Below are 72,089 nucleotides of genomic sequence, written 5' to 3'. Positions count from 1 at the left end.
GCCAGTGCGAGTGTCATCACTGGTGTCTTCGCGGCCATCTTTAAATCGTTTAAACCACTCAAACACTTGTGTTCGTGATAAACAATCATCGCCGTACACTTGTTGTAACATTACAAACGTTTCACTTGTAGATTTTCCTAGTTTGAAACAAAATTTGATGTTAACACTCTGTTCTTTCTGTACACTCAACATTTTCCGACGCACAGACAAAACGTCAACTACTTAAAACAGACGCCACGGGCAGACTGAGTGCAGGAGGCAGATGAAACTCGAGCAGTAGGCGGAGCGAGATTCACGTGACAGGCCACGCGACTTTCAGCCTTATTGCATTCGTTTTATTGTTTCACCAGTACTAGCCCGGTTTTTTTCTAGCCACACTTCGTACAGCCCTGCGTGTTGCTGACGCTCCTGGCAGCTGTCAGCGGAGAAGTTTCACTTCAGAGAACTAACGGGCGACTTTTTCCATCTCCTAGACGCTGTTGTAAGGTGTCAGAGTAGAAGAATGTGGCAGCAAGCTTGATGGTTGAACCTGAGAACAGTTACACAAGTCGGTTTACACAGACTGAAATGGGAAATTGGTAAAACTGTTGCAGGAGCGGTCGCCACTCACGAGGGCCTCCCGCCAAGGCCAAGTGACGTAAAATATTGTTTTTGATAACAGGAAAGGCAGTGATGTTTAGCTTTTAGCTGGTTCAAAAATGTCTCTGAGCACTATGGGGCTTAACAGCTGAGGTAATCAGTCCCCTAGAACTTAGAACTACTTAAACCTAACCAACCTGAGGACATCACAGACATCAATGCCCGAGGCAGGATTCGAACCTGCGACCGTAGCGGTCACGCGGTTCTGGACTGTAGCGCCTAGTACCGCTCGGCCCTTTTAGCTGGATGCTGTTGCTACCAAAGTAGGAATATGTTAATTTAAAACCCAAAGATTTTTCAGCTGGCCAGGGTGGCCGAGCCGTTCTAGGCGCTACAGTCTAGAACCGCGCGACCGCAACGGTCTTAGGCTCGAATCCTGCCTCGGGCATGGATGTGTGTGATGGCCTTAGCTTAGTTAGGTTTAAGTATCTAGAATGCCCGGGATGGCAAAGGTCTCGTGTTCGAGTCTCGGTCCGGCACACAGTTTTAATCTGCCAGGAAGTTTCAGGTTTAAGTAGTTCTATGAGACTGATGACCTCAGAAGTTAAGTCCCATAGTGCTCAGAGCCATTTATCCCGTCAAAAAGAGCAGGAGGAGGAAAGAACCTGAACTTGTGTGGACAATCAGGAAGCTACAGAGCCCCACGTCTGATTGGCCAATGCCTGCAATGTGCCATTATGTTGACTGGCCCACTGCAGATAAGGAGAAACTGGGCCCCATCTCCTTTAAAAACCATGTTTTCTACAACCATGCGGATTCTCATCACATTGGTGGGGCGCCAATTCCTTATCGCTAGCTTCGTATTAGCTCTGACAAGTCTGTTTCTCGCACTTGGAGTGCTGCTCTCGAAGTCTAAACTTACAATGCTTCTGAAACTTCCTGGCAGATTAAAACAGTGTGCCCGACCGAGACTCGAACTCGGGACCTTTGCCTTTCCATCTGAGCTACCGAAGCACGACTCACGGCCGGTCCTCACAGCTTTACTTCTGCCAGTATCTCGTCTCCTACGTTCCAAACTTTACAGAAGCTCTCCTGCGAACCTTGCAGAACTAGCACTCCTGAAAGAAAGGATACTGCGGAGACATGGCTTAGCCACAGCCCTTGGGATGTTTCCAGAATGAGATTTTCACTCTGCAGCGTATTGTGCGCTGATATGAAACTTCCTGGCAGATTAAAACTGTGTGCCCGACCGAGACTCGAACTCGGGACCTTTGCCTTTCTTCTGTTGTCTATTTCATCTGATGGTTCTCATCCAATCGACTCAGCCCTCTGATGTCTGATGTGCAATCAGTAGTATCATTTGCATTTCTGATGTTTAGGGTCTTTCAGTGTAACAGTCTGCAGGCAAATAAATAGAATTAAACAGACCTGTGAGTTCAATGAGTCTCCTGCTGCGAGCATTGTACAGAGTCCCTAAATACGTACCTTTCGTAGGCGTACAGATTAAATATCATACAAAATTTTGATGGGTTTTGTCAGAAGTAAACGATCAAACTTCATACTATACTAAGAAAACATTATTCCCATTTACGTAATAATCCTTACAATGAGCATAGGAGAATGGCGTCCGTACCTTACGAGAGCGGGAGAACGAATGGCAAAACTCACAAGAGGATACAAAAGTATCGGACCAACCATGACGTTCTCCGGCTTTATTTCTTCGCTGATAGTCTTCGGTGTCGACATAATGCGTTGTTATACAGGCTGAAAAATGGGGGGGGGGGGGGGGCGGGGGTGTAGGTTCAACACTGACTACTGTAAATGATGTAGTCGACAGTCGCACAGTTGCGTTTCACAATTCTTTACTTCCACTGTTCACAACCTCCCAATATTACACAGTTAATGCAGGTAAACGTCAGCATTCTGCTACAATAGTTTACTGTTGAACATCTATGAGCAGTAAAACTTAACCACACAGTTCTTGCAGTACGTGAGACATTATTGAACGGACACTGTCATTATTTCAACATACGGCCTATTTGCGTTACACTTAATTAACTGTTAAGTTGATGCATTTTTCTCGATCCAATCAATACAGGTTTCTCGTCTGAAAATAGACCGTGGACTGGCTGTTTCGGGACCAAAAGTCGTGCCTCTATATGTGTATCCTTTCAATAATAGGTGATGACACCACACTTTGTTCGATGTTTAATTTACAGAAATGACATAACTCACTCAATTAATTGAGTACATTGAAAATGCCTTCTATCTAACAGTTTCTTCTACAAAAAGGGTTAGGCTGAATTATTTGTTAAATAATGAAATTAACAGGTATTGTTACGCAAAAAATGCTTTTGACAAACCTGATAATTATTTTGGAATTAAGGACTGGCTTTGCTAAAATGTTTTCGAATAGTGCCAAGTAAATACTTTAAGAATACTAGTAGTAGGTCTTCCAAATGTTTATAATAAGTACAGAGTTTATATTCGTTTGTGAGTCAACAACAGAATCTAAGTTACGTAACAATTACTGATTTCACCCTATAACAAAAGTATTAGCTAGGAACGGTCAAAATGAATTAGGAAAATAATTACATACTCAAAACTAAGCACAAAACTAGATCTGGTGCTATTTTTCTTAAGACTGAGGGCCACCCTATCTCTTTTATAAAAATGCAGATTACACTCACATATGTTAAAAGTAATTAGACAAAAATGAAAATAAAATGAATTTATGGAGGCAGATGGCAAAACAAGAGAGGAAGTAAAGTGATCCCAGCTTGCTCGTCACAGAACGAAATTAGTCTAGCGATTAGATGTGAGGTTTTATGTGTAAATATACTCACATAAATGGGTAAATTTGAAGTAAGAGCACAGGTGCATCGTTTAAGATTTATTTCACAAACAGTTCATACAAACAAAAAAGGGAGAAATAAAAAGTAATAATACAGTAGCAATAGAAGGTTGCTGTATCAGCACACCAAAATAGAATGGGATAATTTTTAGGCATAACGATGTTACTTCAGGCATCATATTGTGTGGAGCCATAATCGGATATAACATGTCGCAGCAGGCAGCGATTGAGGGGACAACAGCCTTATGACACTCCAATCGAATGCAGCGAATGCATTCGGGCTAGAGGGAGCGCAATGTTGTACTGACAAGTGGATTCACACTGCCAAGTTGTTTGTAAATTTCATTCGATTTTATAATTACCGGAATACTGGATATTTCACTTATTTTTCAGGCAGTTTATACTCTAAATGTGTCAGAATAATAACTGAAGAAAAGTAGAAGTTGTTATACTACATTTGCTTCTAGAATAAATTGTGAAGAAATCCGAAATTGATGCCTATAAGTTTTCGGTCATTTAAGAATAAGAAGGAAATCAGAATAGCATTTTCTCTCTGCTGACTGAAGTGAGTTACATGCGAAGGTTTAAAATCAACAGGAGCACTACATGATATTAGCGTGTGCCTCTAGTGGGTTACTAATTTCGTCTGGTGTAACATGCTACCACACATGTGGTTTCGATTCCCGAGTGAACGCTGATTATCCCGCACCTCACATTGATGACTTGCGGCACGCTAGATAAATTCCATCCCAGTTCACATTTACACATCAAAGTTCAGCTCCACCTGTTTCTATTGGCTTTCATTTTCTAAACTACGAATGTTACAGAAGTTACGGACACGGCGGTAGATTTTCAACTAACCATCTGCAGCTGCTCAGTCAAGAACGAATATAGCGGCAGTACTGCATTTGTTCCGCCATTCCAACGCACGTCTTTCGAGGTAACTTAGTAGTTGTACTCTACCAGTGAAGGCGTTCACGAGAAGGAGTGTTGCTTCAACAGGTGGGTGTCGTTTGGAAATACTCACGAGCCACGACTGGAACATTCGTTTTAAACTGCAAGTCAGTGCTCCACGATTTACCTGAAACTGGTTCAGTAGGCGGCAGTCAGCATAAATTATTCAATAGCACCTCTAGCTGCATTGGCTCGGGCAGGTAACAAGTTACGCGATACGCTCACATTATAGCTCGAAAACGTAGGGTGTTAGCTAGTTCAGTGTAGGTCACAATTATTAAAATGCTGTTACAAACAACGTTCGGCCTTTGTTGCAATATCTGGACCAACTTGCGAATAAGGACAACCATCAGCTATAGGTCTATGACCTGTACTCGTACATCCGCTATGTATATTCCCGCACAGGTCAGACATTGTAAATGAAAAACGCATGGTTGATGATATATGGGAGTTTGGGTGAGGCCGTGAGTCGTGTACGGGCAGCCAAATGGTAAGGCAAACTGTCGCGATAGTTGGGGAAAACAGCGATCGAGCCCCGGTCCGGTACATCTTTTCATTGCCCTCATCCCATTCTACAGCTGATGGTTGTCATTATTTGCAGTTGCGAAGATATTTGAAGTAGGTCTAAAATTGTCAGTGTATTCACCATAGTATACATATGTTCACTATACAATTCTGACTTGTGTAGTGAAACTGCAATGTATGATTAAAAGTATCCGGACTCTTGGCTGAAAATAACATACAAGTTCGTGGCGCCCTCCACCGGTAATGCTGGAATTCAATATGGTGTTGGCCCACCCTTAGCCTCGATCACAGCATCCACTCTCGCAGCATTCCGTTCAATCAGGCGCTGGAAGGTTTCTTGGGGAATCGCAGCCCATTCCTCACGGAGTGATGCACTGAGAAGAGGTATTGATGTCGGTCGGTGAGGCCTGGCACGAAGACGGCTTTCTAAACCATCATAAATGTGCTCTATAGGATTGATTTCGGGACTCTGTGCAAGCCATTCCATCACAGGGATGTTATTGTTGTGTAACCACTCCGCCATAGGCCGTGCACTATGAACAGGCGCTTGATCGTGTTGAAAGATGCAATCGTTATCCTCGAATTGCTCTTCAACAATGGGAAGCAAGAGGGTGCTGAGGTCGTGCGGTAGCGTTCTCGCTTCCCGCGCTCGGGTTCCCGGGTTCGATTCCCGGCGGGGTCAGGAATTTTCTCTGCCTCGTGATGACTGGGTGTTGTGTGCTGTCCTTAGGTTAGTTAGGTTTAAGTAGTTCTAAGTTCTAGGGGACTGATGACCATAGATGTAAAGTCCCATAGTGCTCAGAGCCATTTGAACCATTTTTGAGGGTGCTGAAAACATCAATGTAGGCCTGTACTGTGATAGTGCCACGCAAAACGACAAGTGATGCAAGCTCCCGCCATGAAAAATACGACCACACCATAACGCCTCCAACCGAAAATCTGCTTCTTGAAAATAATAACTAGCGTCCTATTCCACTCTGCTTTGAGGCCATTTTAAAATATACTATTTGATCAAAAATATCCTGACACCCCCAAAAACATATGTTTTTCATGTTAGGTGCGCTGTTCTGCCACCTATTACCAGGTAATCCATATCAGCGACCTCAGTAGTCACTAGATATCGTGAGACAGCAAAATGGGGCGCTACGAGGTACTCACGGACTTCGAACGTGATCAGGTGAGGTTGTGCCACACGTCTGTAAGCATTATTTCTACACTTCTAAACATTCCTGGGTCCACTGTTTCCGATGTGATAGTGAAGTGGAAACGTGAAGAGACACGTACAGCACAAAAGTGTACAGGCCGACCTTTTCTGCTCACTGAGAGAAACTACCTACAGTTGAAGAGATTCGTAACGTGCAATAGGTAGGCATCTATCCAGATCATCACACAGGAATTCCAAACTTCATCAGGATACACTGCAAGTACTAGGCGAGAGGTGAGAAATCTGGAATTTCAGGGTCGTGCGGTTACTCATAAGCTAAATGCTAAACAACGCCTCGCTTGGTGTAAGGAGCGTACACATTGGACCATTGAACAGTAGAAAAACGTTGTGTGGAGTGACGAATCACGGTATACAATGTGGCGATCCGATGGCAGGGTGTGTGTATGGCGAATTCTCGGTGAACGTCATCTGCCAGCGTGTGTAGTGCCAACAGTACAATGCGGAGGCGGAGGTGTTATGGTGTGGTCGTGTTTCTGATGAAGGGGCCTTGCACCCCTTGTTGTTTTGCGTGGCACTATCACAGTCCAACACTGATGTTTAAAGGAACTTCTTGCTTCCCACTGTTGAAAAACAATTTGGGGATGGCGATTGCATCTTTCAACACGATCGAGCACCTGTTCATAATGCACAGCTTGTAGCGGAATGGTTACATGACAATAACATCCCTGTAATGGACTGGCTTGCAGAGAGGCCTGAACTGAATCCTAAAGAACACCTTTGGGGACGTTTTGGAACGCCAGACCTCGCCGACCGACATCGACACCTCTCCTCAGTCCAGTACTCCGTGGAGAATGGGCTGCCATTCCCCAAAAACCTTCCAGCATCTGATTGAACGTATGCCTGCGAGAGTGGAAGCTGTGGTCAAGGCTAAGGCTGGGCCAACACCATACTGAATTCCAGCATTACCGATGGAGGCCACCACGAACTTGTAAGTTATTTGCAGTCAGGTGTCCGGATACTTTTAATCACATAGTGTAAGCCACTGATACAAAGGCTGAGTAATGTGCAATGTATTTCTGCTTTAAGAGTGTTCCAGGAATGTGTTGTCATGTGTTACATTCAGAGATCATTCACATTTTAGAAGTACGAGGGCTATTCCGAAAGTAAGGTCCGATCGGTCACGAAATGGAAACGACTATGAAAATCCGATAAAGCTTTGCACAGATGTGTTGGGTAGTGTCTCTAGTATAACCCCAGTTAGCATCACGTCGCTCTTCTCATTTCTGAGCTCACAGTGAGTGCGTAAAGATGTCTAGAAAATAGTGTCTGCCGCCAAGTACGGGGGCCTGGTGAGAAATTTCCCCTGAAGCTATGCAGCTAACATTACATAACTGTCGTGCTGTTTCGTCTTCAAGACAATTCTCAGCCGCATTCTGCAGGGGCAATGAAGATGCTCCTGCATCGTTTTCAAATGGAAATGTGAGATTACCCACAATACAGTCCGTAATTGTCTCCCTCTGAGTTTCAGCTCAGGTCACATGAACCGCTGGTTATGAAGACAACATTTCGGCACAAGACAACGAGCCGTAGGCCAGCGTAGAGAATTGGCGGAGAGCACTGGCGGCTGCCTTCTATACCGAGGGTATGGGAAAGTTGGTACAACGCTACGATACACGTCTAAGTCGGGTCGGCGACTATGGAGATAAGTAGCTGCAAGGTGTATCTAACTGTTGCAAATAAAACATTTTTGATTTTTACCGTGGTTTCCATTTCGCGACCTATCGGACCTTACTTTCGGAATAGCCCTCGTAGGTTCTCTCGAAACTTTCTTACCCGTCATATGGATATTTCCTAAAACCTAATCGGTTCAAATAGCAAAAGATATTTTGGGAGACATTGATTAATCTGTTCGCATCTTATTGTAGAGAGCTGTACAGAGCTGCTGGCTATGACTGATTTTGTGAGTCATCAGACAAGTAACAGAAGGTTCTGTTTTGTCTGTTGGTTCCCTGAATTTTTAACAACACAGATTTGCAATTATAAGTTGGATTTTGACTGGAGAGAATATTTTTACGTGCTTTCAAATCATCACAATTGCTAAACGAATCTCTGTTCAAATGTTGCCTTCGAATCTGTACTCTAATGTGGTTTTGGAGAATAAATCAACACCGTAATTGCTTAAAATCTATTACTCTCAGGATTTTTTTCATAAATCCTATAAAAGAGTAGTGCTAACTTGGCTGTAATATAATAAAGGGGTGTGAGTCGTTTTGTCTCCTATAGATATTCTGCGCGGTTAGACACTTTCACTGTTACTGAGCGCCGGCCGCTGTGGGCTAGCGGTTCTAGGCGCTTCAGTCCGAAACCGCGCTGCTGCTACGTCGCAGGTTCGAATCCTGCCTTGGGCATGGATGTGTGTGATGTCCTCAGGTTAGTTAGGTTTAAGTAGTTCTAAGTCTAGGGGACTGATGACCTCAGATGTTAAGTCCCATAGTTGGTTCAAATGGCTCTGAGCACTATGGGACTTAACATCTATGGTCATCAGTCCCCTAGAACTTAGAACTACTTAAACCTAACTAACCTAAGGCCATCACACAACACTCAGTCATCACGAGGCAGAGAAAATCCCTGACCCCGCCGGGAATCGAACCCGGGAACCCGGGCTCGGGAAGCGAGAACGCTACCGCACGACCACGAGCTGCGAACAGTCGCATAGTGCTCAGAGCCATTTGAACCATTTTTTTGTTATTGACCAACGGTTCCGGGTGTGGCGTCATGGAAAACTTGCGCTTCCAGTTCCGAACCTTTACCGATTTCTTTTTTGTCGTCAGTCTTCTGACTGGTTTGATGCGGCCTGCCACGAATTCCTCTCCTGTGCTAATCTCTTCATCTCAGAGTTGCACTTGCAGCCTACGTCCTCAATTACTTGCTGGGTGTATTCCAATATCTCTCTCCCGTTTCAATTTTTGCCCTCTACAGCTCCTTTTAGTACCATGGAAGTTATTCCCTCATGTCTTAACAGATGTCCTATCATCCTGCCCCTTCTCTTCATTCGTTACCAAGTATTGCTTTCCTCTCCGATTCTGCGCAGAACCTCCTCATTCCTTACCTTATTAGTCAACCTAAATTTCAACATTCGTCTGTAGCACCATACCTCATAATGCTTTGATTCTCTTCTGTTTCGGTTTTCTCACAGCCCATGTGAGCTGGTGCGTTTCTGGCGCCACTTTCCATCGATCGTCATATTGATGTTTGAGTCGATTTCGATGCTTGTTTGTCTTTTGTTCATCCTTGGCGTCGCGGATTTAAGGGGATCGGGAACGCCCTATACTTGCAATGTTAAAATAACGCTTATAAATTACATCTTTCCTCACAAAGTATTTGAGGTAGGAAGTTGAACTTTTTACAGATTATTTATTGGAATATGGGCTACAACTTAACACAGGGATTTTACAAAATTTTAGTTCAGTTATTAAAGATGATATTTTTTCAATTGTAATGAAAATTCACAACATTTTTTTGCAATTTTTTATTTATATATTCAATAATATACAGTTTTTTGGAAAAAAGCTGTGTTAAATTATGCAGAAGGTACTGTGTAACATTTAATGAAAGTTTGAAATAAATATGTTTGGAAGATCTTTAGAAAACATCTAATTAGTATGAGAAAATAAAAGTTTTGGGAATCGAGCGACAAAGATTGGATTAACTTTTTAGTGCATTACAGGTCCATAGGATGGATTATCTTCATCCTCTGCAAACTCCTCCTCCAGCTTCCTCTTGTTCCTCCTCCTGTTTACTCTTGCTTGTATTTCTAGACTCTTTACAGCCCTGTCTGCAGCCCGAAGGCGTTCCTTGTCTAAAGCAAGCATCGCTCGTATCATGTTAGAACCTATCTTCATTCCCATATTTCTAAATACCTTTGGCTTTCCAACATTTCTTCTTTTCTTAAAAGCCTTCAGAGGATTTCTAATAACTTTACTTTTACTCATTATTATACTTCAACAAAACAGAGACTCAAGAAACAGAATTAATTACGAATATTTTCGAGATAACGACAGGGTAAATAAACATGAAACAATCGACAATCACACCAGCGATATATATTGAACCATCAGAGGTTAGCCACAACACATACTTTATCTCACATCACTAAAATGTACCTGATGAACACGGACGTTAATAATAACACCATTTGACAGCAGTTTAACAGCGCCACAGTGGGTCACGCCCATGTAGAACACATTTCAAAAAAAATTTAAAAATAGTTGTAGTCTTCGGAATTGAATAAATTATATATCTATTAAAAGGTAATAGTCTGCAGATTCAGAAAACGCAAAAAAGTAAAAATTGAACTTTTGATCATTTTGAGCCTTTCCGGAGCCCCTTAACGGCAGGGCGTGCGCTCCGCTGTGGAGGTGTGTCGGGATCTGCGGTGAGCGAGAGTCTCGTGGGACTGTGTACGTAGGCAGGGCGGCCAGAGGACGAGTCGGACAACGAAGGAGCGGGGTCAGCGGCTACGGCGTGTTGAGTCGTGATGGCAGATCCACCGCCCATGCTGATTTGGTTTTCCTAGAGGTCGGAAGGACGAGCTCCTTCGGGTCTGTTATAAGCTACGACGACCGATTGAACTGGATTCGCCGAGTTGCTTCGGTGGGTTGCGTGTGGGTTAGTTGAATATGCCAGTGTACTAAAAATCCTTTAGAATTGTTTCAGTTATTTATCACTTACCTCGGTGTCGTGACTAACTACCTTGACGGCAGTTGAGGAAGTGTGGGTACGCCCAACCAACCGACATGAAGCGTGTTTAAAGACGTAGCTAGAAGTGCAACGAATAGTGAGTAAGTCCGGCTATAGCGTTTCAAGACACGCCGAGATAGTCCTCCATTCTACGTTATAGTTCATTCCGTAGCTTGGCGTGTAAATATGCGCCAAGATAATTCCTGTCATCTTAACCTTAGGGCAGGGCCGGCCAGAAATTCTGCGCGCGTGCGGTGCTCCTGCACATGTGCAACTTCCGGTTCACAGCGTGCACACCGCAGCCGTCAGCGTTCATGTAGTGCATGTTTCTACGCACAGATGTCGCTTTATGCACTTGCTGGGGTACTCTGTACCAGCGCATTCTAGTGCTCTTTCCACAGCTTGCAAGCCAACCGTGGGAAGGTATTTCGCGTATTAAACATTTAAAATACTCTCACAGTCTACTCATTGAGACGTCTACTTTTATGTTAACAGTTTAAACCAGTAAGACAAGTAATACAGTTAACATCCGTGGGGGAAGTATACGTTGGCCGGCCGGAGTGGCCGAGCGGCTCTAGGCGCTATAGTGTGGAATCGCGCAACCGCTACGGTCGCAGGTCTGAATCCTGCCTCGGGCATGGATGTGTGTGACGTCCTTAGGTTAGTTAGGTTTAAGTAGTTCTAAGTTCTAGGGGACTGATGACCACAGCAGTTAAGTCCCATAGTGCTCAGAGCCATTTGAACCATTTTGAACAACCGTGGGTTTTTATTAAGACAGCTTGACTGACGACACGTAAATAAGCGTAATGTTTTTGATCTAGTATTTAAGAAAGAGAGCACTTAGTGACTTCCAACGAACCTTAGTCATTGTTTCAAATAACATTAAACCAATGCAAGGTTTCCTATAACTAATTCTCGGTGCCCTCAGTTACACCCACATAATTTCTGTCTCACTGACCTCTGAACAGAATGACAACCGCAGACCTCTCGATGATGACCTGTACCATTATTGCTATATGTTTCATCAGTTGCGTCTGAAATCTGCACAACAGCCGACAATTAGATGAATGTTATGTTTTATCGACTTCAGCTGAGCGTAGCCCTTTACACATTAAAAAATAAACCCTAAATGTAAGTATACAACAATCGGTTTAATGACCAATTTTCCTGATACTAATGTAACATGGAGCAGAATGAGGCAATAATGCACAATTAGTAAACAATTTTTAATTATTAAAGGAATAAATCCAAACACGTTTATCACTGGTCATGAGAAATGATGTAGTTAATATCGGGCACAAAAGCACGGCTCATTGACAAATGCAAGCAGTTGCGGGAGATTTTCATCACTGATGCTTGATCGAAACGACTGAGAACATAGATCTTCCATTCTTTGCTTTTTCACAGTACCTGCCATTTCTCAGTACTTCTCTGTTCGGTCACCAGGGGTAAACGAGACTGGGTATGTTGCGCTCTTGCTTGTAGCACATAAACAGGGAAGAGGAGACGCCGCCGTTCATTTAGGACACATGTCTAATAACAGATGTCGCTGTCGCTCGCTGTCGCACACGTGCGCACATGTACAGCACTTCCGCACGTCTGCACACTGTGCAGCGTTTGGCCGGCCCTGCCTTAGGGCATGATTTTTTGCGAGGGCTCGCACTGGTCAAGTAGCTCACGGAGGCTAATTTGTTTCTATTCAGTTCTATTGATCACTTGCTCTCTAGATAAGGTTGTGTAGTGTATGTCTGAGAATATTGTCTGCCGTTGATGTGTGTTGTGTTACAGATAATTGGCAGCGGTCGACGCGAGCATACTGTGAGCAGAGCACCACTGGGGCAGAGAGTTATTTAAGGGCTTGTCCTCTCCTTTACATCTTGAGTTATGTCGTCACTGCTGCGTGATTCTATCTTTCCGGTGGAGAATTATAGCATCTGAGGTTCAATTGCAGTGCAAAGATGAGTACATTTCCTGTCTCGTGAGTCTCTCGTATTAATTCCTTGATCTGCTTGCGTCTATCGCTAATGCACACGTAGTATTGAAGAAACCTCATTTTAGGGGTATAGTCATATGGTCATGTTCTAATTGTAGCCGGCCGGGATGGCCGAGCGGTTCTAGGTGCTACAATCTGGAACCGCGCGACCGCTACATTCGCAGGTTCGAATCCTGCCTCGGGCATGGATGTGTGTGATGTCCTTAGGTTAGTTAGGTTTAAGTAGTTGTAAGTGAGGGGACTGATGACCTCAGCAGTTAAGTCCCATAGTGCTCAGAGCCATTTGAACCATTTTTCTAGTTGTAATCATTCCAAAGATATTGTTGATTAGTCAACAGAGTAAGTAAATTTGAAGATTGGTTTGGTCAAAATTGTTATAGTCATTTGTAAATAGTTTTGTTTAGGAACGTTGGTTAGGCAAACCTTAAAAGATCTGTGTTCTTACACTTAATCTGTGCCTCAGTTGATTGGAAGTAATGTGAGTCCTCATGGGAATTGTACAGACATTTGTACTATTTAAGTAAAGCTTTACCTGAATATATTTACCCAGTCATATTCAGATTTCAAGTTCTATGGGTCTTGTTCCGGTTAAAGAAATTTATCTGTTTTTTGGCCAAGTGATCTGGCCTTATTAAAGCAGTCTCCTGTATTGTTGTGATGTGATTTTATAATGCTTTTGAGTGTAATAAAATATGTATCAACTACAACGGATTACTATTGTGTTTTTGGGGTGTGACTACAATTACACATTTCACCATGTTCACTGCCATACAATGCTGTACTCTAGACGTACATTCTCAGAAATTTCTTCCTCAAATTAAGGCCGATATTTGATATTTATGGAGTTCTCTTGGCCAGTAATGCCAATTTTCCCATTGCTAGTGTGCTTTTGATGTCGTCCTTGCTCAATTCGTCATTGGTAATTTCACTGCCTAGTTAGCAGAATTCCTTAACTTCATCTACTTCGTAACCGTCAATGTTAAGTTTCTCGCTGTTCTTATTTCTACTACTTCTCATTACCGTCGTCTTTCTTTGATTTATTCTCAATCCATACTATGTAGATTGTTAATTCCGTTCAGCAGATCATGTAATTCTTCTTCACTTTCACTCAGGATAGCAATGTCAGCGAAATGTATTATTGATATCCTTTCACCTTGAATTTTAATTCCACTCCTGGACCTTTCTTTTATTTCCATCATTGCTTCTCCGATGTACAAATTGAACAGTAGGGGCGAAAGGCTACATCCTTGTCTTACACCCTTTTTAATGCAAGCACTTCTTTCTTGGTCGTCCACTCTTATTATTCACTCTTGGCTGTTGACTATATTGTATATGACTCGTCTCTCCCTATAGCTTACCCCTATTTTTCTGAGAATTTCGATCATCTAGCACCGTTTTAGATGGTCGAACGCTTTTTCCAGGTCGACACATCCTATGAACGAGTCTCGATTTTTCATTAGTCTTGCTTCCATTACTGACGGCGTCAGAATTGCCTCTCTCGTGCCTTCACCTTTCCTAAAGGCAAAACTGATCGTCATCTAGCGCATCCTGAATTTTCTTTTGCATTCTTCTATATATTTTACTCGTAAGCAATTTGAATGCATCAGCTGTTAAGCTGATTGTGCGGTAATTCTCGCACTTGGTTCTTGCCGTCTTCGGAATTGTGTGAATGATACTTTTCCGAATTTCAGATGGCTCGTCGCCAGACTCATACATTCTACACAGCAACGTGAATAGTCGTTTTGTTGCCACTTCTTAGAGACGTAGCAGACTCTACCACCTGGGGCATCCCCTGTTCAGGCGAAAGAACGATACTCGGTGAACACGTTTCATTGCTTTGCCAGTTGCACCGTCCACTTTGAATGAAAAGAATGAGTGTGCTGGCAAACTTCTACGTTATTTGATACAGAAACAGCTGAGGAAAACTGAAAGTACTCAGATATTTTTCTCTTTACTTATTCTGATCATTTCTAAACTGACACACAATATTTTAACTCGACGCAATCTTACTTTCAATAATCCCTACAAAAGAATGGCGCTGACTAATAATAATCTATACCCTCCACGAATCAGTTACCTCACAAAAATTTTCGTTACTCGAACTTCTGCAATATAGCGAGCCCAACACTGCCAGCTAAATAAAAGATTCTAACTACTGAAGGCATTAACTACTGATAGGATCGTTAGAACAAATTTCTTTTTCTGACGGACACATGTCCAGATCGTCCGCTCATAGTAACCTCTGAAAACTCCGCCATCTCTCTCCCCACATCCACCACTGCTGGCGGCTCACCTCCAACTGCCCAACGCTACGCGCTGTTCCCATCCAACTGCCCAACACTACAATAGCGAATATTCAAACTTTACCAACCAGCCACAGATTGCACACAGCGCAGTCAGCGATTTTCATACAGAGCACTACGTGGCGTCACCAACATAAAAACCTAAACAGCCGGCCGCGGTGGTCTCGCGGTTCTAGGCACGCAGTCCGGAACCGTGCGACTGCTACGGTCGCAGGTTCGAATCCTGCCTCGGGCATGTATGTGTGTGATGTCCTTAGGTTAGTTAGGTTTAAGTAGTTCTAAGTTCTAGGGGACTGATGACCACAGCAGTTGAGTCCCATAGTGCTCAGAGCCATTTTGAAACCTAAACAGCCTACTTACACAGTCACGGAGAGGTTATGCCGAGAAGCGGAATTTAAAATGTAGAACAATTTATTCAGTAGTATTTGCCAAATATTTCTTCTGCGAAGTGCAGTCGCCGTTTACATGTTGGCTTATAGTTGTTGACAAGTTTGAAAGCAGTGAACTATTTTTCATGTTAAATGGTTTCTGCCTCTCATTTGTTCTTGTCGCGTGCCTAAGTTCGTAGTGTTTTCCAGTGAGTTTCATGAACGCAACATATACATGTAATAGACGCTTTAGTCATCAACAATATATTCTCCTTCACTGTTTACAACGGTCTGCCAACACTGGAGTAGTTTTCCGATTGTGCGACTGTAGAATTCACGGGGTTTTGACGTGAAAAACTCGTCGGACCATGTTCGGAGAGAATTTTCATCCACAATGGTAGTTCGCTGGAGGTTGTTCGATAGGGAGCGGTAAAGGTGAAAATCTGTTGTCGCAAGATCTGGAGAATACGGTGGGTGCCGGATGAATTTCAAACTAATTCCTCTACAGGGGTTGATGTTTATCTAGCAGAACGCGGGCGGGATTTACCGTGCAATAGCGACAATTCACACCGTCTTCTTTGTCGTTCTTCTTCTATAGCGTCTACAAGACGTCTCTGTTGTTGACAATAAATGCCATCAGTGATGTTTACACCCCGGGGAAGCAATTCGTAATACACCACACCGTCGCTGTTTCATCAGACGCGTACATTATCTTTTGTGGATGAGCGCAGGTCTTTCTATGGGGAGTTGCTGCGTTTTCTTAGATTAGATTTACTTCATTCCAATTGACCCATAGTGAGGAGGTCTTCCAGGATGTAGAACATGTCAGGAAAACAACAATACGTGACAAATATTTACAACTCAAACAAATAAGCTAATGTACCATTCCACAGGTCCCAACTGGCATGGTCGTCATTTTTTAATGAACGCTATATGAAAGAATCATTTTACAAATACTAACGCACTGAATTTAAAATAAAAAAGTTTCTTATTTATTTATAAGGTAATAAACGTTTAATACAACTACTATAATACTTATTTACAATGAACACATTACTGAACTGAACTGGTGCAGAAGTTATATTGTACTTACACACGCACACACACACACACACACACACACACACACACACACACACACACACTTATTTACATTGAACACATTACTGCACTGAAATTGTGCAGAAGTTATATTGTACTTATATATACAAATCAGTTGGTTCTACTGAGAAATTCATCAATGGAGTAGAAGGAGTAGGCCACCAATAAATCGTTTAGGCTTCTCTTAAACTGAATTTCATTGGTTGTTAAGGTTTTTATGTCTGCTAGCAAGTTATTGAAAATGTGTGTTGCTGAATAATGCACACCTTTTTGTACATAGTCCTTGTGAAGATTATTCTTATTTCTAGTATTGATTCCATGAATTGAGCTGTTGGTTTGAAAAAGTGATATATTTTTAATGACAAATTTCATTTAGGAATAAATATATTGGGAAGCAGTAGCTAGATCCCTAGTTCCCTAAACAGGCTTCTGCAGGATGTTCTTGAGTTCACACCACGTATAACTCTTACTTCACGTTTTTGTGCCCGTGAAACTATAGCTTGGCTTGATTAATTACCCCAAAAAATAATCCCGTATGACATTATGGAACGAAAGTAAGCATATTGTGCCAGGTGTTTCATTTTTATATCCCCTGTGTCTGACACAATTCGAATTGTAAGTAGAGATTTGTTAAGACGCTTCAGCAGTTCTGTGGTGTGCTCCTCCCAGTTGAGTTTATTATCAAGTTGTAATCCCAGGAATTTAACACGGTTTGTGCCCAATCATTCCTTTCTTCTCGTTGTGTTAACGACACGATTTCTCATCCCCAATGACGTTACAGGATACGAATTATCGCTGTTGTTTACGAGCAAATTGATGAATAAACAGAGGTGCACAAATGACCACCCGCTGTTATTTATGATGTTTGCTTAGAGCATGCGGAGCCCATATAACTGAGTTTTTTATTTTCTTTATAGCATGCAGATGTCACAGGAGCCTGGAATGATCACAGTTCAACAAATTTGTCAGTTCTTGAGTATACTGAGGTGGGTCATTATCGATTAATGCGTTTCAACATCCTCCGTCAAACCCCGAAGGTCTTTCTGAACTTGCATACTCACTAATGTCAAAACAATCCTCCTTGGGACAAGGGAACGATTTCTTGCCGTCCTCTTTCGAGTCACATTGTCCCCATATACGACGCTAATGTTTCTGGCTGCATCCGCTGCTGTCGCCTCTCTACTGAACTGAAACAGAAGAATACGTCTCAAATGTTCCAAGTCCTCTACTTAGCACTATATTTTTTAGAGTCCACAGCTCTACTCTCTTCATATAACAAAATGACAATTTGTAAACTCAAATCTCAACAGTGAAATAAAAATAAAAATGATAATCGATAAATAAACCAAAAGCAACTCTAATACCACTGTACAAGCCGGCCGTTGTGGCCGAGCGGTTCTAGGCGCTTCAGTCGGGAACCGCGCGATCTCTACGGTTGCAGGTTCGAATCCTGTCTCAGGGATGTCCTTAGGTTAGTTAGGTCTAAGTAGTTCTAAGATCTAGGGGACTGATGACCTCAGATGTTAGGTCCCATAGTGCTCAGAGCCATTTGAACCATTTGAACCGCTGTGCAAAACTAAATCGCTACGAACTTATGCACCAACTTAATGAATGTTTTATCTTGTAATTAAAATTGTCCATTTATCACTTTGTGTACAGGAGTAGATCGTGAGAGCAGTCTGATACAGCTCTTCGAACGTTGCTTGGTTCGAGCCTTTCACTGTCCTTAAAAGCCTGAAGCTAGTTGTGTAACCCGTGTACTAGGTTTACAAGGACTCCGTGTTTAAGCATTCAAGAGTATACAGTCATTGCCATAAGTGTTTTAACTAGTCCTTGTGGTTTTTCTTTATTTTTTTCCTTTCTTTACTGTGTGGTGATTAAATTCTTGCCGTGAGATACAAGCACTGTTTCAGTGTATTCTGAATATCACTTTGCAATTGGAATTATTCAGTTGCTTGTTATAGCTAGTCGGCTATGCAAGAGTTAACTGATATTGTCTTAACCAAGTAACACTGTTGTTTTGACTTGTTTGTTTTATTTGAATGAGGTTTCAATTATTTATAAGCAGATCGAATCATTATTCTAAAATATTTCTGGCCAGAGGCGGTGTAATGTGTAATTTTGACGAACTTAAAAGAGTGGTTCGCTTTGTGAACTGATTATTGCGTCTTTATTGTATTTAGGTATATTTCATGTTTTAGAAGTACTTTCCAAAGCGCTATTTGGCCAGATCATGTACAACGGTGCCAGGTTTGAATCCCGCTCATATTTGTATCAGTGAAAAATATAATTTATCTGGCATCTGCTACAATTTAATGTTATTGTCATTTATTGATACGCACAGTGTTCGAAAATTTAAGTAAAATTTTCTTTTATTTTGTGAATATTGTTTATTTGACGTCCTGCTCCTGCGACTCACAAAGCAGTTTCCATGTATGTCCATTTCAGTGCGATGTAATTCCAACGAAAGAATGTTGTTTTTTCCGAAGGTAGGTAGGAAAAAACCAAAATAAAGTTAATCAATGTTTGAATAAATAGAATCTTTATTTAGTAATTTACATTTGCGTCTGCACTACAGGCTTGAATTTTTTCAGGCGTTTGCCGGCGATGAGAGACTTGCGTCGAAAATAAATAGCATGTTTGTTTATTAATGTCCATGGCTCTGCGCTGTAATCTCAGTGTTTGTCAGGTGTTTGTGCTTGGCGAGAAACTTGTGGTGAACTGAAGATGGTGATCGTTGTCCGTGATACCACCGGAACGGATCGTCAGCCTGGAAAGATAGAGGAGAAAGGCCATGAGATTTACCACGCTTTCTGTGAAAGGCAGCACGGGACTTTGCCAGACAAAATATATCAGAATGTAACAAAACATTACACAAAATGACGTTACCAATGTAGTACGTTTCAGTTACCATTACCCACTCAAAACGATATGAAGTTTAAGAATTTATTTCATCCATCAGTTAGATATTAACCAAGTTAATTATCTATAGTATAATGCCATTTTCAATAAACTGCAAATATGAAGGGAAGGAGGCCAAAATTCAGAACACGTGAAGGATCAGAAAAGTTTTTTATTCGACATCCTGCGGAATAAGTGAGAAAATCTTCTACCTGCGAAGCAAGGAACAAAAAACGGGCGAAGCCAAGTAAAAGGAAGCTCCATGATAGTGGCAAACCTCTCAGTCTGTTCTAGTTTTACGAGAGGTGTGTGATGTTCTGGTTCATCGTTGTGAAAAATGCGTAACGAATGGTGCTAATTATGTGGAAAAATGAAATTTTGTAACTGAGCTCTTTCTCTCTATAGGGTTGTTGTTGTAGATTGTGTGTATGTTGCAGTTTCCATGAAAAGAATGAGATTTAGAAAACGCTTTTCACAATGTTTACTGACGCCTTGAATTTGTGAAGGCATGAAATAAAATATGGGGCCCGAATTGTTGCTTGCAGCTTGTATGGAAAGCAGATTTCAGTTATCCGAGTCGAAGGGTATGAAAGGGAGACAGTGTCTCATAAGCGAGTGAGACAGGGTTGTAGCCCATCCCCAATGTTATTCGATTAGTACACTGAACAAGCAGAACAGAAATTTGTTATGGGTGTTTAAATTCCAGGAACGGGAATAAAATATTTTAGGTTTGGCTGTGCCATACTAATGAGAGACGTCAAGGGTTTTGGTAGAGCAGCTGAATGGTGTGGATAGCATGCTGACAAGAGACAATAAGACGAACATCAACGAAAGTAAACAAGGATAATGGAATATAGTCGTATTAAAACAGGCGATGAGAGTATTGGATTGAGAAGTGAACCGCTAAAGGTAGTAGATGATATGTGCTACAACTGCAGCTGATAATGGCCGAAACAGAGCCGAAATAATATGCAGACTAGCTATAAAAAGTAGAGAATTTATGAGAAAGGAAGTTGTTGACATGAGTTATCGATTTAAGTGTTAGGCAGTCTTCTCTGAAAGAATTTGTCTGGAATGTAGCCCCTTACGAGACTGAAATGTTAACTGTAATAAGTTAAGACAAGAATGGAAGAGAAACTTTTAAAATGGGTTTCTTCAGAGGAACACTAAAGATCTGATGGTCAGGACAAGTAATGAGAAAGTGCTTTATACAACTGGGGTAAAATGGAACTTACGGTGCAACTTGATTAAATGAAGAGATCAGTAGATAGGACAAATCATGAGACATCAAAGAATCGTCCGTTTCGTAATCAAGGAAAGGATAGTGGGGAGGTGGGGTGGGGGGGGGGGGTTGGGAAGAATTGTAGGTCGAGTCCAAGCGACGAATGCAGTAAGCTGGTTCAAGCGAATGTATGTTGCAGAAGTTAGTGGAAGATGAGGAGACTTGCACATAATAAACTAGCATAGAGAGCTGCATCAAACCAGTTTTCAGACTGAAGGCTGCAGCAACATCAAAATTAGTTTCGGAATGACAAGCGTATTGTGTGGTCATATATCTAAAGAAAAGTGACTGACTAAAAACTTCAGTCACAGTGCTACTGTGGTAAGGTAGATGGACATACCTGTGATGCAGACGCTGAAATGGCGATGTCGCTTAGTGGAGAGCGTATTTGGCGATGGCGGGGGCGGCGTAGGACAGAGCGGGGGCGGCGTAGCTCACAGCGGGGGCGGCGTACCTGTAACAGGAAGGACAATGTTACCACTCTCTCGCAACCTGTGAAACCCGGTACAGGACGGAGCTATAAAACCACCTGCGCCTCGGTGCAAGCACTGCCTCTCACTAAGCGCTGACTCCTACTCTAATGCTTGCATACTGGAAGGATTTAACGTTTCTTAATGCTAGATTTAGTGATGTTATCGAATTTTGAGACAAGTCCACTGAAAAGACTAATTACTCTTTCTTTCTAATATGAGCTCTAGTATTTCGTATGTATAACATGCAGTGGACCCAGAAATGTGTGTAACAGCCGACCGGATTAAAAGTTTTTAGGTTCACTCGAATCACAGTTGTGGGGATCGATGGCGATGTGTGTAATTGGCGGACTAATCAGCAAAGTTGTAACTGTGAAACCTTTCGCGACAGATCACATAAGTGGATAAGCATACCACAGAAATTCTATATTTATGTAGTCGAAGTGAGATACGTGTATAAAAAAAAGTAATAGGTAAATAGTGATGCTGGTATATCTTCAATACCCAAGGAATAAATTTTAGGATTATTTATTTGTAGCATCTTTTGCTTCCAATAAAAGTACGAAATTGCGCGAGTTTGGGGGGAGGGGGGGGGGGAGGTGGAGGGAGGCACCCTGCTAGCTTACAAATTAAATGAAAATCATGATAATAAACAAAAGCAGAATCGGAAGCGCATTAGCTTGGCCTAGTAGCTTATGATGAATGTTGAATAAAAAAAGAAATTTGTCTTCACCAGCTCCAACAAGGCGAAAAACCTGACCGTAGTAGAATAGTCAAGCCCATTCTATTCCTAATAGTTCCAGAAAGATGACCAATTTGTTTTTCTGCCACGCTCCCCCCACCACGCGGAGACGCACTGGGCCGAAATTTTATCTTTGGCAAGGCAAGTCAGAATAGAGAGATCAGGCTGAAGTTACTTGCAAGAGCCAGCGGACAAAGAAAAATATTGAAACACAGAGACGCCGTACGTGAGCTGCCAGAGCTAACATAGAAATTGCTGAATACCGATAGTGACATTGAAGCGTTTCTCTTCGGACTTCCCAACTTGTCACGTTAATTCCGTACAAAAATCCGAGCTTTACACAAGAACCACAGTTGTCACAGTCAAGTAAGACAGTAACTGTCGAAGAAGTAACGAAATCATAGTTACGTACTACATGATAATTTGTCTCAAACTACAAGTAAACGATGTTCAGTTTTATTATAACACGATTATTTCGAAGCTTCTGGATCCGTTTTCGGATTGACCTCATCATAAACATCAAACTGTGGTGATGTATTTTTCTTAGGACTTGCCATACATTTCTATACTACACTATCTTCAGATAGCTGTACTATATGTATTTGGCCACACGTGCTAGCATTTTCATGCTGTCGTGGACAAGGACGCGTATTGCAGTGTATCTAATATCAGGATGGCCAATGAAGTGATTATTGGATGACGTATGGGTACCCATTTCAATGTGTTTCGTGTAGTAATCTACTACATGTTACTTGGAAAACATAATAATCGTGTCATGTTGTTTCGAATAAAATAGAAGGCCCACGTTAACAATGATAACTCCCATGTAGATTTCACAGGCGTGGTACTAAGGGAAAGAACTGGCCATGACGTCCACAGCAAAAGTCACTTGAAATTTAATGTCCTGAGAAAAAATATATACAGCATATAAATGAATGAAACTAAGTACTTCTCACTATTTACTTGTGTTCCGTACTACAGAAGGCCATCAACACTCGTTAAGTTCGTTTGCGTACGTAATGAATTTCCACTGAGATAGTCCTGATAGAAAAAGCACTTATAAATACCAACAAGTGTTGTGGTTGACGATAACGTATACTATACTTGATGACTGACCATGTTATGGTAGGCTACAGCAGTTCTTATCATTGAAATGTCTCTTTATATATCTGACGCGACTTACCTGGCGTAGCTGAGAGCAGGGGCAGCGTAAGAGTAGGCAGGAGCGGCGTAGGAGTAGGCAGGGGCGGCAGCCACCCTAGCGACGGCGGGGGCGGCGTAGCGCAGAGCGGGGGCGGCATAACGGACCGCGGGGGCAGCAGCAATGGCGGGGGCAGCGTAGCTGATGGCCGGAGCTGCGGCGATGGCGGGGGCGGCGTAGCTCACGGCGGGGGCGGCGTAGCTGATGGCTGGGGCCGCGGCGATGGCGGGGGCGGCGTAGCTAACTGCGGGGGCGGCGTAGCTGACGGCAGGGGCGGCGGCGTAGCTGACGGCAGGGGCGGCGGCGTAGCTGACAGCGGGGGCGGCCGCGTAGCTGACGGCGGGAGCGGCGTAGCCCACCTGTTGCAACAGAAAGTACGTTTTAACGTACACTCAAGAGCGTCCTTCACACATATACATTTAAACAACTACTGAATGATCAGTATGATGATCCTGTTCCCTCACACGTCACAGACAGAGATTATTTTGTACCATATTTTTCCTTCTTTCTTACCTGCAGCTTCATTTCGACATGTGATTTATCGATAGTCATGAAGAATGTGCTGTGCCCAATAGTAAAATACGATCATCGCTTTTTTGTGGTTTACCTGGGTTGTTTGCATTATGCACGTCCTGGGTGTAGAATGTTAGTCAGCTGCAGATGAAAACTGCAATTGGTGTGGCATTCAAAACATGTACGTGTGACGAGAAGTGTTTAATGGCTGATTATAAGTTTAGTTACTTTTTCAAATAACAAGTTCGAAATTTTGTCTGACATGAAGTTTCAGTATGAAAGAATTTATCGAAAGTCGTGATGTTACTAAAAAGCACTATTTTACGGATGGATTATAATTTTTTTCTTTTGTCTTCGTCTCACGATGAGTCCATTCAGCTGTCTAATTTACGTGGTTTCATCCTGAAGTGAATTTTACAGCCTTGTAGTCGTTGTGTAATCCGGTGGCCCAACGACATCTTAGCTGGCCTTTAACCCATTTCGCTCTACCATTTTCTGTATGCAGTATTCCCTGAAAATATCGAAGTGTTCCTCTGATCTGAAAGATTTTCCCCTGATTATGGGTCACATCTCAACAGGTTGCCGTGTCGAATGGTGTAAGAAAGTTAACGAAGAAATATAACTGGTATCTGTTTCTAAAGTTGTTTACCAATTTTAACAAGCTGCCATTATCGAATAACGTCCAGTACGGCTTTAAATTAGTCAGCCTTTATTTTGATGAGATGGAGACCATACCACCAGAGAGAAGCCTGTTGGTGAAGGTTTTGTGTAAAGGTCTCTATCATAATAATACTAATCTGAAATGGTGATAAGGTGCAATCATTTGTGTATCGAAAGTCGTTGGCGGGTCTTGCAACAGTTCTGTATTACATGTACCGAATGTCTCTTGAACGTTATTTTTCAAACGAAGAAGCAATTATGGATTGGTGTGAGATATTTCTTTGAGATATTACAGTGGAGTGGAATCGAAGTAGAAAGCCAAGAGTGAACCACGGAACTCCCTGGCTATTAAAACGGCCCAGGGGGAATTCCACCAAAGAAGCAAATATAACCAGATTTTATCGCAATCTAGTATTTCCACCGATGGGTCAAGCAGTGGGACTTCATCGGCAGCTCCATCGCGTTTCCCGAATGTGTCCTTAGAACAGGGCTCCGGGGAATTCTTTGGTCTCCTGAGGACACTGGAGCAGATGAGATGCCATCGTGGAAATAACTTTCTCATCTGGTCTGATTTCCCAAAGTACCATTACCATTTCTATTGTTCAGCCAAAAGATATGATGGCAAAAGTTATCCTTGACACTCTTCTTCTCCTGGAAAGCCAAGAAATGGAAATAATTTTCTTCTGAGTTGCAGAAAACATAGGGTTCATGGGAAATGAACTCGCTAATGCAGCTGCCTACGAGGTAGCTCCCTTCTACCTCCTTCTCGCTGTTCAGTTACCACATGTGCTACCCAGAAGTAAATATGTTGGTATGAGGCTTAGTGGATGGGATTAACAAACAGTAAGCTGCTTTAGGTGAAACTTTACATTATTCTGGCCACAAAAAAGACAAAAAAGTTACTCGTAAAATATTCGGAGTGGGATGTTACCCACTGCATATGGATTCCTCTTACAGTGGGAGAAGCCACGACTGTGTCACAGATGTGGATCACGGCTGTCGATGCGACATTTGTTAACTGAATGTGTGACAGCAGACATGAGTCTCTCGCAGAAACTGCCCTCTAATTTCACTGATGATGAGAGGAGTGTGATTCGTGTTTTAAGGTTTTGAGTGCTGCAAAGATTCCCAAAATGATGGGTTTGAAATTTAAGTATATCGTTGTGTGGATTGTTCGCCAATTACAGTAGTCGTCCAGCCACAGCACAGCACCTTTTGCGTGTGTATGTATTGTCATTGTTCTGTGTGTTATGAGTGGTTTTATATGAATCTTCGAATATGAATGTTTTATTTGAATTACTGGTTTGTTGATGCAGGCTAGTTTTAAAATTTATTGTTGTTTTCTTATAGCATTTTCACCTCCTTGTTCTCTCTTCCCTTCAAGCAGTGGCGCTGATGATCTCCCCGTTTGCCATCTTACAACAGTAAACAGTAGCTAAGTAACTCACTAGCAATATACACCACAACTGTAACAGCTCCCCAATTTGAGCAGTCCTTGCATATCCCTACTTTATCGCCTCGTGAGTGTGGTAAAGCGTCTGACTTCTACAGTACTACTGTGCATTGTGGATAGACGTATGGTCTTGAGAAGTAACTGTGTTGTACTTACAGCAGCGGGTGCGGCGACGGCGGCGCCGTATCCCAGACCCAGCAGGCCTCTCTTCTCCTGCTTCTTCTCAGGAGTGGCCTCCTTGTTCTCCACGGCCTGGGCGCACACGGCGGCGGCGAGCAGGATAGCCTGTACAAAGAAAACAGACAGTCATAACAGTAACGGTATAAACATTCGTGACATCCTGCTTCATCGTTCATGGAGTGCTATGCCTGGAAAATCTCCATAGTGCTTGTAAGAGAGAGAAAACTATTCTTATCACCCAGACAAGTACGAGGGGCGTTCAGAAAGTAAGCTCCGATCGGTCGCGAAATGGAAACGACTATGAAAATCCGATAAAGCTTTGCACAGATGTGTTGGGTAGTGTCTCTAGTATAACCCCAGTTAGCATCACGTCGCTCTTCTCATTTCTGAGCTCGCAGTGAGTGCGTAAAGATGTCTAGAAAATAGTGTCTGCCGCCAAGTACGAGGGCCTGGTGAGAAATTTCGCCTGAAGCTATGCAGCTAACATTACATAACTGTCGTGCTGTTTCTTCTTCAAGACAATTCTCAGCCGCATTCTGCAGGGGCAATGAAGATGCTCCTGCATCGTTTTCAAATGGAAATGTGAGATTACCCACAATACAGTCCGCAATTGTCTCCCCCTGAGTTTCATCTCTGGTCACATGAACCGCTGTCTTTGAAGACAACATTTTGACACAGACAACGAGGTGTAGGCCAGCGTGGAGAATTGGCGGAAAGCACTGGCGGCTGCCTTCTATGATGAGGCTATTGAAAAGTTGGTACAACGCTATGGCAAAAGTCAGAACGGCGACTACGTAGAGAAGTAGCTGAAAGGTGTAGCTAATTGTTACAAGTAAAACATTTCTGATGTTCACTGTGGTTTCAATTTGGCAATCAATCGGAGCTTACTTTCTGAACAGGCCTCGTAATTTGGACAAGGTACGACATCAACGTTTTGTATAAGAAATCCAGTTTTCAGCTGTCTTCTTTTAAAAAAAATTAGCACGTTGTAGAAAGAATTATTCACCCTCTTAAAAGGGTACAGTGGTCGATTTGGAATGCTGTAGATCAGGGATGGCCACGGTGTGCCAAGCTGCACGCGAGTCGGATATGAGGACCGCGTTTGGGCTGAACTGATAGGATGAGCCAGCTACTAAAAAACACCCATCCAATTAAATTGGGCAATAGTGCTAACACCACACAGACTGTCAACTACTTTCTTTCCACTGTTACAATATTTACATTGAGGGTAAGTCCGTCAGTGAGCCGAAGGCTTCCTCGCTGTCAGCATACAAATTACACGACGTTAAAACGTGGTGCACCATGACTGTGACATATCATTCAGCTTCCTGCAGGAAAACATACCCTATAAACAAACATTTCTTAGTGACATCAGGAGAAGTAGTGTGGTTGTAACGAAATTATGCGGTTATCAGTGCTGCCGCGGATCTGTAGAAAGCTAATTTCGTAACTTTTGAACCTTTCGGAAGGATGTGAATGGATTTACATTGATTTTGCGCTATAATTAGGTCTGATTCCCTCGTCGTTCGTACAGAACACTGCGATCAGCGAAGAATCCAGCAACGTTTCCTAGTCAGGTGCTGCTGGCTAATGATCCTTTTGCAGCTGCGTGCCCGTAACGTTTTCAGTTCCCAATTTGATGTGTATGCATGCCTTATTGTTCACTCTGTGCTCCGATATTCGCCTGTGGTGCACGGCGCCGCATTTTGAAGCCATTGTTCTGCGTCTCACATAATGGCTCATTGCCCTAAGTCGTCTGTTTCTACCTCATTGATTAACTTCTGGGTAAACAGCCAGTTTCTAAGGCTTTCACAGTTCACGGAGAAGTCCTCTTTGTCATTTAGCAGCCACTTCTTTTTATTACCACCAACAGAATAAGGGTACATATGACCGCAGTTCATGCAGAAAAGCTCCAGCATTGCGCAGACGTTTTAACTTGTTGCCACCTTACTACAAACTCTATTCTTAACACATTTTGAGAAAGCATCCATATATATCACTGACTGTAGCTACAAACTTACTTCATTGTGTGACACATATAGATCAGGAGAAATGACGTTGCTAACATTCCAATCGGTTTTGTGCATTAGATTTGGATTCTTTAACATGTTCACGGCGTGGTTGAGAATTGTGTTTCTTGTTATGGGGTGACGCGCTTATTCACGCTTTCTTTCATCTCGCGGCGCTGCTGCTCTTGTTTGTTTGTCGTAAACGGGAGCCGTAGCCTATGTCTTAATATACTGACCTTCTGTTCCGAAAGTCCAGTCGTTTGAAGCAAGAAGAGATCAGATAACGTAATATTACACTAAATTAATTACATGTTATATATAATTTGTTCTAAAAGCTCCGTTATTCAAGGATCGCAGAAAATTGTAAACACAACTGTATGTTGCGCCTAGCTGGTAGATAACACGTCATAAGCTAGTGTATTGCTGGTAGCATAACTGGAAGAGTCGACCGTGAGGCATCGGTAGTACACGATGGTGTGAACATGTTAACGAATCGGGGTGGCGGTTACACATTTATATGCGCACTCAAAACCGGATTTCGCAAACCGTTTCACCAGTACCACACCTGGTTGTTCATGTAAACACTGGCAAATCAGTTCTTGAAATCCGTTTGTACCTACCGATTTTCATCTATCGCAATCGATTTGCCTTCGTATATAAGCGCACAACCGTTATTCATAGTACTCCACCGGTAGCTGAGTGGTCAGCGCGTCAATCCTAAGGGCTCGGGTTCGATACCCGGGTGGGTCGGAGATTTTCTCCGCTCAAGGACTGGGTGTTGTGTTGTCCTAATCATCATCATTCCATACCCATCGATGCGCAAGTCGCCGACGTGGCGTCAAATGGAAAGACTTGCACCTGGCGAACGGTCTACCCGACGGGAGGCCCTAGTCACATGACATTTACATTTTACCCTTTATTCGATTATTACTGACGGAGTGACTTACTGCGCAATGAAGGAGAAGCAGAAATATTAGACTGAGCATGAATTTGTCTATCTCTAACATTTAAGTGAAGAGATATTGTGACTGTGATCTCTAAATCAAAAACAGAAAAATGTTGTTTCCAATAAATGGTTCAAATGGCTCAGAGCACTATGGGACTTAACATCTGAGGTCACCAGTCCCCTAGAACTTAGAAGAACCTAACTAACCTAAGGATATCACACGCATCCATGCCCCAGGCAGGATTCGAACCTGCGACCGTAGCGGTCGCGTGGTTCCAAACTGAAGCACCTAGAACCGCTCGGCCACAGCGGCCGGCTCTGGTTTCCGCACGCCATATTTAACTGGGCTAGCAAATCGGTTTCAGAGCTTAGAACGTAAACACGACAGCGAAATATGGTTTCCGAAATTCTGTAGTTGAGACCCATGTACACGTAGTGTGTGTGTCGTTGGTCAACAATACATCAGCTTCATGGAAACATTGGCAAAATTCTCCGACTGTGGCGTTGAGCACTGGTCGACATGAAAAATAGGAATTAATAAGGTGTAACGTGGATACAAATGCGTGGGCTTAAGGGAACGCAACGAAACATAAATGGCATATCTGAAAGGTGTCGCACGGTTTAATAAATGTATCACCCTCCCTTGAAACCAAGGTCGCTAACTGAAGCCTCCGTGCTGTTGACACACGACTCTGGGCTAGCCGATCAGTATGTGGCCAACAGGGGTAGAGAGGTGGTTGCGTACACAATTTGCGCCGATGTCCTGGATTTAATTACAAACCTCTTCGCAGTGTCTCGTCAGGTCAGGGCATATGACACTGTCGATGGTGATCTTTACGTCGAATGCGGATGTTAAAGTCGGCGATCTGTTTGGTGCTATCTGAGAGGAATTCGCCGTGTGTCAGCACCGAGTTACAGCATTTCTCTTTCCTCGCCATCATAATACCACACAATGGTAGCATCACACTATGACTCACCGTTTTACAGTCACAGTCACCTATAGACAGACAACTGTTACACACCAAGAGGGAAGTGGGTATTGCACAAAGGGAAAGAAAACTCTTTGCTATTCAGCAGCTTAACCACCACCATGGAATCCAACAACCTAAGATGATGTATGACTCGCATTTAATTAAATTCGTGACAGGTACCAATAGGCAACACGTAACACCAGCTCCTCACCTCAACTCGCCTGTACCTTTGGCGGTCTTACAGGGTGTTTCAAAAATGACCGGTATATTTGAAACGGCAATACAAACTAAACGAGCAGCGATAGAAATACACCGTTTGTTGCAATATGCTTGGGACAACAGTACATTTTCAGGCAGACAAACTTTCGAAATTACAGTAGCTACAATTGTCAACAACAGATGGCGATGCGGTCTGGGAAACTCTATAGTACGATATTTTCCACATATCCACCATGCGTAGCAATAATATGGCGTAGTCTCTGAATGAAATTACCCGAAACCTTTGACAACGTGTCTGGCGGAATGGCTTCACATGCAGATGAGATGTACTGCTTCAGCTGTTCAATTGTTTCTGGATTCTGGCGGTACACCTGGTCTTTCACGTGTCCCCACAGAAAGAAGTCACAGGGGTTCATGTCTGGCGAATAGGGAGGCCAATCCACGCCGCCTCCTGTATGTTTCGGATAGCCCAAAGCAATCACACGATCATCGAAATATTCATTCAGGAAATTAAAGACGTCGACCGTGCGATGTGGCCGGGCACTATCTTGCATAAACCACGAGGTGTTCGCAGTGTCGTCTAAGGCAGTTTGTACCGCCACAAATTCACGAAGAATGTCCAGATAGCGTGATGCAGTAATCGTTTCGGATCTGAAAAATGGGCCAATGATTCCTTTGGAAGAAATGGCGGCCCAGACCAGTACTTTTTGAGGATGCAGGGACGATGGGACTGCAACATGGGGCTTTTCGGTTCCCCATATGCGCCAGTTCTGTTTATTGACGAAGCCGTCCAGGTAAAAATAAGCTTCGTCAGCATACCAAATGCTGCCCACATGCATATCGCCGTCATCAATCCTGTGCACTATATCGTTAGCGAATGTCTCTCGTGCGGCGCTGAGGGGTTGCCGCGTTTAAATTTTGTATGGATAGAGGTGTAAACTCTGGCGCATGAGACGATACGTGGACGTTGGCGTCATTGGGACCGCAGCTGCAACACGGCGAACGGAAACCCGAGGCCGCTGTTGGATCACCTGCTGCACTAGCTGCGCGTTGCCCTCTGTGGTTGCCGTACGCGGTCGCCCTACCTTTCCAGCACGTTCATTCGTCACGTTCCCAGTCCGTTGAAATTTTTCAAACAGATCCTTTATTGTATCGCTTTTCGGTCCTTTGGTTACATTAAACCTCCGTTGAAAACTTCGTCTTGTTGCAACAACACTGTGTTCTAGGCGGTGGAATTCCAACACCAGAAAAATCATCTGTTCTAAGGAATAAACCATGTTGTCCACAGCACACTTGCACGTTGTGAACAGCACACGCTTACAGCAGAAAGACGACGTACAGAATGGCGCACCCACAGACTGCGTTGTCTTCTATATCTTTCACATCACTTGCAGCGCCATCTGTTGTTGAAAATTGTAACTACTGTAATTTCGAAAGTTTGCCCGCCTGAAAATGTACTGTTGTCCCAAGCATATTGCAACAAACGGTGTATTTCTATCGCTGCTCGTTTAGTTTTTATTGTCGTTTCAAATATACCAGTCATTTTTGAAACACCCTGTATAAGCAGAACCGGTTATCGAGCATTAAGAATCAAACAAATGCGATCTGGACTGCTTTTTACTAAAATACTAAGTACAATCGTTGTTACTCTACAATGACGCCGAAAACTAATGATTCCTTCCTTTGCTTATAGGTTTCATCATGAACGCATTTGTTTGTCGCTTTGGAGGTGGAAAACGGCGTTTCTTCTCAGACAGGATATAGCGTAGCAAAGCGCTGTGGCCGGGAGGAGGCGAAGGGAACATCGCCTTAGTGTGGCCGGCCTGTGCCAACATCTTCCCCTCATAGCGAGTACTCCGTCTTCAGAACATGAGTGGCCTACCAGGACCATCCGACCGCCGTGTCATCCTCAGCGGAGGATGCGGATAAGAGGGGCGTGGGGTCAGCACACCGCTCTCCCGGTCGTTATGATGGTCTGCTTGACCGAAGCCGCTACCAATCGGTCGAGTAGCTCCTCAATTGGCATCACGAGGCTGAGATTACCCCGGAAAATGGCAACAACGCATAGCGGCCTGGATGGTCACCCTGCACGTGCCGATCACGCCCGACAGTGCTTAACTTCGGTGATCTCATGGGAACCGGTGTAGCCACTGCGGCAAGGCCGTTGCCCCTCATAGTATCTTAAGGAAAAACAATACATCATGGAAATGGTGGCTCAAAAAGCACTAGCAATACGGATTCTACAGCAGTTTCCAGAAATAAAATGCGTCCGCCAAAGAAATGTTTTAAAAACACTTGTAGTACCGAGATTTGAGTATCTTATTGCTTAATCACTCTTTGATTCTTACCAGATGGGTAAGAGATACAGAATAAGTGAAGGGCTGCCTCTGTGGCCTAGCGGTTCTAGGCTCTTCAGTCCGAAACCGCACTGTTGCTACGGTCGCAGGTTCGAAACCTGCGTCGGACATGGATGTGTGTGATGTCCTTAGGTTGGTTAGGTTTAAGAAGTTCTAAGTCTAGGGGACTGATGACCTCAGATCTTAAGTCCCATAGTGCTTAGAGCCATTTTTGAATTAAACGAAGAGCGGAGTGTTTCGTCACGGATCTGTTTGGTCGGCCCGCGAGCATTACCGAATCGCTCGATGAACTGCAAAACTTTAGTGCCAGACGCTACAACAAGTGAGTTTTGCATCACAGAGAGGTTTACTGTGGAAGTTCGAAGAACGTAGCTTCAGAAAGGAGTTGGGCGAGGTATTTACTTTCTACCCCGTATCTCTCGCGAATTGACCATAAACAGAAAACAAAAAACAGAGGTCTTACGGAAGTTTATTTCAGACGTTCTTGGCGACGCACTGCTCGTGTATGTAGCAGATATGTGAGAAGGTGACAGAGGTTCCAGAAATACCCTGCATCACGCAGCATATCGTGGGATGAGGTATACAGATATAGATATGGAAAATGATAGTAACAGCAGTGGTGTGACCCAAGGCTGGAATAAGTAATAAAAAAATCGGTTACTGTTTCTCCCTAAGTCAGAACATCTCAGTCGTACCTTTAAAACCAGAAAACATGTACTTCTCTAAAATTTGTTGAGAAAAGTACTTGAAGAATCATCGGAGGCAGCTTAACTTTTCTTTGACTTAATGCAACATCGTTCATATTTAGTGCATAATTAATGAAAGTAAGCTTCTTCTTACGTTACTTGTATCTTACTCCTTTGTATTTCACTTGTAACTTACAGAAACGATAGCAAATTACTACACTGTACATAGCTTACATTTTATGGCACAAAAATGAATAATCACAAGGAATTTATAACTTTTGCAGTACAAGGACCCGATGCAGACTCCTTCCGTTATGTGAAAGAGCTTGAACTAATCCGTCCAGTTTGGAAGACAGAAATTTTGTTTGCATTTTATGCACATTGTCTGAGTTGTACTTTTGCAGTGCTGATACTGACATACTGATAGTGACAGGAAATGTCATCCACTGTGGGCCAATGATGATACCCACCGTATCGATTGTCCAAACCTGATTTTGGATGACGTTCGTATATTTTTTCTTTGTTTGAAGCACCTAACTAATTTTCGAATCGTGCCTCACAGACTTGTGCCCTCCTCTCTCAGTCCGGAGAAGCCCAAAAGGCTTGTGTCAAAGAGATCCTAAATGTACGGAAGATAATGGTCTTTTCCCCAGTCAGGTTTTCACGGCACTACTCACTAAAGAGAATGGAGAACTGAAGCATCTATAAAGTACAGTAAACACGGAAGAACCCCCCATCATATCAGAATTATCTAACAGGAACAAGTCTTTATCTTCTTTTAGACTTGCATACAAGAAAGCTAATGTGCGTCAGAGCTTTCCCACCAAAAAAACGTAAAAATAGCGGTGACAGAGTCGGCACACAGCCGTGTCCATTCAAGGCTGAAGCTATGCGATAAACAGGTAACTCGCTCATTCTTACTAGTACCGGTACAAATTTTGCGCAAAATTATTATACGTGAGATTAGGAATAATTGGCATTGCTACAACACATATACCCGTTTACGAAACAACCGTATCCAGCAGGTCACCGAAATAGCTCAGCTCAATTACGATGTACTAACCTGGCGACGGCATAGTGCTATCAACTTGACAATACATGGGCCGCGATCTATTCGCACCGAATTTTAGCATCAACCAGGGGGATATGCAGAGTCGTTGCAGGTCGGTTGGAAACAAAGCAAGAAACAAAGCCGGGAATAAGAAATATTAATAACTGCACGGTTCTCTGTGTTCGAATGGAAAGTGCTACAATATACACATAGACTAGGCATACATAGTAGTCTTGTTGGACTCTGTCCCAAAAGTGAATTATAAACAGTGCCCTTGTCTTGATTGTGATCCAGGTTTTCCGAAGATTTCCCTTGGTTCTAGAGGACTTTACAACCTAATACCAGGAGAGGTGGTAGTGGAATTGTGAACATTTGGCTGAGGGTTTACATGGCGTATGCCATGCAACCAAATTAACCTAGCGAAAACCGTGGCTAGAATCTGGTTGTGAGCTCAATCTCTTAAGCTTATACGTAATAGATCGTGATAAGGTAAACGACAACAGTTTGCGATGCCTTTACTCCTCCGGCAGTCAGCTGCTCTCTTGAGTAATACTATTGAACTGTCGAAAGCTCGGATTTTCATAGTCAATCGACCAGTGCACAGTCTTTCTGTCGCGAAAGAATACGTGATACAATCCATATCGCTATGGTCATTTTATTAAAAATGATCGCTTTCGGCCTAATCTTAGGCCGTCTTCAGAACAGCACCATCATCAGAACTCGACGATGTCTGGAACAGCCAATCGACGTCAGTCTCTGAAAGTGCTCAAACTGGTCATTTTGATAAAATAACCATCGCGATGTAGACCTCTTCACTGATGTTATGTAGCTTAATAGACGGCTGTTTCCCAAATACGTTATCAAAAATCTTAAACTTGAACGACCACAACTAACAGCAGTTAAGATATCTGACCGACTAAGGTTAATTGGTAGAATCCTCAGAAATGGTAGGTCACCCTTCTAGCCGGAAGCTTACGGACCCCAGTTCTGCCAATAGTTGAATAATGCAAGTCAGTCTGTGATCCGTAGCAGACAGGACGTGAAGGAAAAAGAGAATATCCAAAGAAGGGCAGCTCGTTTCCCCACAGTTTCGTTAAGTAGTCGCGAATCTGTCACTGAAATGCGCACCCAGCTCTACTGGCAGACGCTACAAACAGGTGCTGTGTATGACGGTATACTTTACTGTTAAAATTCTCAGAACGTACTACCCTATTGCTTCTTCCTAGCATAGTTCTCGAAAAGACTACGTAGTTCAAATGTGTGTGAAATCTTATGGGACTTAACTGCTAAGGTCATCAGTCCATAACCTTACACACTACTTAACCTAAATTATCCTAAGGACATACACACACACCCATGCCCGAGCCGGCCGAAGTGGCCGTGCGGTTAAAGGCGCTGCAGTCTGGAACCGCAAGACCGCTATGGTCGCAGGTTCGAATCCTGCCTCGGGCATGGATGTTTGTGATGTCCTTAGGTTAGTTAGGTTTAACTAGTTCTAAGTTCTAGGGGACTAATGACCTCAGCAGTTGAGTCCCATAATGCTCAGAGCCATTTGAACCAAGCCCATGCCCGAGGGAGGACTCGAACCTCCACCGGGACCAGCCGCAACGACGTAGTCGAAGTAAGAGAGATTCGCGCTCACACAGAGGATTCCCAGCAGTCACCCTACTGACCGACCATTTGAAAGTGGAATGAGAAAGTTGTGGGTAGAAAATGAGAGAATTGCACAAAGTACCCTCAACCAAACACCACAAGGCGCCTCGGACAGTGATGTTGTGAAGTGAAAGAAGAGCACAGAGTTTCCTCCGCAGAACACCGTAAGGTGGATTGTGGAGTGTAGCTATAGATGTAGACATAGCAGTAAAATGCCAATTCTGATAAAATGTAGACCTATCTCCCCTCATAACTGAATATGTAACTGAGTCCAAAGATGGAAGCAGACGAAGGTCTAGCAGCTCCAACAGGACGTTACGTAGCAGTGCTCTGCAGTATTCAGTTGGTTGATAATAACAATTTTCTGTTGCTCAACGGCCAGGTCCAAGTCCTCCAATTGGACCGCAGTTCTGCTACTTGCGTGTCCGTAACCTACCCCAGTGATCCTCCTGGGAGGAGGGGACCTACAGTTGAACGTGAAAGCCGAAATCGTCGTTCCTCGCGAACCCCTCATCATTGAAAGTGAATGCAAGATTGAAGTCCGACTGAAAATTTCCGAGGTCCGACTTGAACTGAAAGCCGCGATCTCTCAGTTTGCAGCTTTACCACCAGAACATCAAGCCCGACATTGAGATGGTGACGACTACACCTTTCTTACATCTTTAGCTGAGAATGAAAGAGATTTCTGATTCAAGTAACTCTATGATATGAGAACGCGACAAGTGTACTCACGACAACAGCCTTCATGGTTGGTTGGTTGGTTGGTTGGTTGGTTGGCGTTGGCTGGGAGCTGCGCTGTGCTGTGCTGTTTGGGTGAGAGTGTCGATTCCTGGAGCGGGCTGGCCCTTATATACCGCTGCGGCGGCGGCTGACAGGTACAGGTTCTACCGGACTGGGTGGAGAGGTGAGGCGAGGCGTGTGCCGTGGGTCCCCAAGTCTCCGCTCACCCGGGTCGGACGGGACCAGATGGCAGTAAGTGTCCGCCCTCATGCAGCCACCGCCTTGGAGAGAGGCGGCCGAGCACTGCTCGAGGTCACCGTGTCTCTAGTTCTAGGCGCCGTTCCGCAGCACAAAAGCTGTACCACCATATTTTAAGATGTGACCTACAGCTCGTAAATATTTGAAAAGGTCGTGAATCATCGCCAAGAGCCACTTATAAAATTACAATACGGTCAGTTTCGGACCACAGACCATCATCAAGTATCATTAAATTATTTCAGAAACCTAACGAAGCGGTATAAAAGTAGTGGCGTCAAATAATGTACAAGCTACGATTCGTCACTGTTCAAATGGACATTGTATTATTTTTCGCCACTTATTTTATATCGCTTAGTATGCAGTTTGAAATATTTTATGATACCTGATGATTGCTTGTGGACCGAAACTAATTCTATATTTAAATAAAAACAATTACTAACCGTTCTTGGAGGTGAAGCCACCACCAACGAGTCGATAATTCGTGAGAACTGTATCCGTGGGGGATATGATACTTGAGTGAGAAGCAAGACGTTCTAATTGAATAATAAATACGGAACACTGGTACACAGTTATGTTCTATGTATCTCCTTTCTCAATTTATTACATAACTTACGTTGAAATCTTTCAATTTATGCGGCAATGTGTTATGTATATAACAACCTGTGAACCTATGCTATGTGGTAGTAGCGTGTGAAACTAACTGTTTCTGTACAGGTTGTGGAAAATTGTGAATTTTTTTATATTTTTACTAGCTGAAAAACCCTCCCTTCCCTTTATATTTATTTTCATATGAGTCACTTGCGAACTTCGTAGCAATGAATAACCAAAAATTTCGTAAAATATTAGTACCGGAAATGTCTACTATTGTTACCAAACGCAAGACTGCGGTGATTGACATATATATACAATAATCCATTACGACCAAGAGCGTTTAAAAGTTATAACGTTCACATTACGGTTTCAGTACTTGACTGCCATCTGTCACATATAGTTAATTCGCTAATACCTTCGTCGAGATACCTAACGATCTCATTTAAATATTCTAAACGTCATGAAGTCGTATAAAATACGTCAGTAAACGCATCATATCGTCACGTACTGATAGTCGAATGTGAATACAGTAACATTTAAGCTATCTTGGACGTCGTAAATTATTATATGTCACCACATCATTCTCAGAAATATTCTCGAGTGCTAAAAACTATTCTAAAGTATTATTATATTCAACGTTCAACAATTCCTAATTTGAATTAAAATACTGTCATTTACCCGTTCATTTCTTTTTAGAACACGGAGAGCATTTCAAAAATTTGTTCGAGAACTTTCCCAAAAAGTTGAAGAATAATAAAAAAAAATCGAGAGCGTTTCAAACACCCTTAAATATTTATGAAACTATGATTTCAATCTTTACTCACTGTTAATGTACGTAGTTCATTTCATTATCTTGTTCTTTCAATAATTTCTCTCTGTCTACTTGCAGAATGTCGCACTCAGTCCTCTGACTTCATCTTGTTTTTCATCTTTTAAAATTTCTCTCATTGCACTCATTCTATTCCGTTGTGAAAATAGATCGGTTCCACGCTCCTCAACTGTTTCCTTTCTTCGCCATTTTTTCCAGTTTCTCCTATTTCGTTCACCACAGGCAAAATCACATCCTCCTTACGTTGTGGCACACTAAACTTCCACTTATTATATATCTCACTACTTTAAGCAATTCACTGAATTTTATTTCGCTTTCTGAAACTCCACTTTTCCTTGATCTCCTCTAATCGATTTTGCTGAGTGTATTGATGCATGCATCTCGCAACCGCCTGTATAGAGTGTTCAAAACAAACTGTCGAATACTTTGAGAGGTGGCAGTACTCATAGAAACAAGAAAAATAAGTAAATAAACATGGGTCCGGAAATGCATACTTTCGGAGGTAATTCTAATAATCATGGATCCGGAATGCATATTTTCTGCGATAAACACGTGTTTGCAGGAAGTGTTCAACAGGCGTCCTTTCATGACAGTACACTACTCTGCATTCCGGCGTAAGGAATGACGCACTATTCGAAGTATACCCGGTTGTTGTTATAGCTGATGGCACGCATTGAAGACGCGACCGTGTCCGCACATCGTTAATTGGCGTCACGTGCACATTCCTCCCAGCGTCCCAATAACTAAAGGCCTAGCGGACTAGGGTGTGCCTTAAACGTGGTTAGGTGATTGAGTATCACTTGTGTCATTCGTCTGTACGCAAGTTTTCCACACCCCTAAGTATCCCCAGTTGAAGAGTATCGTAATGTGTAATAGGAGACATCTATCCAGACCATCACACAGCAATTCCAAACTGCATCAGGATCCACTGCAAGTACTTTGACAGTTAGGCGGAAGGTGAGAAAAGATGGTTTTCATGGTCGAGCAGCTGCTCATAAGCCACACATCACGCCGGTAACCGCCCAACGGCTCCTCACTTGGTGTAAGGAACGTAAACATTGGCCGATTGAATATTGGAAAAACGTTGTGTGGAATAACGAAACACGGTACATAGTGCGGCTATCCGTTGGCAGGGTGTGGGTAAGGCGAATGCCCAGTGAACATCATGTCACAGCGCGTGTAGTGCCAACAGTAAAATTCGGAGGCGGTGGTGTTACGGTGTGCTCGTGTTTTTCATGGAGGGAGCTTGCATCTCTTATTGTTTTGAGTGGCACTATCACAGCACATGTCTACATTAACGTTTTCAGCACCTTCTTCCTTCCCACAGGTGAAGAGCAATTCGGGGATAGCGATTGCATCTTTCAACACGATCGAGCAACTGTTCATAATGCACGGCCTGTGGGGGAGTGGTTACACGACAATGACATCCCTGTGATGGACTGGCCTGCACAGAGTCCTGACCTGAATCCTAGACAACACCTATGGGATGTTTTAAAAAGCCGTCTTCGTGCCAGGCCTCACCGACCGACAACGTTACATCTCCTCTGTACACACCGAGCGAGGTGGCGCAGTGGTTAGCACACTGGACTCGCATTCGGGAGGACGACGGTTCAGTCCCGTCTCCAGCCATCCTGATTTAGGTTTTCCGTGATTTCCCTAAATCGTTTCAGGCAAATGCCGGGATGGTTCCTCTGAAAGGGCACGGCCGATTTACTCCCCCATCCTTCCCCAACCCGAGCTTGTGCTCCGTCTCTAATGACCTCGTTGTCGACGGGACGTTAAACACCACTAACCTAACCTAACCATCCTCTGTACAGCACTCCGTGAAGAATGGGCTGCGACTCTCCAAGAAACCTTCCAGATCCTAACTGAACGTATGCCTGCGAGAGTGGAGGCTGTCATCAAGGCTAAGGGTACTTCCGATTTCCTAGCATATATATATTCATTTACTATGAAGCATTTTAGTACTTGCACCACCTGTCAGTATCATATCAAACTATTTCAGTTTTTGTATAGTCTGTGAAAATTACAAACCTTTCAATAAGTTTTTTTCATGACGCCTTTGTATTTGTTATGTTAGGTATGTAATTTATACACAAATAGTAGAATGTGTAGCGTGAACGGCAATTATTGGTTGTTAACACTGGAAAGAGAGCTGTGAAATGTAGGGAAAAGTCACTATTTGTTGTTGTATTTGTCAAGCAATGACCTTTGAGTCAGTGAGTAGCTGGTAATCTGTGTCGACAATAATACGATGTAATGGTGGTTCCTTAGCCAAGAAATGGCGATCACCGGAAATAAAGTTGCCTGATGTTGCGAGGATTTATTATTTTATGTTTCATTTCCTACTAGTGAAAGAATGTGGCTCTTGTAAGACTCAGTTCTTTTCAGTGAAGTATTTCAACAGGGAGTAAGGCGGGTACGACAAAGTAGGAATCTTTGACAGCGGATTTTCAGTTCCTACATTCGACTTACAACCAAGGAGAACATACTTAACCACCTGCTTTTGATGAGTGACTGGAACTGTATTATTTCCGGGATAAGGGAAACCTACTGAAATGCTTAGTTCTATTGGGCACCTGGACGTGCACTACTAGCCATTAAAATTGCTACACCAAGAAGAAATGCAGATGATGAACGGGTATTCGTTGGACAAATATATTATACCAGAACTGATATGTGATTACATTTTCACGCCATTAGGGCGCATAGATCCTGAGAAATCAATACCTAGAACAAACACCACTGGCTGTAATAACGGCCTTCATACGTCTGGGCATTGAATCAAACAGAGCTTGGATGCCGTGTACAGGTACAGCTGCCCATGCAGCTTCAACACGATACCACAGTTCATCAAGAGAAGTGTCTGGCGTATTGTAACGAGCCAGTTGCTCGGCCACCATTGACCAGACGTTTTCAATTGGTGAGAGATCTGGAGAATCTGGCCAGGGCAGCAGTCGAACCTTTTCTGCATCCAGAAAGGCCCGTACAGGACCTGCAACATGCGGTTGTGCATTATTCTGCTGAAATGTAGGGTATCGCACGGATCGAATGAAGAGTAGAGCCACGGGTCGTAACATATCTGAAATGTAACGTCCACTGAAATGTAACGTCCAATGGCACCCCATATCATCACGCCGCGTGATACACCAGTATGGCGATGACGAATACACGTTTCCAATGTGCGTTCACCGCGATGTCGCCAAACACGGATGCGACCATCATGATGCTGTAAACAGAACCTGGATTCATCCGAAAAAGTGACGTTTGGCCATTTGTGCACCGAGGTTCGTCGTTGAGTACACCATCGCAGGCGCTCCTGTCTGTGATGCAGCGTCAAGGCTAACCACAGCCATGGTCTCCGAGCTGATAGTCCATGGTGCTGCATACGTCGTCGAACTGTTCCTGCTAATGGTTGTTGTCTTTCTAACGTCCCCATCTGTTGACTCAGGGATCGAGACGTGGCTGCACGATCCGTTGCAGCCACGCGGATAAGATGCCTGTCATCTCGACTGCTAGTTATACGAGGCCATTGGGATTCAGCATTGCGTTCCGTATTACCCTCCTGAACCCACCGATTCCATATTCTGCTAATAGTAATTGGATTTCGGCAATCTGGAGCAGCGATGTCGCGATACGATAACCGCAATCGCGATAGGCTACAATCCGACCTTTATCAAAGTCGGAAAGGTAATGGTACGCATTTCTCCTCCTTACACGAGGCATCACAACAATGTTTCACAGGCAACGCCGGTGAACTGCTGTTTGTGTATGAGATATCGGTTGGTAACTTTCCTCATGTCAGCACGTTGTAGGTGTCGCCACCGGCGCCAACCTTGTGTGAATGCTCTGAAAAGCTAATCGTTTGCATATCACAGCATCTTTTTCCTGTCAGTTAAATTTCGCGTCTGTTGCACGTCATCTTCGTGGTGTAGCAATTTTAATGTTTAGTAGTGTATTTTATTTCTGGGACAATGTTGCCTACTCCCCCGAACAAAAATTAAAATTTTTGTTTGTGTATGTGTATAGGGTGCCTAGGACAAAGGCATTCATAAACAAGTGCTTATAACGAAAGAACTCGCCATTTTATATTGTTGTAAGAGAGGTGGAGGAGGAGATCAGTGTTTAACGTCCCACTAACAACGAAGTCATGCGAGCATGAACCGTCGTTCTCCAGACTAGGAGTCCAGTGTGCTAATCACTGTGCTACCTCGGTCGCCTCATGCACGCAGTTGATAGAGACATCCTCCAAGGTGTGGTCCTCACCATTTAATGAATAGCGCTTGGACGTGTGGAGCATGCATGCGAGGGTACAAATTACTTACAAGCTCACAAATGTTTTCTGTGCAGCAGACAGACGTACTCCTGACAGATAACATGTGGACGTAACAACGAAAGGCAAAGTATGTCCTATGGTTATTTGGTTATTCTTGAGTCATCAGTCTTCTGACAGGGCTGAAGCGGTCCGCCACGTATTCCTACTGTGTGCCAACCTTTTCATCTCGGAGTAGCACTTACAAACTACGTCCTCAATTATTTCCTGGGTGTACTCCAGTCTCTGCTACAGTTAGCGTAGTCAAAATCTTTAAGCAGTGTTCAGCGACGCATAAGAAGAGAATGGATCATGGATGCTCTCATACTCAAGTTAATTTATCAATGGGACTTAAATTGCTGGAATATCCTAAACCACATGTGAATGGAGAGACCGCGGATTGTGTCTGCGAAGCATTCGTTAGAAGCCTTCGTAAATCCAATAGCCGTTCCCTATTCGACCGTGCAGAGTCTGAGGATCACCTTTGGCGATGTGATTTTGCTTTTGAAATGTTGCATCGTATAGACGAATACACCGACGACATTGACGCAGTACTGTACAGTGATCAATCTACTTTCCACGTCTATGCAAAGTTAACTGGCATAACTGTCGAATATGGTGAAGCGAAACTCCAGAATAAGAGATTGACTACTGAAGTGACACACCAAAAGTTGCTGTGTTGCTGACATTACATAAACATGGTGTGATTTGTGCATTATTTTTTGCTGCTTACATTGACAGGGCACACATGTCTTGACATGTTGACAAACTATGCCTTTCCAGATATGCTCCTGGACGTCATTTTCTAGCAGTATGGTATCCCACGCCACTGTCATGAGCATATTACTACATTTCTCCATGAGACGTGTCATGAGCTTTGCATTGGAAGGGGAAGGTCAAACTGCCTGGCCTCCTCCCTCGCCCGAACTGACTCTGCTGGATATGAGTACATGGGGGTTTATCAAGGACATTGCTTAGAGAAAAAAGATTAGAGGTTTGTAGATTTGAAACAACGGTCTTGCAGAGGTCTATATGCTTGTGAGTATATAACGAGCACTGAGTACCGTTTCGATATCTGCCGACCTACAAACAGTGCCCTCATTGAGTGTGCCAACATGCATGAAAATGTTTGAGCTCCTGTGTACAATGTTGGACTAACGAGGTTGTACACCTCAATAGGTACTGAAATACAGTATAAACAAATGTCATTGTATACACGTAGCCCTGACACCCTGTATGGCATGATATTTGTTTTTAGTTACAAGGTTGTCACCACCGTGGTTCACTGAGTCGCAGGACAGAGATGGTGTTTGCTCCCTCTGGTGGAAGTGGAGATATCGCGCGCCTCGGGCGGTAGACGGGGACTTGGCAGTGAGCCCAGTGAAGTATTGTTGACGGCGGACTGCGAGCGGCAACGGGCGGCAGCCTTGGAGGTCGCCACGTGACCCATCGGTCGAAGTACGGACTTGGCGTTTGAAACGTGTGGCTCGCTGGTGCTGTGTGGGTAGTTGAGGCTGTGATTTCTGACATGCTGGACAAGTTACCTTCCTGCGGGTGCCTCAAGTGAAGGTGTTTACAGTGCGCCTATCAGAGATCAGGAACGAGCTGTGTCTACTCGCATTAAACTCGCGAATGAGACGTACGACGTCATATTCGAACTTTCCGGATCCGTTTGCTCGGAGAATCGATCCATGAGTTTCTACCTCTGTTCATATGAAAACTCGTCACTTGATCTGTTGTCGACTACAAGTGTACCGTACCCGCGTATTAAGGTCAGAAAGTACAAAGGAGCGAGGTGGCCCAGTCGTTAGCACACTGAGCTCGCATTCAGGAGGACGACGGTTTAAACCTGCGTCCGGTCATCCTGATTCACTCTTTCAGTGATTTCCCTAAATCGCTTCAGGCAAATGCCGAGATGTTCCCTTGAAAGGGTACGCCCGATTTCCTTCCCCACCCTTGCCTAATCCGATGGGAACGACGGTCTCATTGTCTGGTCTCCTACCCTCAAATCAACCAACCAATCAACGAAATATGACGACTCACTTACTCCCACTACAAACCCAATCGTAGGTATGACGATTATTATACGAGTATACTAGTGCATGCACTGATCGTTCAGAAGTGAATGTTATTCTGTTTACGTATTATGGATGTCTATCCCTAAGCACATGCAATTACAGACCCTGCATGGGGGCTTAATTATAAAATAATGCAAATAATTTTAATTTTTTGCTTTAGTAGCTGTATGTCCGATTACGAAGTCTCGTAAACGGTTGGCCCTGACTAGTATTATTACGCAATCTGACTGCATGAAACAACAACAAAGAATGAAATGGAAATTTTCATTAACACAATTAATTAATTAAGTCCCCAGCAACTATAAAACCTACGAAACCAAAGCACAAGTGTAACTGTTCTGTGTGTGGAAGTATGACTCAACGTACGCATCTGGCACGGTTCTTCTTTAACAACACAAGAAATTTTAAATATCATTTATACTGAATTAATTAAAGAAAATAGAAATACCATAATTACTCAAGAAAACCAGAATTACACTCTAATACAAGAACACAAGCCAGATGCTTTGTTGACTGAACCTGTAATAACGCATTATTCAGGACATTGAAATAATGAGAAAGAAAAGAAAAGTAGTTTGTTACCTTAATTTATATTGATGAAAAGCACTCTAGGCATTACAATCTCTCCACATCGACTCGCTACTATCACATCTCAACAAGAACTTTTCAGTATCACATCTCAGCAAGCACTGCCTACTAGCTCATCTCAACAAACACTCCTCACTACGACATCTCAGCACTGACTACTACGAGTCCTCGACAAGCACTGTCCACTACGACATCTCAATAATCACTGCCAGTGGAGGCGGCGGAACAATACTCTCTAGCGCGATCTCTGGCGCTGTGGCTCAGTGTAGCCACCTTTCATATGCCCTTCCTCCACGGGCTAGAATTTGATGGTATTTTTGCCAGAATTGGTGGTGAAAATACCACCAAATTCGTCAAAAAAATACAGACAAAAATAAAAGATAATATTAATGCGTAAATATCATATAACTAGATAAAATTTTGGCTTTGCACTGACCTTTCAATAACCTAATATATAAAATACAGTAAGCAATACAAATTCTTTCATACATGTGACTTTACATAACAGTTTACACAAGTATTATGTGGTTAAACAGTTCAATCAATAGCGTCAGCAATGACGAATATGTGCAGGTAAGAGTCTCATAACTTTTCACAAACAGTAATACACAAAAAATCAGTTTATACAAATATTCACATAAACGCTTTCCATAGCTCAAGAATAAGCAGTTGACAGTTCCAGCAGTAGCACCCAGCAATGGACAACAGGTGCAAAAACTAACAAGTGACATTTTTTCAGTAGAAACAGTCCATCAGTGGCACCCAGTAATGTTGAATAGGTGCAGACACCAACAAGTAACACCATTTCAGTATAAGCAGTTCCATTAGTGGCACCAGCAATGTTGAGCAGGTACAGATATCAACAGGTGACATCTTTTCAGTAGAAGCAATTCATCAGTGGCACCCAGCAATGTTAAACAGGTGCAGACACCAACAAGTGACATCATTTCAGTAGAAGCAGTCCATCAGTGGCACCCAGTAATGTTGAATAGGTGCAGACACCAACAAGTAACACCATTTCAGTATAAGCAGTTCCATTAGTAGCACCAGCAATGTTGAGCAGGTGCAGACACCAACAAGTGACATCATTTCAGTAGAAGCAGTCCATCAGTGGCACCCAGCAATGTTGAGCAGGTGCAGACAGCAACAAGTAACACCATTTCAGTAGAAGCAGTCCATCAGTGGCACCCAGCAATGTTGAGCAGGTGCAGACATCAACAGGTGACATCTTTTCAGTAGAAGCAGTCCATCAGTGGCACCCAGCAATGTTGAGCAGGTGCAGACATCAACAAGTAACACTATTTCAGTATAAGCAGTTCCATTAGTGGCACCAGCAATGTTGAGCAGGTGCACACAGCAACAGGTGACATCTTTTCAGTAGAAGCAGTCCATCAGTGGCACCCAGCAATGTTGAGCAGGTGCAGACATCAACAAGTAACACCATTTCGGTAGACGCAGTCCATCAGTGGCACCCAGTAATGTTGACCAGGTGCTGACCGCAGTCCATAAAATTCACTATCACTAATCACACTGTTGGTTGGTTGGTTTTTGGGGAAGGAGACCAGACAGCGTGGTCATCGGTCTCATCGGATTAGGGAAGGATGGGGAAGGAAGTCGGCCGTGCCCTTTCAGAGGAACCATCCCGGCATTTGCCTGGAGTGATTTAGGGAAATCACGGAAAACCTAAATCAGGATGGCCGGACGCGGGATTGAACCGTCGTCCTCCCGAATGCGAGTCCAGTGTCTTACCACTGCGCCACCTCGCTCGGTTTAATCACACTGTTCATCAGCAGAAATTAAACATGTCCTAGTGGCACCAATCATGTAGAAAAAGTGCAAATAACAGTTCATAATATTCCCTATCACTAATCACACAGTTCATCAGCAGAAATTAAACATGTCCAGGTGGCATCCACCATGTTGAAAAGTGCAGCACCATCACTAATCAGACAGTTCAGGCATGAACAATAGTTTGAATACACATACAATGCTTTTACACTAAACATACAAATCATAACAAACACACAAATGATATCAGATAATTGTCCTATTAACTATTACAATACACAAATACCAGTAAACCTATAATATTTATGGGTGTCAGTGCAAGCCACAACAACAAGTAAAATAATATTTAGGAGATAGGTTGGGATCACTTCTCTGGGATTATAAAAGGAAAACACACAAAACACACTCACTCATCTTTCATCCACATTTAGTGCTACTGTGTAGTTGAATAGTGTTAACTGTGTAAATGCAATTCTGTCAAAATTTTATGTTCATCATGTGTATCAAGTAGTAGTGGCAGCAATGTATAACAGTCAATAATAGTTAGTCGACGTCATAGTCATCATGTCAAGACCCATGTTTGCCAAGCCAGATCAAAATGTACGGTTGCTGAACAACTGTCAGTGAGCCAAGATATGCAAATGCTTCCTCTCTCCAAAAAAAAAAAAAAGTATATACTGCTTATTGATTTAACAAAGTGTGTGTGTAGACAATCTTCTTTGTACTTGAGTGTTCTAGTCTGCCATCTTCATCCTCCTTGTTCCATATAGACCAACAAAAAAAATATGCTCCTCACTTACTTCACCTCTTATCCACCAAAACTCCAATAATCATCAGCATTACATAATCTCAATACTTCAATAATACCTCATTTACCTTACCTCTTGTCCACTAAACTCCAATAATCATCAACTTCACATAATCTCAATACCTCAATAATACGTCGATACATATAAACCTCAGCACCAATATCATTTCACTTCCATAACAACTCTTTCCTCTAGTCAGTCTCCTCGAACAAGTACAGACAAAATCCTAGTGCAACTTCAATTCAGCATCCCATACAATCCGAAGACACAGTGTCCACACACAGCCTCTGTGTAATCCATCTGACACAAATTTTCTACTCATTATAAATTATAAGATACATTTTGGTTCCTTGTCCATCATTAAATAAAAGAAATGCATACATGACCTCTAACAGACTTAGTTCGAATAACTCTCAGTAATTAAGTACGATTACGAAGTGTTAATGATCGTGATATTTCACAGTGTGTACACCACTTCAAGAATCATGGCAGAAACAAACATGTGGAGTATTTTTTTGTGTCGAGTGTCACTTCCTATTTCAATTACTCACGAAAAATGCAGTGTAATAACTGTCAATGGTCTAAACCTAGTGTTGGTATGTCATGTCGTTATCTTCCTTCCTATTAGCATAAATTTATACAGCTTCCATAAAACCTCCAGCTCATGTGACTTCTATGAAGTTTCTCGTACTAATGTCGTTCGTCGAATTATAGCAGTTCATTTTCTTATCTTAAAAATATAAAGCACTGAGCGTAAGCAAAACATGCAATAGCGAGTAAATATACCAGTAGAGAACAGAATGTCAACAAGTGGATGCAGCACAATCCCTACAACGAGGCTCTGCCAAGCAAACAATCTATAATTAATACCACAGTGTAACCTAAACTCTATGTTCGTACACAGTATATCAGCATTTCTATATTCTAAATTAAAGAGTAGTTATGACAACAAAACAGAAATGTGTAAATATGCAATCCATACGCAAGGCAGCAAATATGTTATCTAACATAATAAGCAGGTCATTAGCATCATATCAGCATAAGCAAATAAATGTTCATACGTAACCTTAATAAGTAAATATGAAGGCGCAAGCAGATAAATCACAAAGTGTAACCTACATACCTAACTACAGTCAGCACAATTAATCAGGTGACAATTATAATTTAAATAAATAAGCACAGCAGGCACATAATTAAAAAAATATGACATCAGTGAAAAAGCATAGCAGCCAAGCGATGCATAATATATACAAATAACAAGCCTGTTCATTAATCAATAATTGTCAAAATCAGCAAATGTACACAAGCACGTCGCTTCACAAGTAAATTCATAGAACATGAAATTTAGCACAAAGTATGAATCACGTAATCGCGAGCAGCAAATTACATCTAAAGTACGTACCTAAGTGGAAATATGTTACCTGAAAAATAAACTCAATTAATAGTTACCCTTTTTTAGTTTATTACTTTTTTCTTTGAAATTACACTCTTCCTGAAATTTTCTCCATAGCAAGTCGTCTTAACGTCGGACACGCACAGAATTTACCTGAAGGTCTTAAATATTTTATACAACCGTATCCTGAAAAATACTGAACGTTAATAACCTAATTTATAAAGTCACCATAGCTTTATACAGAATTTAGTCGGAGAAATTAGACTGTGTATTTGTTTACGGCTGTCAGCGCATTCACACTGAGCGCTCGATCAGCTGTAGGCGCGTGACGTAGGAAGTAATTGTTTGCGGTCAACGACTGCCTTGTGCGGCGCGCAGACTGACTGTTGCTTTGAGTATGTGCCGCCGCCAAAACACAGCGCGGTATCCTTGTACTCTCCGTGTGTTTACGTAGCTGTTAGTTTCTCACAAGTATGTCATTCCACAAAAATTTTAACGTTAGATATGTGATGTATTCCCTTGGAGCGTCGAGATTTAAGAGTTTCTACTTCAACAGTTCTATATGGACCGTTATAAAGCAGAAAAAATTTCCGACATAAGCCTTTTCCTTTGTGAGACAAACGGTGAGACTTAATTAACACCTTCTGACCAACTGAAAAAGTTTTTAAACGACCAGGACGCTTACCTGATTTTTCTCTTCTAGCAGCCGCAGATGCAATATTTCGTAGAGCCAGGTTGACAACTTCAGAATGCCGCAGTTTCCGTGAAGGCGGAAAAGGAACGATTTCAGAAATGCGATTTGTCGGTGCTTTATTTTTTAATATCAATAGAGGCGGTAAAGAAGTTGAGTCATTAGGAAGTTCATTCAGAATGTTTTGAAAAATATGAAGATATTGATCCCAAGTTCTGTGATTCTGATGACAATAAAGGCGGCACAATTTATTGATTTCCATCATCCATCTCTCTGAAGCATTAGATTGAGGGTGAAAAAGTGAAATAAAAATTGGTTTAATCTTACGACGCCGTAGAGTACGAAGCCAAATTTTAGAGCGAAACTGTGATCCATTATCTGATATAACCTTATCAACATGACCCACTTCTTTAAGAAAATGTTTGATGAAAGCATTAGATACTGAACGAGCTGTTGCTTTGCGTAAAGGTGTAAAACACACATATTTTGATGTCAATTCCACTGCTACGAAAATGTACGCAGAACCATTAGTAGAACGAACCACTGGACCGAACAAATCGACTGCAGCCATGTCCTTTAATTTCGCTGGAATGATAGGAAACAACGGTGCTCTGTGAGAAACAGTTGGCGGCTTAGCCTGTTGACATAATTTGCATTTGGCAAGAACAGATCGAATACGTTTTTCCATATTACTGAAGTAGCAATTTTTTCGTAATTTATGAAAGCATTTTCTGGGACCAAAGTGTGCATAACTGAAATGCGTATACCAAATCAGCTTATTAACCCACTCATCAGGAATACAAACTAACCAAACACAGTTGTCGACCGATTTTCGTTTAAAAAGAATGTCGTTGCGAACTAAATAATGCTGTCTAATCGCTACGCTTTCCTTTCTCCTCCACTTCTCCTTAATGTCCTTCCAGATTGGATCCTTATTTTGCTCCTTAGCGATGTCCTGGAGCGAAGACGAAATAAAGTTCTCAAACGCAACACCTTGAATGTACATCAAACAATAATGGTTTTCTTGGCAGTCCTCTTCAGCACTTTGTTTCAAACCCATAGGTGCACGTGATAAAGCATCAGCAACAATATTTGAAGATCCCTGTATGTAAACAATACTAAAATGAAATTCCTGTAGGTACAGCGCCCATCGTGACAATCTTCCATGAGTTAATTTTGTCGACATAAGAAATTCCAGAGCTCGATGATCGGTGTAAACCTTAGTATGTCTTCCATACAAAAATGTGCGAAATTTTGTGAAAGCCCAAACAACAGCCAAAGCTTCAAGTTCCGTAATCGAATAATTCTTTTCGGATTTAGAGAGAACACGACTTCCAAAGGCAATAGTTTTCTGTACTACAACGCCGTCTTCTTCTATCTCTTGAAATAAATGTGGACCTAGGCCTTTGTATGATGAGTCCGTCGCCAAACAAAAATCTTTAGATAAATCCGGATGTGAAAGAAGTGGAACAGCAACTAAAGCATCACGAAGTTGTTCAAATTCTGATTGAGCTTCCTCATCCCAACACCAATTAGAATTCTTTCCAGATAGTTCACATAAACGAGGTGTGGCCAAATTGTCCAATCTAACAAAGCGTCTAAGAAAATTACAGACACCAAGGAAACTACGAACATCACGTTTTGTGGTAGGAACAGCATAATTACGAATAGCGTCTAGTTTTTATGGATCAGGAATAATACCTTCTGTAGAAATAATGTGACCGAGAAATTTCACCTGAGAACGACCAAATTCAGATTTTTCCAAGTTCACTGTCATGCCAACTCGTGCAAAAATACGTAATAATCAATCCAAAATTTTGTTATGCTCACTCCAAGAACGTTTAGCAATAAGAATATCGTCAACATATGAAGTAATATTGTCACGAAGATAAACAGGTAAAATTTCATTTAAGCTACAAATGAATGCTGCTGAAGATACAGTAAGTCCAAACGGTAATTTCCGAAACTGGTAACAGTTACCAAAGGCTAAAAAGGCAGTATATTTTCTACAATCAGGGTGGAGTTCTATTTGCCAAAAACTTGCGCACATATCAATCGTGGATAAAACTTTAATTCCATGGAAATGTTGAAGAAGTTCATCTAAATTTTGTGGACGGTCAGTTTCAGGAATAATAATATTATTTATCTGTCTGGAATCCAGAACCAAACGAATTGACCCATCCTTTTTAAGAACAACGTGTAATGGGCTGGTATAAGGGCTGACTGCTGGCTTAATAATGCCCTGATCTAACATGTATTGAAGTTCATTCTTAACCTTGTCTCTGTAAGCCAAAGGAATAGCGTACGTTTTCCCGCGAAATGGTGTGTGTTCTTTTACTTTAAATAAATATTGTAAGCCTTGTATAGTTCCTGTGTGATGACTAAACACTGTAGCATGTGAAGTCAAAATATGGTGCAGCTCTTCTCTTGCAACGTCATCTGGCACTTCAGTTTTTTTAACCTTTTCATTAATTAATTCTTCGCTACTAATTATATCCTCCATCGCGTCTCTGTATCTATTGTCATTGTCATGAATAAACACACTGTCGTCATAATGCTCAACGAAAACATCAGAAGTAAGAAACCTTAAACATTTTGTATCTGATTCAGATTTTGCTAAACACTCGAAAAATTTCAAACATTTCGGCATTCCGGCAACAGTCAAATTCACACTTCCTTCTTTAAAGTTCAAAATTGCCTTCTGTGTGTTAAGAAACTCCATACCTAATATAATCTGTGTACTGAGTAATGGAACAATAATAAAATTAGCAGAAAATTCGTATCCTTGACAAATGAAATTTAGGTTGGTCTGTTGTTTAACTTCCACACCTTTTCCAGAAATCGCTCCTCGAATTGTAGTTTTAGAAATAGGTAACACAGGACAGGCAATAGTTCTTTCACATATACGAAAAACTGATTCACTAATGACGTTCAATGGGCTCCCAGAATCTAGAACTGCAGTGAACTTATTCTTACCCACACATACTTCAATAACAGGATGTAAAAATGCGTCTACATTATTCTCCTTTTCGCCTAGCAAAATGTCTCTCATATCTTCCAGGCGTACGTAGTGTAAAGTTGTAGTGTCATTACTTTCTGAACCGTCTATATTGCTGCCAGAAGTCGAAGCTGCTAGTCATTGTCGATTGTTTGCGTCACGTCTTTGATTATTCCCGACATTTCGCGGATCAATTTCTACTATTTCCACTTGTCTCTCTGAATTTCTGTCACGCGGAGGATGCCAATTAGGTCCTTCCTGTCTGTTAGATGCAAATTCTTGGTTGTGTCTGTTATTAAAATTTCTGTTTTCCTGTCTGTCTGCATAACTACTTCTTGTATAATTTCGACTGTCACTTCTGTAATTATTGTTGTATCTACTACCCTGGTTATTTCTGTAGTAAGAATTTCTATTATTGTATGGATAATTTCTGTCTTGATGATACCGATTACTGTTTCCGTATGATTGATCATTCCGGTAAGAATTACCGTTATTATAATTGTCTGTGTAATTTCTGTTAGAACGTCTGTTATTGTCATAAGGCTGGTATCTATTGTCCTGTTACGTCTGTCATTCTCAAAATTACCCATATAACGCCCGTTCCGATCACTATCCCTTTTCTCTGAAAATCTATCGTAATTACTGTTACTGAATAAGTTACAAGAAGTCCCGTCGTCGTTGTCATACTCAAGTTCTTGTAACAAAGTCTTAAAAGTCTCAATGTCGTCTTTACATCTTCCGGCTAAAGCAATTTGTCTTATGGATTGTGGCAGCTTAGTTAAACAAATGCGAATTAATTCAGTCGGGCTATAAGGGTTGGACAAGAACTGATTATTTCGAATCATGTCTTCAAAGTATTCTGCCGGCGTGCGGAACTCAGACTGTTTAAAATTACGCTGCATAATCAGACTATGTTTGACTCTGTCTTGTGTGTTTTCGGACCAATATGCCGATAGAAATGCATGATAAAAATCATTCAGATTATTTCAATCTCTAATGAGTGCGCGCATCCGCGTCGCCGGTTCGTTTTCTAAATATCCACACATAAATTCCAGTTTGTGACTTAGTGGCCAATTTGGTGGGAGTGCATACATAAATTGATCTAACCATGCACATGGATGTATGTCATTCTTAGAATTGCGGAAGATCTTAAATTTCCGAACAGTCAAAAAGTGTTTATAGTCAAAGTTTTCGCCTCGTGGCGACAAAGACCTACCGCGTCTGTCCCAGTTTGAATGTCGATTATTGTCAAGTTCGCGCGCCTGGCGCTCTCTTGTTGCATCCCGTAAATGAAACAAATTATTTTCTTCAAACCCCTCTGCTATCTGTGATTCCCAATTTCTTTTGCTGTCTTTTCCTACAATTTCCCCTTCAATTTGTTTGACTTGCTTTCGTAATGCCTCAACTTCCCTTTTAACACGTTCATTAAATTTTCCCTGATTTTCAACATGCTTATTTATGTTCTGGTACTCTTCGGTTTCTGCAAATGGTAATGGAGCTGTATCATCCGACTCTCTGTCCCCATGTAAACTAAGATTTGTCAATTTATCTGAAATCTCCTCAACTCTTTCCGATAAGTCACCTATTTTTTCTTTCTGTTTACCTACGTCTTCCGTAAGTGTCGCGACTCGGGTTTCAGTGTTGACACATTTGGTAGTTAACTGTTCATATTGTTGTGTTAGGTTATTTAATCTGTCATTTGGTACGGATTCCTCGATTCTCTCAAATATTTCTTCCTTATCGTGTGCACGTTGTAAATTTAACTCTGAAAATTTTTGTACTATCACGCGATCTCTTTCTTCCTGTTCTCTATCTTGTTCCCTTTGTCTAATCTCTACTGCAATTAATCTATTATTGTGAGAATTCAAAATCGGTTGTACTTCTTCTCTAATTTCTTTCTTTAACTCATCTTTCATGTTTTTGAAACATGTCCCTATTCGCGAATCTAACCGTGTTTCCAAAGTTCCCATCTCTGTTTTTAATTCAGATCCAAACCGTGTTTCCATTGTTCCCATCCGTGTTTCCATTTGTGAGTCTAACCGTGTTGCCAAAGTTCCCATCTCTGTTTTAAATTCAGATCGTAACTGTGATCCCATTGTTCCCATCTCAGTTTTAATTGTTCCTATTTGTGAATGTAATCGTGTTTTTAATTCAGATCCCAAATTTAATATTGCACCCATCAACTGCTCCATAATAGCCGGTTCGAAATTCTTTTCGCCCCTAACATTTCCCGCGAAACCAACATCTTTCGTCATGGATGTAAAGCTATCTGTGTTCGATACTATTTCAGAATCTTCTATCGTTAATCTCGGATTCTGTGAATTTTCTGATTGAGAAAAATTTTGAAATGGTTCCGGACTATTTTCCCGACTTATTACGTTGTTTTCAACTCCATTATTCATCATACTGTTGTCCTGTGTTGGCGAGTTCGCCATGTCAACAATTCCGTCATTCTCACTGTCCATCATTTTTGCCTTTTTCATCGACCGCGTAATCATTTACAAAACATACAAAACTCGTCACTATATGAAAATTATCCACAATGACACTTTATCTCCAACAATACCATTCACACGAAATGTTTCCCTCAAACACGATTAACGAACAATTAGACTACAACGACTAAACTACAAATTACTACAACAATACTACTGTCTACTATTTTTACAATCAGAAGAATTCCAAGGGACGATCCGAAGCAGCGGTCGCCACGTGCATGGGGGCTTAATTAAAATATAATGCAAATAATTTTAATTTTTTGCTTTAGTAGCTGTATGTCCGATTACGAAGTCTCGTAAACGGTTGGCCCTGACTAGTATTATTACGCAATCTGACTGCATGAAACAACAACAAAGAATGAAATGGAAATTTTCATTAACACAATTAATTAATTAAGTCCCCAGCAACTATAAAACCTACGAAACCAAAGCACAAGTGTAACTGTTCTGTGTGTGGAAGTATGACTCAACGTACGCATCTGGCACGGTTCTTCTTTAACAACACAAGAAATTTTAAATATCATTTATACTGAATTAATTAAAGAAAATAGAAATACCATAATTACTCAAGAAAACCAGAATTACACTCTAATACAAGAACACAAGCCAGATGCTTTGTTGACTGAACCTGTAATGACGCATTATTCAGGACATTGAAATAATGAGAAAGAAAAGAAAAGTAGTTTGTTACCTTAATTTATATTGATGAAAAGCACTCTAGACATTGCAATCTCTCCACACCGACTCGCTACTATCACATCTCAACAAGAACTTTTCAGTATCACATCTCAGCAAGCACTGCCTACTAGCTCATCTCAACAAACACTCCTCACTACGACATCTCAGCACTGACTACTACGAGTCCTCGACAAGCACTACCCACTATGACATCTCAATAATCACTGCCAGTGGATGCGGCGGAACAATACTCTCTAGCGCGATCTCTGGCGCTGTGCCTCAGTGTAGCCACCTTTCAACCCTCTAAAGAGAAAATTTGGTGTATTAGATCAGACGTTTCTGGAACCTCTTCTCCTGATGGGGGGACAGTACTTTGCATCCCTGTTACCTTGATACTATTGAATCACGTCCTATACACGTTATGTCGTCGAACCTCTTTACAAGTTTCTTTCAATTTTCACACAAATAAATATGTAGTTCTATTAGAAAAAGGTCAGTGTCGTAAATCGGCGACCATAAATGGTCAAAGTAACTTCTGAACGTCACGAAATTCACCATATTGACCGTTATAACTTGGATAAACCACACTTCGATATTCTTATTCATTCTAAGAGGGTAGTCCAGAAAGTAAGTTCCGATCGGTCGCTAAATGGAAACCACAGTGAAAATCAGAAATATTTTATTTGCAAGAGTTAGCTGCCCTTTCCCGATACTTCTCTACATAGTTGCTGCTCCGACCTAGACATTTGTCGGAGCGTTGTACCAAATTTCCAACACCATCGTCATAGAAGACAGCCGCCCGTGCTTTCCGATAATTCTCCACGCTGGTCTATAGCGCGTAGCCTGCGCCCAAGTGTTGTCTTCGTATCCAGTGATTCAAGTGAACAGAGATGATACACAGGTCGAGCCAATTAGGGCTGTGTTGTGGGTGATCGAACACTTCCCATCGAAAAGGCTGTAGGAGCGTCTTCAATGCCCCTGCAGAGTGCGGCTGAGAACTGCCACGAAGAAGGAAGTGCGAGGCAGTTGTGTTAGGTGGGCTGCATCCATTAAGGCGAAGCCTCTCAGTGGGCCCTCCTACTTGGAGGGAGACATCGCTGTTCTAGTCACCTTTACTCGCACACAATGCTCTCATAAATGAAAAGAGCGTCTTGATGCGATCGACAGTCATAGAGACACTACCCAACATATCTGTACAAAGCTTCATCGAGTTTTCACTGTGGTGTCCATTTCGCGACCGATCGGAACTTACTTTCTCCACAACCCTCGTATATATATTTGTGGATATATTTGTCATCTGTGTCTTAATTGCCTCACCCACTCACCTATATACTGTACATATATCAGGCTAAGGCTTTTCAAGACTGCTGTACATTTATTTTAATATTGCATGTATAGTGAGAGAGTGTTTAACAATTACGTTGGCGTATGGCAGTACTATAAAATGTGACATGTAGATGAAGTGTGCTTTCTAAATGGTGATTAATTATTGATATAAAGTCACATCAATCTTTTAAAAAGATGCAGAAATGAATGATAAGCCAGAAAGCTCACTGTAAGACCACATATACAAGCTGACGTGACAAAAGGAATACACAGGAAGGGCACTTTTGGTGGCACAGGCATAACAGTGACGTTTCTCTATGCCCAGTTTTCGTATGACTAGGCACAAATAAACCAGAACACAACCATATTGGTTTCATTGGACGAAATCAGTATGCTTTCCTGAAAAGTGACATTTCTCTTATGGGTAGAAAGGCAGTGGCCGCGCGGGTAGCCGTGCTGTCTTAGGCGCATTGAGTCGGTTGGCGCGGCTACCCCCGTCGTAGGTTCGAGTCCTCCCTCGTGCTTGCGTGTGTGTGTTGTCCTTAGCGTAAGTTAATTTAAGTTAAATTATGTAGTGTGTAAGCCTAGGGTCCGATGACCTTAGCAGCTTGGTCTCAGAGGAACTTATCACAAATTTCCAATTTACAACTGCAGTTATATGCACAGCAACACTCCATTTTCGACATTCATCATTCACAGTCTCACAAATGTAGCTTTCTTAGAGGCTATCTGATCCCGAGAGTCGTTCATTTACGTCCTGTCAGTGCTATTTTATGACATCGAGATGGTACACTCAACACACGTGCTACGTTACGGCTTTACACCGCTGCTCAATGTAGTAAGGAAGAACGAGTCGACGAACACGAAGCGACCCCATCTCAGGCTCGTCATGCTAACGGAACTACAGCGGGAAGGAAGGCACTGCAGCAGTGACGTAACAGCGGCGCCTTGGTTGCTAATGTTGGCGATCTACAAGGCTAGACTCCAGTTCGTTCTTTTTCTGATCTGTAGTGAGAGACAGTGCTTCGATCAGGTACTGTAAGTTAATGTTTTGCTATCTCTGCCCTTGCTTAGCTGCTGTGATCCTGCTGTTCTGATCCCACGAAAAATTCTGGTCAGGTAAAGGACGCAGATTACCTTTCACGCTTAACAGTTCCAACCTTTGGGAATCATTTATTATTTATGAGCGCGTGCTGAAGAGAAACGCCTCCGAATTTTTACATGAAAACTCTAAAAATTTCTTAAGTAACGCAAGCAGTATCAGTATTCTACATATTTATTCCTTATGGCAACACATTTGCAGCCTTATGTTACTTGAGGGCTGCGAATTTCGGACTCGAGCAGACCGTTCTTCAGCATGACAATGCCAGACCACAAACGAGCGCTGAGACATGAGCAACTATGTGCCAGTTACGCTCACTGCTATCAAGTACCCCCCTCACTGTCCCTACTTGGCCCTCCATCCGATTTTCATGCGTTTCCAAAAGTTAAAGGAAACGCTCGAGGATTTTATCTCGATATCGATAAAGCGGTACAATCTGAGTTGAGATTGTGGCTCTATTAGCAAAGGCAAACATTATACAGTGAGTTGGGTCTCTCATTGGGAAAAATGTGTTTGTCGTCTGGGTGACTATGTTTAAAAATAAATATGTGGGAATGAGGAACAAAAATCTTGACTTTTAATAACGTTTGTTTTACTTAAAACGTTTCTAGAGTAGTACGGTATTCTGCCTTACGGCACATCTTGTCATGGGTTAAGCATCTTCCACTTTTGTCTGTCCATTGCCAGTCTTTTCATTTCTGAATATTTGCCTCCTTTGACATTATCCAGCATTTGGTATCTTCTTTTTCCTCTTCCCCCTTTTCCCTCCACCATTCCTTCTATTCCTTCCTTCAATAAACAGTCCCTCCTCAAACAATGTCCAATCCAGTTCCGTTTTCTCTTTCTGATGGCTTTCACCATGTTTCTTTCTTCTCCAACTCTTCTTAATACTTCGTCATTCCTCACTCGCTCTTCCCATTTCACTTTTTCCATTCTTCTCCATGTCTACATTCTTTTTTTTAACAAAAAAATTCTGAGCCATTACTTTTCAGCAGACCATCCTAACTCTCTTTAAATTAGCACTGATAAGCCAAAACATTATGCCCACTGCCCATCGTGACGCTGGATGCCACCTGGTGGAGTTTTGGGCACGTGAGTATGTAACAAAACTATGTTATTGGAGCAGACACGGACGGGAGGTCACCCTAGTGAAAACATGTACTGCAAATGTGGAAATCCGTTTATATAAAAGACTTTGACGGACGGCAGATTATTATTACTCAGAGTTTGTGAACGAGTAGCTCGAAAACAGCGAAGCTGCTCGAATGTTCACGTGCTACTGTCGTGAGCAACTACTGCAAAAGGTAGGACAGTGAAACTAGGCACTAAATGGTCGGATGTGCCCGACTCTCCACAGAAAATGGGGTTTGGAGACTTGTTTCCTCAGAAAAATAGGATAGATATGTGGCATCTCTGCTGAAATGGCATAATTCTGGTGCACGCACAAGTACATTGCAGCATATCGTTCATTGTACGTTGTTGAACTCGGAGCTCCTCAGTGGACCACCCCTACGTCTTTACATGCCGACCAACGACATCGTCAATTACGATTGCAGTGAGCACGGGAGCATTGGGATTCGACCGCCGGTCAACGGGAATTTGTCGGCTCTTCGGGTGAATCACATATTTGCTACACTAGGTCGAAGGTCGTCTACACAAACGCCGTCATCGAGGTGAATGGCCACTCGAAACGTGCAGTGCGCCACGCATACGGAATCGTTGCAGAAGTATTATGCTTGGGAGACTTTCTCCTACGCTTGCATGGGACCTGTGGTAAAAATCTAAGACATGCTGTAGGCTGCGAACCACCTTCATCCCTTCATGCTTGATGTCATCCCCGATGCCGGTGTCATCTTACGGCAGTGTAACTGTTCGTGTCTTAGCGTCTACAGTGCTGTAAGGAACATTGTAGTGAACTAACGCTGACGCCTCGGCGAACAAAGTCGCCTGATGCAAATCCTATGGGACCCATCTGGGACACTTTTGGGCACCATCACCGTGTATGCAACTGAGCGTCCCGTTATTTACGCGAATTACATGACCTCTGCATATACATCTAATGCAACATATCTCCACAAACCAAGCAACAAACTGTCGGATTGCTGATACGCCGAATCAGTGATATATTTCGTTCCAGAGATGGACAAACAAGCTATTAAGCAGGTGTTCGTAAAGTTCTGGCCCATCGGCATAAGTTGTAATATGTTGTTGTGTCTTGTCGCTTCTAGCGAATTGTTTCAGGTCAACAGTTTAGTGGATAATTATAGCAGAAACTGCGTATGCCGATGAATATTGGTTGCTTATCAGGCCACGTGGTAATGAAACCAGGCGTATGTTAATAGCAGTCAGGGTTTGATCAACATTGTCCAGGATCCAAACCCAAAACTTGCCAATTCAGTAGTTAAAGGAAGGTTTTAGAAGTTCCCTTTTTAAACTTGTGAAGATCTCCGAAGTCTGTTTCACTGGCATTAAATTGTTCATATTTTTAAAAATGCTCTGGTAAACATGACTTTTAATCGGTCGTTAAACTATTTAAATTCTTAAGAGGCGGAGTCCCTTTTTCTGATGTGCTTTGATTTTACTATTGTTCATACTGTTGATCTTGTCCCTATTAAATTTAGCTCAAGAGAACGGTGTCTCTTTAGAGAGTCTTTGGAAAATTTTGTTGCGTAAGTTTTCCTAGTTACGATTCAATCAAAGAACCAAATTTGTTATTCGCAACTCAAATCAATCAGTCGATTCTATCCTTTATTGTCCGCCATAACAGGAAGCTGTTTGTCAGAGTACTTATTTTACTCCCTGTCCTTAAGATGAGTCTCCGCGGGGCCGGCATACCACCACAGATTTCACATTCTTAATGGTAGTTGGTGGTCCTAGGCCACCGTTCCCGCTCCCCCCCCCCCCCCCCCCCACCGTGTCCGCGCCTCTCCGGGCACCCGTTTTTCCATTTCCACACCGACACCGCTGTCACCGTTTAGCGTTATAGACCATACACGTGATAGGATGCTTTTTTTCTAAATATTTGCAAACTGTGTAAGTGGGGTAGTACACGGGTACCAGCAGTATTTTCACTTAGTTGTATGTGGGAAATCACCTGAAAACAGCATCCAGGCTGACCGGCCGTCATCGTTAATCCATCTGGAGGACTCGGTGGTGGTTCAGCGTGCCTCCCCGTATTCCAAAATTCATAATATCGCGCTCGGCTATGGGGGACGATTAATTGCCATGGAAAATTAGGCACCAAATTACAGTGGAGCCTTTATGAGACAGAGGGGGGACGGTGGATATTTCGACAACCTTACGTCTAGCAATACAGCTACATGGAACAGATTCTGTAAAGAACAGCTCTCGATGTTTTTTTCATTTTAATCTTCAAATTAAGCTCTTGAGATTATTTAAGAGTTTCAATAGCAGTCACAATCCTTAGTGTAGGAGAAGTGTGTTTCAATAGTAATCGGAATGTCCTGGCTAACCTTTATTATGTGAAGTTATTTAACCTAGAATTTTTTTTGAGTCATCAGTCTTCTGACTGATTTGATGCGACCCCCCACGATTTCCTCTCCTGCGCCAACCCCCTCATCCCAGAGTAGCACTTGCAGCATACGTCTTCAATTATTTACTGGACGTATTCCAATCTCTGTCTTCCTCTACAGTTTTTGCCCTCTACAGCTCCCTCTATTACCATGGAAGTCATGCCCTGGTCTTAACAGATGTCTTATAATCCTGTCCCTTCTCATTGTCAGCGCTTTCCACATATTTCTTCCTCTCTGATTCTGCGCAGAACCTCCTCATTCCTTACCTTATCAGTCCACCTAATTTTCGACATTTGTCTGCAGACCACATCTCAAATGCTTCGATTCTCTTGTGTTTCGATTTTTCCACAGTCCATGTTTCATTACCGCACAAATATTTGCTCCAAACGCACATTCTCAGAATGCCTTCCTCAAATTAAAGTCTGTGTTCGATAACAGCAGACTTCTCTTGGACAGAAACGAACTCTTTGCCAGTCCTATTCTGCTTTTATGTCCTCCTTGCATCATCCGTCATTGGTCATTTTACTGCGAAGGCAGCAGAATTCCTTAACTTCGCTGCGACGTCACCATCTCGCTGTTCTCATTTCTACTACTTCGATTTCTCCGTATTTTTGAATTTCCGTGAACATTTTTGTATTTCCTTCTTTATTCGTTCAACTAAACCATTCCTTCTGTTACCCATTGTTTCTTCGCAGTTACCTTCTTTGTAGCTACGTTTTTCTGTCAAACTTCCGTTATTGATTATCTTGGCGTGACGTAACGTCTGCTAGAAAGCTGTTAAAACTGCTCGTCAATATTTTATAAATTTTTAGTCTTCATTTACTTATTTTAAAAAGTATTTGTGTTAATATTTGCTGTAAAAGTAACTTATTAGTGGATTTTCATTAATCTCAGTCTTCCTTCCTGTGTTATTGACTCGACTGGCCTGTTATTGGTGAATGTGTTTACGTTGTTCGTCCAACCTTCGCGCCTCAGTAGTGTGTTTACATTTAGCGGCAAGCGTTGCAGCTGTAGAAACTATAAAGCTAAGTACTGAAAAAGTTATTTGTGCACTGTTATACAGCTATTAATTTTAATAGCTTTAGGCGATGTTTCGTGCTGTTTGTGGCGAAATAACGATATAATAAACTTTTGGAAACGTTCACTCGCTGTGTTTTTTTTTATAGTTTTCTGTGCGTTGAACTGGTTTGGTAAACTTTGTGCTTTAGTCTTCAGCTGAAGTTTCTTATCGTTTCTAGTGAAATATTTCAGTGAAGTTTTCATTCGGTGTTTTAACTTATATGAGTGTTACAGTGGCCGCTTGAATTTTTGGTTTTATCACATAATATTGTGAAGCTTTGTTGGTATCGGTATTAGCTGTGGTGTAGTAGTATTAATACAAGTAGATGCTTTCTTAGGAGACAGAGAACTTCAAGACTGCTGTTGTTACATCTATAAATTGTTCTACTGGTGTAACTGAACGTAGGTAACGTAGACGATTATTTTTTATTTATTTATTTATTTTTTCAGTAACTGTAAAATTTTACCATGAGTGAGAAGTGTGGGCTCTGTCGTAGGTTTGTGAGTAATGAGTTATGGTGTGGTATTTGTTCAAAGTATTTTCATAGGGCCGGCCCTGGTGGCCGAGCGGTTCTAGGAGCTTCAATCCGGAACCGCGCGACTGCTACGGTTGTAGATTCGAACCCTGCCTCGGGCATGGATGTGTGTGATGTCCTTAGGTTAGTTAGGTTTAAGTAGTTCTAAGTTCTAGGGGGCTGATGACCACAGCAGTTAAGTCCCATAGTGCTCAGAGCCATTTGAACCATTTTTTTTACTTTCATTGGGGGGGGGGGGTGGAGTGGGGAATCCAGTGGGCATTCTAGTGAGATCCTCTCCTGATAATGCAGCATCTGTAGTAGAAATTAGTTGCTACAGGAGAAGGAGTGCTGTGCCCTTCAGGTGCAATTACAACGAGCAAAGGAGGAACCAGATAGGCTGAGGAGGGTGAAAGGTGGTGGGTAATGGGAACTAGCAGCTGGAAAGAAGGCAGCTAGGAGGAGGAGGTATGCAGGCAGTTATACTTTGCGTATATGCCATAGATTTGCCCAACTGTCAGAGTGGAGAGGAGCCTCTTGTAGCTGTAAATGTGGGGAACATCCAGCAGTCCTCAGCAGTTAGGAGGCCTAGGTCAGTTGAATAGTCTATCAGAAAGAAGAAGATTCTGCTGATAGGTACTTCGCATGGTAGAGGTGTGGGCCAGCAGTTGTAAGAAGTGTTGGGGAGTGAGTACCAAGTCACCAGCATTGTGAAGCCTAGTGCAGGGTTGGCTCAGGTGACCGACAGCATAGGGGAGCTACATAGGAATCTTACGGACGATGAGCAGGTAGCAGGTGGAGCAGGGAGCAAAATTCATAGGGACGGGGAATATGATGTACGTGGTGACCTGGTAAAGACAGCTACTGAAACTGGTGTCACTAATGTGCATTTCGTGCAACTGTTTCTGCGTCGTGATCGGCCTCATGTTAAGAAGGCTGTTAGCCGCGTTAACGTGGAGCTGGGGAGGTAGCTGACGGTAGGGGGCAAGGGTCTCATTTCAGTGGTGCTAGTTGGGTCTATCAGTAGATCGGGTTTCACTAGGCATGGCCTGCAACTCAATAGGTACGGGAAGGGGAAGCTGGAAAAGCTTATAGTTGACAGTGTAGAGGGTGGTGGTGGGGTCACTCATGGAAAAATTCCTGTAGTGGTTAGTGCTGCACCGTTTTTAGATGGAAGTAAGGTGATAGGTATACCTACTTAAAGAAAGTCGTTCTAACTAAGGGCTCACCTTCAGAGGAGGTCAAGTAGAGAAGGAATTAGTATATTTCATCAAAATATAAGATGTATTAGAGATACAGTTAGTGAACTTCTTATAGATGTTGACTCTGAAATTATTGGTATGTCGGAGCACCACTTTAACAATTTGACAATTCAGAAGCTTCCTTTACCAGGATATATATTAGCTGCCTGTTTTTCAAGGAGTTCCTTGCGGGGTGAGGGAGTGGCTATTTACGTAAAAAAACTATTCCATTTCAGTCCATAGATGTATCAAGGCACTACACTGAACACGTATTTGAATGTTGTGCAGGGCAGTTGAATTTAGTGAAAATAACTTGTAATTGTTGTTGTATATAGGTCTCCTAACTCCAGAGCATTTCTGCTCAAGCTAGAGAGGGGCTTCTTGATTCACTTTGTAGGAAGTACCAGAAATTAGTTACATGTGGTGACTTCAGTATATATTTTGTATATGATGGTGCAAGAAAAAGCATGTTGCTAGATCTCCTAAGGTCTTATTATCTGATGCAGACTGCGTTTTTTCCAACTAGGGTGCAGTTGAACAGTAGCCCGGTCACAGACAATATTTTTGTTCATTCTTCATTACTAGATGGTCATTCTGTTAGTAAAAGTGTGAATGGCCTTTCAGACCATGATGCGCAAATTTTAACACTAAAAGGCTTTTGCACTCAAACAAATGTCATATTTAATTACAAACTATGTGGGAAAGTTAATCCAACAGCTACAGAGAGTTTTTTAAACCTTGTCAAGGAACAAGAGTGGCAGAATGTTTATAGTGCTGATAATGAATACAGTGCTTTCCTTAGCACATTTCTCATGCTCTTTGAGAGTTGCTTTCCATTAGAACGTGCTAAACGGGGTCCTAGCAGTAGAAGGCAGCCTGCGTGGCTGACTAGTGGGATAAGGATATCATGTAGAACAAAGCGGGAATTATATCAAAATGTTATAAGTAGTCACAATCAAGCTACAGTAGCCCATTACAAACAGTATTGTAAGGTACTTAAAAATGTTATTAGGAAAGCAAAGAGTATTTGGCATGCAAATAGAATAGCAAATTAACAGGATAAAGTTAAAACCATATGGTCAGTAGTGAAGGAAGTGTCTGGTCAGCAGTACAAGGTCAACGATATAAAGTCAGTTCGTAGCAAAAAATTTTCTGTTAATGATAAATCAGATATATGTATAGTATTTAACAACCATTTTCTGAGCATTGCTGGTGAATTAATTAAAAATTTTGTTTTTGCAAGGAATCATATAACTTTCTTGGCAAATGCCTTTCCGATATTGAAATACTCCTCTGTGACACAGACAAGGGAGAGATTGAGTCAATAATTAAATCACTGAAGACTAAGGACTCTCGTGGTTATGATGGAGTGGCTATCAGATATTAAAATACTGTGCTGCACTTGTTAGCCCTGTATTTAGCCATATTTCTAATTTTGCTTTAGGAATGGTCAGTTTCCTGAACGATCAAGGTACTCAGTAGTAAAGCCGCTTCATGAAAAGGGAGAAAGGGATAATGTAGACAGTTTTAGACCTATTTCTATGCCATCAGTGTTCACTAAAATTACTGAAAAGGCTGTGTATGTAAAGATAACTGATCATTTTATATCACATGATTTGCTTTAGGAGTCGTTTAACAAATGGTTCAAATGGCTCTGAGCACTATGGGACTCAACTGCTGAGGTCATTAGTCCCCTAGAACTTAGAACTAGTTAAACCTAACTAACCTAAGGACATCACAAACATCCATGCCCGAGGCAGGATTCGAACCTGCGACCGTAGCGGTCCTGCGGTTCCAGTCGTTTGACAACTGGAAATGTTATATTCTGTTTTCTCTGTGAGGTACTGGATGGGTTAAGCAAAAGGTTTCGAACGACAGGTATATTTTTTGATATAACTAAAGTGTTTGATTGTGTTCACCACAAAATATTGCTCCAGAATTTGGACCATTACGGAATACGGGAAGTAACTCACGGTTGGTTCACCTCTTACTTTAGCAGTAACAGACAGTAAAAGTCATTATTCACAACGTTGAGAATGGCTGCATGTGGGGTGTGAGTGGGGTACAGTCAATTGGGAGGTGCCCCAGGGATCACTGTTGGGACCACTCCTGTTCCTTATTTATAAAAATGATATGCCTCCTAGTATTACGACTACCTCTAAAATATGTCTGTTCGCTGATGACACTAGCTTGGTAGCATAGGATTGTGCGTGCAACATTGGCTCGATTTCAAATAGTGCAGATCGTGACCTAAGTTCACGAATATAATAAACTAACGCTAAATCAAAGTTAGATTCAGTTTTTAAAGTTTCTAACAGTCAATTAAAGAAAAGCTGACCTTTTAATTTCGCAGAATGGGCATATGATTAGTGAAACTGAATATCCAGTGGTACCGGCCTGACCCAGCGCGGCGGAGACTTCTTCGCTGCTCTGTCCCAACCGAACGACTACCTGCAGCACACAGACAGCATTACAATAGCCGCTCAGTCAAACCACACAAGCTACACACGGTTCCACGAAACGCTTCCACAAACAACTCGAAGAATACTAAAACCATAGACTGTGGAACAACAAGCACCAATCATAAGTCGACATACACGGAGAACCCAGAAGCGGTCGGCGACCAAATACACGTCGTCCGATGAGACGACTGACCGAACGACCAACCAAGGTCGTTCCCACTCAGGTCACGTGTGTCAGCAACGGTCGGGCGAGTCATTGATGTCCTGACCTCACTGTTGGTCTGTCCGACTGAACTCCCGACACACGACGACCCGGAAATACCAGCGGTGGCTCCAAAGATAGTACAACAGTGCTCTTATCGATAAGCGCTGCTGCTGCCACTCACGGGCAGGCAAGTCAACAACTTAGTGACGCCAGTAAATCGAATAACAAAAGAGACCGCAGTACCGCCAAGACCAGATGTCAAGCAACAACGGCACGAACACGAGCCGCACTCGGCTCATAAATTCCAGTCTCCCCTGTAGAAGACAGAGCGGATATCTGGAAAGAGTGGATTCATGGGCTCTATGACGGGGGTGTGAGGGCGGGAGGGGGGTTTAGAGGGGGGGGGGAGAGGGAAACTTGTTCGACGTGATAAAATAAGAAACAGGAGTCGACGTGGAAGAGATAGTGGCTGCAGTATTAGAATTTAAAAGCGCTTTGGATGGCTTAAAACCAAATAATGCAGAAGGGAATACATAACAGTTCATCAAAATGTCTAAATACGTTTGGGGGAGTGGTAATAAAACTGTTCACTTTGCTGTGTATACGAGGTGTGGCTAGAAAAAAACCGGACTAGTACTGGTGAAACAATAAAACGAATGCAATAAGGCTGAAAGTCGCGTGGCCTGTCACGTGACTCTCGCTCCGCCTACTGCTCGAGTTTCATCTGCCTCCTGCACTCAGTCTGCCCGTGGCGTCTGTTTTAAGTAGTTGACGTTTTGTCTGTGCGTCGGAAAATGTTGAGTGTACAGAAAGAACAGCGTGTTAACAACAAATTTTGTTTCAAACTAGGAAAATCTGCAAGTGAAACGTTTGTAATGTTACAACAAGTGTACGGCGATGATTGTTTATCGCGAACACAAGTGTTTGAGTGGTTTAAACGATTTAAAGATGGCCGCGAAGACACCAGTGATGACACTCGCACTGGCAGACCATTGTCAGCAAAAACTGATGCAGACATTGAAAAAATCGGTAAACTTGTTCGACAAGATCGCCGTTTAACAATCAGAGCAGTGTCTGAGTTAACAGGAGTTGACAAGGAAAGTGTTAGGCAGATTCTTCATGAAAGTTTCAACATGAACAAAGTGTGTTCAAAAATGGTTCCAAAGTGTCTCACAATTGAACAGAAGGAACGCCGAAGAATGATTTGTTCTGACATCCTGGAAAACATTGAAAGTGATCCCACCTTCTTACAAAATGTTATTACTTGCGATGAATCGTGGTTTTTTACTTACGATCCCGAAACTAAACGCCAATCGATGCATTGGAAAACTCCTGGTTCTCCACGACAAAAAAAAGCACGAATGTCAAAATCGAAATTCAAGGCAATGATGATTGTTTTTTTTTTTTTTTGACATCAAAGGGATTGTGCACATTGATTGGGTACCAGAGGGACAAACAGTGAATCAGCATTACTACATTAGCGTCCTGGCTACCCTACGTGAGCGAGTACGGAGAAAACGGAACGATTTGTGGAGAGAAAAGTCATGGATCCTTCACCAAGACAATGCCCCAGCTCACAGTGCGTTGTCAGTGAAGACGTTTTTGGCAAAACACAACATTCCCTTCTTAGATCATCCACCCTCCTCACCTGATTTGGCCCCCTGTGATTTTTTTCTTTTCCCTAAAGTCAAGTCAGCTTTGAAAGGAACTAGATTTGAGACTTTTGAAGCAGTAAAAGAAAAAGCGACGGAAGTAATGTATGGACTTACCGAAAATGATCTGCAGCATTGCTATGATCAGTGGAAAATTCGTATGGAGTGGTGTAGAGACCGAGGAGGAGAGTACATTGAAGGAGATAACATGAAATTGTAAATAATTGTAAATAAATGTTTTTTGCAGCATCAGTCCGGTTTTTTCTAGCCGCACCTCGTAGTGTGTGAATCTGGTGATGTACTGTCAGACTTCCGAAGAAACATCATCCACACTATCCCGAAGATGGAAGGGGCCAACAACTGTAAGAATTATTGCACAGTCAACTTAAAAGGTCATCCATAAAAGTTGCTGTCGAGTGTAATATACAGAAGTATAGAAAAGAGAAGTGAAAATCTGTTGCTGGCCGAAGTGGCCGTGCGGTTCTACGCGCTGCAGTCTGGAACCGCGAGACCGCTACGGTCGCAGGTTCGAATCCTGCCTCGGGCATGGATGTGTGTGATGTCCTTAGGGTAGTTGGATTTAACTAGTTCTAAGTTCTAGGGGACTAATGACCTCAGAAGTTGAGTCCCATAGTGCTCAGAGCCACTTGAACCATTTTGAAAATCTGTTAGATGACGACCAGTTTGGCTTTAGGGAAAGTAGAGATACCACAGAGGGAGTTCGGACGTTACAGCTGATAATGCAAGCAAGACTAAAGAAAAATCAAGACTTTTCTAGGGTTTGTTGACTTATAAATGGCTTTCGACAGTGACAAATCGTTCAGGATGGTCGAAATTCTGAGAAATATAGGGTAGCCTATAGAGAAGTACGGGTGATGTACAAACACGAAGAGGGTATAATGAGGCTGGAAGCTCAGATTAAGAAGAGCGTAATACAGGGACGTAGTCTTTTGCTGCTACTATTCAGTCTATGCATCGAAGAAGGAATGACGGAAATGAAAGTTAGGTTCAATAGAGGAACTCAAATTCAAGCTCAAAGGATATCAATGATAAGATTCACTTATAACATTGCTATTTTCAGTAAAACTGAAGAAGGATTGCTGGCTCTGTTGTACATAATCAACAGTCTGATGAGTGCTAAGTACGGACTAAGAATAAACAGAAGAAAGTAATGAGAAGCAACAGAACAGAGAACAGTGAGACACTTAACATCATAATTGGGGATCACGAAACAGACGAGGTTAAGATATTCTGTTACGAACCAGCAAACCATTTCTGACAATGTTCGTTTGGCGTGCAGAATTGTATGGTGGTGAGACATGGACTGTGGGAAAACCAGAAGAGAACCAACGCATTTGAGATGTGGTGCTACAGACGAGTGTTGAAAATGAGAAGAACAGGTAAGGTAAGAAATGGAAGTTATTCACAGAATCAGCGAGTAGACGAATACACGGAATAAAGGGAAGGGGTCGGATCTGATAGTATACCGGTGGTGAAATATTAAATCACTGACTATAAGAATTACTTTTGAATACATTATGGGAGTGAACAGTGATCAACGTGTCACAAATATTTACTGTCAAAAACAGTCTTGATCACAATTTTTATTTATTACGGTGACCGGTTTCGACCACTACTGTGATCATCTTCAGACCCTCAACGATGTTTTGCTTCGCATTAACTGCCGTTCCTCCTGAAGGTTGAGATTTTGTGATCCAGTTTACACGCCTACTACATGAAATTTAATCTTCAATGTTTACATCATTATTTCGCCAGCCCTATAATATTATGTGGTATACGAATCAGCTCATAAAGTCACTACATCCCATGCAACTGCTCTTACAAAGCACAGCATAGTTTTATATTACCGGATGGTTTACAGCATCCCAATATCATGAAAATCAAGTTAAAAGAGACAATTGCATGTATTTGTATGTATTTTACAACCTGCATCTAATTTCAAGCAACATGTGTAATATGAACTCAACCTTCAGTAGGATCGGCAGTTAATGCGAACCCAAACAGCTTTGAGGATCTGAAGATGATCACAGTAGTGGTCAAAACCGGTCACCGTAATAAATAAAAATTGTGATCAAGACTGCTTTTGATAGTATTTATTACTGACTATAAGAGTTACAGTTGCATTGACACGGAAAAGTAATTTCTGTTACGGTTACTTCAATTCATTAACGCTATGTGACACTAAAATCCATTTTCAAGCGTCATCTCGTCGTTTCATGAAACTGATTGGTAGCGTTACGTACTGAAATGGAGCATCTTTTCGCACAATCGTTGTAGCTGCTTACTATTCCCTACAGTATGCAGTATTTGAAAATTTACAACCTCGTATTTGTACCTGCTTTTTAGTAACGCAGTGTATGCGCGCGCGCGCGTGTGTGTGTGTATATGTGTGTGTGTGTGTGAGAGTGAGTGAGTGAGTGAGTGAATGCTGTTCTGTAACTATCTCCAGTTATTCGTTACGTAAATTCAAGGTGATAGTTCTTGCTATAAATCAGTGACCACACATTCGTTAACCTTGTACGTTACTCTATGTAATCAAAATTACCCTCACACCTGTTTTGTAATGCTGTGTTGACCGTTAGAAGTCACGAGACACGGACCCGCAAGTGTAAAAGGAGTTGGCGAGTACTGTCTTGTCGCTAGAGAAGCACTGACAGCAAATTGCGTCGGTCAGAAGAATGTAGTTATAGGATGACTCCCGAGTAACATATGGATCAGGGACATTTCAGCCCAGGTAAAGCAGCCCAAGCCATCTGCTCGTGATGTGATTGTATGGGAAATGAAAGAGTGAGAGATACAGAGATACGGATTTACACTAATCAGTCAAAACATTCTGACCGCCGCCCACTGCGACGCTGGATGCCGC

At 42.3% G+C, this 72,089-nt stretch overlaps 1 protein-coding gene across 1 annotated transcript; it reads right to left on the bottom strand.

Moving 5' to 3' along the window:
• Window positions 1–19,107: 19,107 nt before the first annotated feature.
• Window positions 19,108–36,693, bottom strand: LOC126210621 (cuticle protein 16.5-like). Its single transcript, XM_049939913.1, has 5 exons — window positions 36,609–36,693; window positions 25,961–26,089; window positions 23,161–23,537; window positions 21,106–21,219; window positions 19,108–19,352 (listed from the first exon to the last, which is right to left on the bottom strand). Exons 1-4 carry the CDS (start codon window positions 36,621–36,623, stop codon window positions 21,138–21,140), a joined length of 603 nt encoding a protein of 200 aa, XP_049795870.1. The 5' UTR covers window positions 36,624–36,693; the 3' UTR covers window positions 19,108–19,352; window positions 21,106–21,137.
• Between the last annotated feature and the right edge of the window lie 35,396 nt (window positions 36,694–72,089).

This window comes from Schistocerca nitens, chromosome 10 (genome assembly GCF_023898315.1).
Source record: "Schistocerca nitens isolate TAMUIC-IGC-003100 chromosome 10, iqSchNite1.1, whole genome shotgun sequence".
In the NCBI taxonomy this organism is placed as follows: Eukaryota; Metazoa; Arthropoda; class Insecta; order Orthoptera; family Acrididae; genus Schistocerca; species Schistocerca nitens.
The sequence above is the reverse complement of the archived record's forward strand: the minus strand, read 5'-3'. Positions and strand labels throughout refer to the sequence as shown.

Excerpts from the sequence above, each read along its gene's own strand:
- LOC126210621 (XM_049939913.1), bottom strand. Across the intron at positions 23,538-25,960 it reads CCGTCGCCGCACCCGCTGCT|GTGGGCTACGCCGCTCCCGC; the intron begins GTAAGTACAACA and ends CTGTTGCAACAG. Across the intron at positions 21,220-23,160 it reads CCTGCTCTCAGCTACGCCAG|GTACGCCGCCCCCGCTGTGA; the intron begins GTAAGTCGCGTC and ends TTCCTGTTACAG.